Below are 66,464 nucleotides of genomic sequence, written 5' to 3'. Positions count from 1 at the left end.
ACATCGCACCACAGCTGTGTAAAGGGGTCAGTGGGGGTTCATTAGCAGAGTACAGGCCCAAACAAATTCAGCAGCTCCTTCGGGGGTCAGTGCTACAAGTGGATATCAAACAGCTGAGCGAGGAAACAGTAAAAAGTATCTCTATGCCACAGTATTCACTTATGTCTGGACTAGGGTTGCCACCTGTCCAGGATTCACCCGGACAGTTCGGGTTTTGAATCATGTGTCCGGGTTTCAGTTCACCTGAAACCCGAACACATTATTCAGACCAGGCTGTGGCTCCCCAAGTAACCGAGATAGTCATACACAAATCTGTTGCCGATGTGTCTGGGGGCAGGTTTGGCATCACTGAAGGGTGGGGTGATGATGTCAGCAAGAGCAATTTGGCCACACCCACTGGCGTGATACGAGTGCTACATTACTACCCTCCTTGGCGCACCCAAATGTGTCCAAGGTCTTTTATAATCCTATAGCGTTTACTGCAAAAAAAATAAAAAATGCCCTGTGCCACAAAAGTGTTCGGGTTTGGCTTGAAGAAAAGGTGGCAACCCTAGTCTGGACTTGTGAATTCATACATCCAAGGTGAATAAAGGATGAATGATAAAATGGCTTGGTTTAGAGTTTCAGCTGGATAGAATTTACCAGGAAACCCGTGTCCCGCATTTTATGCCAATAAACACCCGTGCCATGGATCCTGAGCGCTGATGCACAATGCTCTGAGTGACAGACGTTCACATGGAGGGTGAGTGACGTCAACTAGTTTCTTCAGGACTGTTGTTGGAGATAAAGCCTTCTGCAATGGCATTCGCAGATGGGGCAGAGTGCACGGCGTCGATAAGGTGGAAAAAAGGGCCTGAGAAGCCAAATTTTCGAAATGGACCTTCCTCAACCAGTGAAAACTGACATTGTCGAAAGACTTTTCCGGCATCAAGGGTGACGATGGCAGTATCTCCGGATGGGGTGGCCCTTGCGTGCTCCAAGACTTTGAGGACTTTTCTTATGTTTGGGGCTAGCGGAGCGTCCTTGGGTGAAACCCACAAGCGAAGGGTGGATTAGGAATGGCATGATCAAGGCCAATCTGTTCGTCGTTATTTTTGATAACAGTTTTGAGTCTAAATTTAACTGGGATATTGGAGGATAGGAGCCAGGCTTTGTTGGATCCTACCCTTTTTTGGGAATCAGCTTGATGTGGGCCTGAGGTGTGCTAGGGGTCTCCGTAGAGTATTTTTCGATAGACCAAGGTTGGGTGGAGGAGATAATGGGCGTAGAGAGTTTGTAAAATTCAGATGTGTAGCCATTGGGGCCTGGGGCCTTGTCGACTCTTAAAGATTTAATTGTGCTAGTAGTGATCTCTTCTATTGAGATTGGGCGTTAAAGAGGAATCTGCCAAAAAAAAATAACAATAAAAAGATAAAAACCAGCAGCTACACATACTGCAGCTGATGGCTTTTAACCACCTCAATACAGTGCACTTACACCCCCTTCCTGCCCAGACCAATTTTCAGCACTCTCACAGTTTGAATGACAATTACTCAGTCATACAACACTGTACCCATATGAAACTTGCGTCCTTTTTATCACACAAATAGAGTTTTCATTTGGTGGTATTTAATCACTAGTGGGTTTTTTATTTTTTGTGCTATAAATAAAAAAAGACCGTAAATTTTGTGAAAAAAAATGCCTTTTTCTTTGTTTTTGTCATAAAATTTAGCTAATTAGTACATTTTCTTCATACATTTTGGCCAAAATTTATACTGCTACATATCTTTGATAAAAATGGCCCACATTAGTGTATATTATTTGGTGTTTGTGAAAGTTATAGAGTCTACAAACTATGGTGCCAATCGCTGAAAATTGATCACATCTGATCAGGCCTTCAGTACATCAGGTGTATCTCATTGAGGCACTAACACGTCAGGAAACTACAAATACTCCCCAAATGACCCCTTTTTAGAAAGTAGACATTCCAAGGTATTAAGTAAGTAGCATGGTGAGTTTGGTAAGTTGTAATTTTTTCCCACAATTCTTTGCAAACTGAAGATTGTTTTTTTTTTCTTACAAAATTGTCATATTATCAGGTTATTTCTCACACACAGCATATGCATACAACAAATTACACCCCAAAAATACATTCTGCTACTCTTCCCGAGTATGGCGATACCACATGTGTGAGACTTTTACACAGCCTGGCCACATACAGAGGCCCAAAATTGAAGTAGCACCTTCAGGCATTCTACGAGCAAAAATGACACATCTCATTTCTCAACCACCTATTACACTTTTGAAGGCCCTGGAGTACCAGGACAATGGAATTGCCCACAAAATGACCCCATTTGGGAAAGCAAACACCCCAACGTATAATCTGTGAGGCAGAATGAGTTTTTTGAACGGTTCATTTTTTTCCAGAAGTTTTTGGAAAATGTGGAACAAAAATTAAAACACATTTGTTTTTTACACAAAGTTGTCAATTTATAAGATATTTCCAACACATAGCATGTATATAGCAAAAATTACACCCCAAAATACATTCTGCTACTCTTCCCGAGTACGGCGATACCACATGTGTGAGACTTTTACACAGCCTGGCCACATACAGAGCACCAACATTGAAGAAAAATCCTGCAGTCTATTAGTACCTATTTCTCTCCTATATATTTATAATAATAAAAAAGTTCATTTTTTTCTCTCTCTCTTAGCTAGTTTCCTGCAGTCTATTAGAACATATTTATTTCCTATACATTTATAAAAAAACAGATCCTAACTAGTTTCCTACAGTCTAATAGCGCCTATTTCTCTCCTATATATTTATAATATTTCTTCTCTCTCCCTTAGCTAGTTTCCTGCAGTCTATTAGCACTTATTTATCTCTTATATATTTATAATATTTTTTCTCTCTTAGCTTGTTTCCTGCAGTCTTTTAGCACCTATTTCTCTCCTATATATTTATAATATTTTTTCTCTCTCCCTTAGCTAGTTTCCTGCAGTCAGTTAGCACCTATTTCTCTCCTATATATTTAAAATATTTTTTCCTTCCTCTTAGCTAGTTTCCTGCAGTCTATTAGCACCTATTTCTCTCCTATATATTTATAATAAAAAAGTTCCTTTTTTTTCTCTCTCTCTTAGCTAGCTTCCTGCAGTCTATTAGCACCTATTTATTTCCTATACATTTATAAAAAAAAAAAAATCCTAACTAGTTTCCTACAGTCTAATAGCACCTATTTCTCTCCTATATATTTATATATTTTTTTTCTCTCTCTTAGCTAGTTTCCGGCAGTCTATTAGCATCTATTTCTCTCCTTTTATACAGTATCTCACAAAAGTGAGTACACCCCTCACATTTGTGTTAATATTTTCTTCTATCTTTTCATGTGACAACACTGAAGAAATTACACTTTGCTACAATGTAAAGTAGTGAGTGTACAGCTTGTATAATGCCTTGTGCACGCGGACGGAAATTCCGACGGAAAATGTCCGATCGGATTATATTGTTGGAAAATCCGATCGTGTGTGGGCTCTACCAGACTTTGAGAAATTTGAGAGCGGGATCTAAAATTTTCAGACAAAAAAATCCTATCGGACATTTTCCAATCGTTTGTAGAGAATTCCGATCGGACAAAGTGCCACGCATGCTCAGATCAAATTACGAGACCAAAGCTATTGGCTACTAGCCGCAATGTAGTCCCGTCGTAACGAACGTCACCTCGTTCCTAACGATCGGATTTTCCAACAACCGTGTGTATGCAACACCAGTTTCGGACAAAATCCATCGGAAAAAAATCTGACGGATTTTGTGGTCGGAATGTCCGACCGTGTGTACAAGGCATAACAGTGTAAATTTGCTGTCCCCTCAAAATAACTCAACACACAGCCAATAATGTCTAAACCGCTTTCACTTAGGGGTGTACTGACTTTTGTTGCCAGCGGTTTAGACATTAATGGCTGTGTGTTGAGTTATTTTGAGGGGACAGGAAATTTACACTGTTATACAAGCTGTACACTCACTACTTTACGTTGTAGACAAGTGTCATTTCTTCAGTGTTGTCACATGAAAAGATTTACACAAATCTGAGGGGTGTACTTACTTTTGTGAGATACTGTACATACCCAGCGAAGGCAGGACTTCGCTTTTTCTCCACATATTCTACACACACTGGCGAACAGCGTTACCGGAGGATCGGTGGTCTTCACGCGTGACTGTGAAGTGGATTGCCCTCCGGGTGAACCCAGGTGAGGAGAGATGAGGGTTGAAGAAGACCCTGAATGGACACCAAACTGAGCCAGGCGTCTATCCCGCGATAAGGTTGTGGGTGCCCAATGACTAGAACCTAGAGATGATAATAGTGAGACTAGAAGAACTGCCAGGGGCTGGCAAAAGAAAGCATATTGTAACGAGTTGTTCAGAGAGGACTGGCGATGCAAGTCGCAGGAATCAGCGGCTGAGGTCAGCGAGATGCGTTACCACCTGAGGAGTTGGAGCTTCTCAGGCGGGTCATTCCCCGGGCTGCACTGATCTCTGGGTTTCCACCAATGCGAAGAGGAGCTGATGTAGAAGAGGCGTCCATATAAATGTGGAGACAGGCCTGCAGATAGTGCGTCGCTTCTTCCGGGTGGGAAAATAATTTTGGATTTCCCCGAAGGGGTCTGCAAAACGTAGAATTGCTGGATATGCTAGTGTAAATTTCACCCCTTTTTTTTTTTGGTAGGTGCCGCACATATTGGTTGGAATGCTTTCGCGACTTCTTGCGGCTAGTCTGCGAAGAGAAGAAGCTTATAGCTGTCAAATTGAAGGGGTTTTGAGTTGTGGAAGGATTTTCAGATGTTGACTCTGTCCGTGTAACTTAAGTAGCAGACTATGGCGGGACGGGGCGTGCCTCTGTCATTGGAGGGGGCTCCCGAGCTATGTGCTCCTTCCGCTATGCAGGGTGTGGTGATTGCCAATGCACTCGGGAATGCGCGAGGCACAGATATCTTGCAGGGAGTCACAATTAAAGGATTCGGGGAGTCCTATGACCCTCAGGTTGTTACGGCAGGACCGATTTTCAAGATCATCCAGTTTGTCTAAGATATACTGCTGTGTTTGTCTTGATTGCTGTACAGTCCTTTGAGAGCTCTTCTCCTCATCTTCCAGGTCAGATAAGTGGTGCCCTAACTCAGATAGGCGCTCTGCCCGCTCTACTAGCTCTTTCCTGAGCTGTGTGATGCCAGAAGTGATCGCCCTGTCAACTGCAGCCGTTATTGTGGGGGCGAAAAGGAGGGCTGCTACTCTGCCAACCCTGAATATTGCTCTTCAGGGATGGAAAGGACAGCGGGTGAAGGCTGTATGGGGACTGGCGTGCTGGACATCTTCATAGCGTCTGCCATATTGCCCGCATTTGTGTCTGGCAGGGAGAGATCCGGGCGGATAGCTGTGGCCGTAGTGGAGGGGGCCGTGCAGCACAAACCTGTCCATCCCCTCTTGTCACGGGGATGGCGTGGAGGTGGTGACCGGGTCAGCTGCCCTCTGCGGCCCGTAGACAGCTGGTTTTGTAGGCTGATTCTCCTGGAGCCGCCGTTCCGAGCTCCCTTACATGTGGTGCCGGAACACCAAAACATGTTTTTTTTTTCAGACAGTTAGTTTGTTATTATGTATTTTGTTTGTTTTTACAAATAGAAATCTCTATACATACAGAATAAGAACAAATACCGAGAATTACACCCGACATACAGGACAAGAGAAGTGGTACTGTGCTGAGTCCATACATACAGGACAAGAGAAGTGGTACTGTGCAGAGTCCATACATACAGAATAAGAACAGATACCGAGAATTACACCCGACATACAGGACAAGAGAAGTAGTACTGTGCAGAGTCCATACATACAGAATAAGAACAGATACTGAGAATTACACCAGACATACAGGACAAGAGAAGTGGTACTGTGCAGAGTCCATACATACAGAATAAGAACAGATACCGAGAATTACACCCGACATACAGGACAGGAGAAGTGGTACTGTGCAGAGTCCATCATACAGAATAAGAACAGATACCGAGAATTACACCCGACATACAGGACAAGAGAAGTGGTACTGTGCAGAGTCCATACATACAGAATAAGAACAGATACCGAGAATTACACCCGACATACAGGACAAGAGAAGTAGTACTGTGCAGAGTCCATACATACAGAATGAGAACAGATACCGAGAATTACTCCCGACATACAGGACAAGAGAAGTGGTACTGTGCAGAGTCCATACATACAGAATGAGAACAGATACAGAGAATTACACCCGACATACAGGACAAGAGAAGTGGTACTGTGCAGAGTCCATACATACAGAATAAGAACAGATACAGAGAATTACACCCGACATACAGGACAAGTGAAGTGGTACTGTGCAGAGTCCATACATACAGAATAAGAACAGATACCGAGAATTACACCCGACATACAGGACAAGAGAAGTAGTACTGTGCAGAGTCCATACATACAGAATAAGAACAGATACAGAGAATTACACCCGACATACAGGACAAGTGAAGTGGTACTGTGCAGAGTCCATACATACAGAATAAGAACAGATACCGAGAATTACACCCGACATACAGGACAAGAGAAGTAGTACTGTGCAGAGTCCATACATACAGAATAAGAACAGATACAGAGAATTACACCCGACATACAGGACAAGAGAAGTCGTACTGTGCAGAGTCCATACATACAGAATAAGAACAGATACCGAGAATTACACCCGACATACAGGACAAGAGAAGTGGTACTGTGCAGAGTCCATACATACAGAATAAGAACAGATACCGAGAATTACACCCGACATACAGGACAAGAGAAGTGGTACTGTGCAGAGTCCATACATACAGAATAAGAACAGATACCGAGAATTACACCCGACATACAGGACAAGAGAAGTAGTACTGTGCAGAGTCCATACATACAGAATAAGAACTATGTTTCACATTGCATGTTTGCTTTCATGGGAAACAAAGGAGGAATCCGGTCCGGGATTTGCGGATAACCTTGGCAGTTTGGAATCGGAGCCGGGTTTTGTTTCTCACTTGTTACCAGCAGCACATGAGATAAACAAGGAAGGGCTGGAGGAGGGGGGATCTGGGTTGGGACTCCGGAAGCCAACACCTAAGAGAGTGCGCGACGCTTGGAAATCACTCTGTAAGAGGAAGAAAAAGGTTTGTAAAACGTTTGTTTTGTTTTTTTGTTGGTGATGAGAGAAACCCGTCCCTGTCAGAGAGGGATCTGTACCGCGTAGTGTCCGGATGGAGAGGATTTATTTTCTGTTTTATGTGAAAGCTTTAAAAGAAAAAACTGACAACAAGTCGGAATAATAAGAAAAGACCCGGCCCTTGGATTGCTTTTTACCCAGGGAAGGTGATCCCCATTAGAGATGCAAAGTAACATTGTTTATAAACATTGATCAGACGGGAGATAGAGAGATACAAAGTAACATTATTTATAAACATTGATCAAACGGGAGATAGAGAGATACAAAGTAACATTGGTTTATAAACATTGATCAGACGGGAGATAGAGAGATACAAAGTAACATTGGTTTATAAACATTGATCAGACGGGAGATAGAGAGATACAAAGTAACATTGTTTATAAACATTAAAGAACTGGGAGAAAATGCCCCAAGGAATAGTGCGGGTAAGAAAACTGACAAAAATTTGAGAAAAATGGTGCTAGAAAAGTATTAAAAAAAATATATTTTTTTTTATTCAGTAGCTAAATACAAAATGATATAGACAATAAACATCTAAAAACATTAGAATACAACACAAAAATAAACAATAATAATAATTATAAAAAAAAAATATATATATATATATATATATATATATATATATATATATATATATATATTATACTTTTCTAGCACCATTGTTGTCCAAGTTCTTTAATACATTTGGGATGCGGTAAGAGCTGTCAAGGTTTGGTTGGTTTTCTCTCTTCTTTGTCAATATTTTTTTCTTTATAAACATTGATCAGACGGGAGATAGAGAGATACAAAGTAACATTGTTTATAAACATTGATCAGACGGGAGACAGATACAAAGTAAAATCTCTCTCATCCTCCTCTGTCCCTTTTTTTAAATATTGCAACCTAAGTATCTCCCTGACCCCCTTATGCCCTTCTACACGCGGTCGGAGGTTCAGACAGAAAAGGTCCGATCGGATTATATTGTCGGAAAATACGATCGTGAGTGGGCCCTATTGGACTTTTTCCGTCGGAAATTTGAGAGCAGGATCTTAAATTTTCCGACAAAAAAAACTTTTTTCCGATCGTTTGTAGAGAATTCGGATCGGACAAAGTGCCACGCATGCTCAGATCAGATTACGAGACCAAAGCTATTGGCTACTAGCCGCAAACGTATAGTCCCGTCGTAACGAATGAACGTCACCACGCTCGGAACGATCGGATTTTCCGACAACTTTGTCCGACCGTGTGTATGCAACACCAGTTTCGGACAAAAAATCTGACGGATTTTGTGGTCGGAATGTGTACAAGGCATTAGTCTCTCCATTTATCACCTCAGCCCCCCCCCCCCCCCCATTTCTCTGCTCCGCCCCTGGGAATATGATTATAATATAGCAATAATTGTGCCAGTCAGTGAGATCAATGACGGTAACTCCTTATACTGAAGACAGAGGAAGGCTTTTGGTTCTCGCAGACTCCATGTGACATTGTCATTTTATGACCCGTTGGATGTCTTTGGTCAGGTGATGGAAAATGAATGGCGCTCATATGTGTTGTGCTTTGGAGGCGAGAACGGGAAATGTGCCCCACTCATTAACAACCAGCTTACACTGAAGGGGTGGGCTCCCTCCAGGCTCGCCTGCCCTCTGCCTATCCATTATAATGCATGGGCGTCTACTATGGAGGCCCTCATAATTTATAGAGCTAGGACTACGGATAATAATGGGGTGCCTTGTCGCAGCCTCCACAGCTTATGCATGTATTTGTAAGTGCGTGCAAACTAAACCCCCCTTCTTTTTTTTTTTTTTTAACACATACTGTTAGACAGGATCATTTGGTTGGTTGCAGGATGGCTAGGAGTTTTCCTTTGGTTTTGTTTGACGTGCGTTGCCCTTCCTTGTGCTCCTTGCTGTGATGGCCATATCTAGGTGGGGGAAGTGGCCATTTGTTTGTACTGACAGCAACTTCCCTTTGCTGTTCTGCATGTAGAGGAAACCACTTCTGTCCCATAGACTGCTGTCCCCCAGTACTGTGCCCTGGTGCCCCCCCATGCTTTGCCCTCCTGACCCCCCCCCCAGTATGGTGCCCCCCTGTACTTTTCCATTCTGACTCCCAGTACTGTGCCATGTTGCCCCTATGTACTTTGCCTTCCTGACCCCTAGTATTGTGCCCTGGTGTCCCTCTCTAATCTGCCCTTCTGACCCCCTGGCATTGTGCCCTGGTGCATGTACTTTGCCCCCCCTGACCCCTCAGTATATTGCCCTCCTAACCCCCAGAACTGTGCCCTGGTGACCACCTGTACTTTTTCCTTCCTAACCCCTCCAGTACTGTGCCCTGGTGCCCCTCTGTACTTTGCCCTCCTGCCTGACCCTCCAGTACTGTGCCCTGGTGCCCCTAAGTACTTTGCCCTCCTGACCTCCTGTACTTTTTCCCTTTTGACCCCCAGTACTGTGCCATGTTGCCCCCATGTACTGTGCCCTGGTGCCCCCCAGAACTCTTCCCTTCTGACCCCCCAGTACTGTGCCCTGGTGCCCCTAAGTACTTTGCCCTCCTGACCCTCCTGTACTTTTCCCTTTTGACCCCCAGTACTGTGCCATGTTGCCCCCATGTACTGTGCCCTGGTGCCCCCCTGAACTCTGCCCTTCTGACCCCCCAGTATTGTGCCCTGGTGCCCTCCTGTACTTTTTCCCTCCTGACCTCCCAATATTGTGTCCTGGTGCCCCTCTGTACTTTTACTTCCTGATCCCTCAGGTACTGTGCCCACCTGTACTTTTCTCTCCTGACCCCTCAGTAATTTACCCTCTTACCTCCTAGTACTGTGCCCTGGTGACCACCTGTACATTATTGTGTCCTGGTACCCCCCTGTACTTTTCCCTCCTGACCCCTCAGTAATTTACCCTATTACCCCCCCCCCCCCCCCCCCCCCGTACTGTGCCCTCCTGTACTTTTTTTGTCCTGACCTCCCAATATTGTCTCCTGGTGCCCCCCTGTAGTTTTCCCTCTTGACCCCACACACCCTTGACCTTGCCTTCTCCTATCTATGCACTCCGTGCAACCTCTCCAACAATCCTCTCCCACTCTCTAATCACCACCTTTTTATTAGTTTTGCTCTCTCTCCTTCTTTCTTTCACATCCTCTCCCTCCAACCGATTAACAGTTACCCATAGAAACCTTCGCCACCTTAACGCTTCTCTTCTCCACTTTGCTACTGAACACCTCTATGACAAAATCTCACCCCTGTCCTGCCCCCAACCTAGCCACTTTCGTCTACAGCAGCTCACTATCGTCCTCCCTAGACAAGCTTGCCCTCCTCACTACACGCAGAATCAGATGGCGACCGCTACAACCCTGGCAAACAGAGGACACCAGAAGCCTCAGAAAACGTGGCCCGCGCTCTTGAGCGTCTGTGGCATAAGACTAAGTTCCAGGAAGACTTCAAACAATATAAATCTGCCCTCCTAAAATACTATTCCTGCCTCCACATGCCAAACAGACCTATTTTTATCACACTCACTAACACCTTCTCATCCAGTCCACGTCAACTCTTCTCTACCTTCAACACTCTAGTCCTCCACGGCCTCCACCCTCAAATTCAATCACTGCCCAGGAGATCGCCAATCGCTTCACTTGATTGATACAATTCATGAGAAGATCTCAAGATCCCCCCCCCCCCCCCCCCCACACTCAACACCCCATGTCCACAGATACAATCATTCCTTCCTTCATTCAACCCTGCTAGTAACGAGGTTGCTAAACTTTTATCTAAGCCCTTGTACACATGGTCGGACATTCCGACGGAAAATGTCCAATTGGACCGCGTTGTCGGACAATCCGACCGTGTGTGGGCTCCATCTGACTGTTTCCGTCGGAATATCCGATGGACCAAATTTTCCAGCTTGGCTATAAAACTTTCCGACAACATGATCCGATCGGACCTTGTCCGATCATGTGTAGAGAATTCCGATCGGACAAAGTGCCACGCATGCTCAGATCAAATTCCTAGACCAAAGCTATTGGCTACTAGCCTGAACGTAGTCCCCGTCGTAACGAAATAACGTCATCACGTTCTGAACGATCAGGTTTTCTGACAACTTTGTCCCGACCGTGTGTATGCAACAGTTTCGGACAAAATCCGTCGGACGAAATCCGATGGATTTGGTTGTCAGAATGTCCGACCGTGTGTACAAGGGCTAAGACTCCTCTATACCCCTCTGCCAATCCCTCTATTGGCTGCCACTCAACCAAGAAATTCAATTCAAGGTACTAACAATAACTTACAAAGCCATCCACAACCTGGCCCCCAGCTACATCACTAACCTGGTCTCAAAATACCAACCTAATTGCCCTCTTCGTTCCTCCCAAGACCTCCTCTTCTCAAGCTCTCTTGTCACCTCCTCCTCCCATGCTCGCCTTCAGGCCTAGTCCAGAGCCTCTTTCATCCTCTGGAATGCTCTACTCCCAATCTGTCCAACTTTCTGCTACTTTGTCCACTTTCAGACGATTCCTGAAAACTCATCTCTTCAGAGAGGCCTATCCCGCCCCCCCACCTAACAACTGGACATTTACTTTCTCCATCAGCCCATCCCCCACAGTAATTAGCTTTTGCATCACTTGACCTTCCCTCTTAGATTGTAAATTCAGGGCCCTCTGATTCCTCCTTTTATTAACCACTTACAGACCGGACCATTTTGCTGGTCAAAGACCAGACCACTTTTTTGCGATTCGGCACTGCGTCACTTTAACTGACAATTGCGCGGTCGTACGACATGGCTCCCAGACAAAATTGACGTCCTTTTTTTCCCACAAATAGAGCTTTCTTTTGGTGGTATTTGATCACCCCTGCGGTTTTTATTTTTTGCGCTATAAACAAAAATAGAGCGACAATTTTGAAAAAAAAACGCATTATTTTTTACTTTTGCTATAATAAATATCCCCCAAAAACATATAAAAAAACATTTTTTTTTCCCTCAGTTTAGGCCGATACGTATTCTTCTACATATTTTTGGTAAAAAAAATTGCAATAAGCGATTATTGATTGGTTTGCGCAAAAGTTATAGTGTTTACAAAATAGGGGATAGTTTTACGGCATTATTATTAATAGATTTTTCTTTTTAACTAGTAATGGCGGCGATCAGCGATTTTTATTATGGCGGACACATCGAACATTTTTGACAAATTTTTGGGACCATTGTCATTTATACAGCAATCACTGCTATATAAATGCAGTGATTCCTGTGTAAATGACACTGGCAGTGAAGGGGTTAACCAGTGGGTGGCAGTGTAGGGGTTAAGTGTTCCTAGGGGCGTGTTACTAACTGTTGGGGGGGCTGGGCTTTAATTTAGTGAACACTGATCTCTGCTCCAATCACATGGAGCAAAGATCAGCGTCACTAGTTGCTAGGCAGAATGGAGAAATGCTGTTTACAACGGCATTTCTTCATTCGGCCGCCCCGTGAGACGATCGCGGGTACGCCCGCGGCGATCGAGTCCGCGGGACCCGCGACTGGACTCACGGGGGTCCCGACCAGCATGGGTGCACGCTCCCGATGGCAGGGCGGCAAATTTAAAGGGACATACAGGTACGCCCATTTGCCTGCCCCTGCCATTCTGCCGACGTACATCGGCGTGCGCTGCGAGGTCAATTATTGGACTTTGAGTGTGAGAGGGATAGGATATAACTATCAAGGCCACAACTCCTTAATTATTCACAATTGCCACTTACCCCAATGGCACAGAATCACTTGTCTTTACCAAAGTCTGATGACCTTATTGGCACAAGCCACGCACATGTAACAGGTTCTTAGTCCACAATGACACTCGCCAGCCACTTTATTAGGTACACCTGTTCAATATCTTGGTAACACAAATTGCTAATCAGCCAATCACGTGGCAGCTACTCAGTGCATTTCGGTATCTAGACGTGGTGAAGACAACTTGCTGAGAATGGAGGAAGAAAGGGGATTAAAGTGACTGAACGTGGCATGATTGTTGGTGGCAGACGGGCCGGTCTGAGTATTTCTGGGTTTTTCACACACAACCATCTCTCAAGGTTTACAGAGAATGGTGGGAAAAAGAGAAAATATCCAGTGAGCGGCAGTTGTGTGGAGGAAAATGCCTTGTTGATGTCAGAGGAGAATGGGCAGACTGGTTCCAGATGATAGAAAGACAACAGTAACTCCAATAACCACTCCTTACACCCAAGGTATGCCGACTACCACCTCTGAACGCACAACACATCCAACCTTGAAGCAGATGTGCTACAGCAGCAGAAGACAACACCAGGTGCCACTCCTGTCAGCTAAGAACAGGAAACTGAGGCTACAATTGGCACAGGATCACCAAAACTGGACAATAGAAGATTGGAAAAATGTTGCCGGGTCTGATGAGTCTTGATTTCAGCTGCAACATTCAGATGGTGGGGTCAGAATTTGGTGCATGGAACCATCCTGCCTTATATCACCGGTGGTGGAGTTATGGTGTGGGAGATAATTTCTTGGCACACTTTGGGCCCCTTAGTACCAATTGAGCATGGTTTAATCACCACGGCCTACCTGAGTATTATTGATGACCATGTCCATCCCTTTATGTCTACAGTGTCCCCATCTTCTGATGGCTCCTTCCAGCAGGATAGTGCTCCATGTCACAAACCTCCAATCATCTCACCACTGGACAATGAGGTCCCTGTCCTCCAATCATCTCACCACTGGACAATGAGGTCCCTGTCCTCCAATCATCTCACCACTGGACAATGAGGTCCCTGTCCTCCAATCATCTCACCACTGGACAATGAGGTCCCTGTCCTCCAATCATCTCACCACTGGACAATGAGGTCACTGTCCTCCAATCATCTCACCACTGGACAATGAGGTCCCTGTCCTCCAATCATCTCACCACTGGACAAAGAGGTCCCTGTCCTCCAATCATCTCACCACTGGACAATGAGGTCCCTGTCCTCCAATCATCTCACCACTGGACAATGAGGTCCCTGTCCTCTAATCATCTCACCACTGGACAATGAGGTCCCTGTCCTCCAATCATCTCACAACTGGACAATGAGGTCCCTGTCCTCCAATCATCTCACCACTGGACAATGAGGTCCCTGTCCTCCAATCATCTCACCACTGGACAATGAGGTCCCTGTCCTCCAATCATCTCACCACTGGACAATGAGGTCACTGTCCTCCAATCATCTCACCACTGGACAATGAGGTCCCTGTCCTCCAATCATCTCACCACTGGACAATGAGGTCCCTGTCCTCCAATCATCTCACCACTGGACAATGAGGTCACTGTCCTCCAATCATCTCACCACTGGACAATGAGGTCCCTGTCCTCCAATCATCTCACCACTGGACAATGAGGTCCCTGTCCTCCAATCATCTCACCACTGGACAATGAGGTCCCTGTCCTCCAATGGCCTCCACACTCACCACATCTCCATCCAATAGAGCACCTTTGGTATGTAGAACAGCAGATTGGCATCATGGATATGCAGCCGACAATTCTTCAGCAACTGCGTGATGTTATCATGTCCCTATGGAGCAAAATCTCAGAGGAACGTTTCCAACACCTTGTTGTATCTATTCCACCAAGAATGAAGGCAAAAGGGGGTCCAACTTGTTACTAGCAAGGTGTACCTAATAAAGGGAGTCCAACTCGTTACTAGCAAGGTGTACCCAATAAAGGGAGTCCAACCCGTTACTAGCAAGGTGTACCCAATAAAGGGGGTCCAACCTGCTACTAGAAAGTTGGACCTAATAAAGTGGCCAGTGAGAGTACATGTAACCTTCAGCCAAGATCTGATTTCAGTAGCACTACCATGTAGAAGGGTTTGTGAGGGGGATCTGGGCTCAGGTGGGAAGCGTCAGTACCTGGAAACTGAAAGAGACACTTCCTGTAGGTGGACCTGCCAGGGGGGGTTGAAATGGGGGGGGGGGGGGGGGGAGTGGGCATGGCGGATAATTCCCCTGCTGGTCCCTTTTTGTGCGATGGACAGCACAAGACACTACCACTGTGCCCCAGGTAACATCAGGACCCTTTACGGGTCACATGTTCACCTTCACTCCCCCCCCCCCACCCCTTGGGGGACTTTACTACCCCCAAAGTTTTTCTTTTATCTTTTCTGTAGGGAATTTGGGGCAAATGTAGGACGAGCTTTCATTAAGCTGAGGTGGAAACCAATGAAAATTGCCCCTTTGTTCCTGTTCAGGGGAATCTATAGGCATCCGACCTTATAGACTTCATCTGTTATATACATATTGATCTCTGTTTTAATTATTTATTTTGTATTGATTGTTTTAATTGTCGCCATCCTATCAGAATGTGCCAGTCTTAGCTGTCCCGTTTTGGCTTTTGAAACCTATGAGGGAGATTTACTAAAAAATGGAGGTTGCAAATTCTGGTGCAGTTGTGCTATGGACTCTGCACAGTACTACTTCTTCTCTTGTCCTGTATGTATGGACTCTGCACAGTACTACTTCTTCTCTTGTCCTGTATGTATGGACTCTGCACAGTACTACTTCTTCTCTTGTCCTGTATGTCGGGTGTAATTCTCGGTATCTGTTCTTATTCTGTATGTATGGACTCTGCACAGTACTACTTCTCTTGTCCTGGATGTCAGGTGTAATTCTCGGTATCTGTTCTTATCCTGTATGTATGGACTCTGCACAGTACTACTTCTCTTGTCCTGTATGTCGGGTGTAATTCTCGGTATCTGTTCTTATCCTGTATGTATGGACTCTGCACAGTACCACTTCTCTTGTCCTGTATGTCGGGTGTAATTCTCGGTATCTGTTCTTATCCTGTATGTATGGACTCTGCACAGTACCACTTCTCTTGTCCTGTATGTCGGGTGTAATTCTCGGTATCTGTTCTTATTCTGTATGTATGGACTCTGCACAGTACTACTTCTCTTGTCCTGTATGTATGGACTCTGCACAGTACTACTTCTTCTCTTGTCCTGTATGTATGGACTCTGCACAGTACTACTTCTTCTCTTGTCCTGTATGTCGGGTGTAATTCTCGGTATCTGTTCTTATTCTGTATGTATGGACTCTGCACAGTACTACTTCTCTTGTCCTGGATGTCAGGTGTAATTCTCGGTATCTGTTCTTATCCTGTATGTATGGACTCTGCACAGTACTACTTCTCTTGTCCTGTATGTCGGGTGTAATTCTCGGTATCTGTTCTTATCCTGTATGTATGGACTCTGCACAGTACCACTTCTCTTGTCCTGTATGTCGGGTGTAATTCTCGGTATCTGTTCTTATCCTGTATGTATGGACTCTGCACAGTACCACTTCTCTTGTCCTGTATGTCGGGTGTAATTCTCGGTATCTGTTCTTATTCTGTATGTATGGACTCTGCACAGTACTACTTCTCTTGTCCTGTATGTATGGACTCTGCACAGTACTACTTCTCTTGTCCTGTATGTATGGACTCTGCACAGTACTACTTCTCTTGTCCTGTATGTCGGGTGTAATTCTCGGTATCTGTTCTTATTCTGTATGTATGGACTCTGCACAGTACCACTTCTCTTGTCCTGTATGTCGGGTGTAATTCTCGGTATCTGTTCTTATTCTGTATGTATGGACTCTGCACAGTACCACTTCTCTTGTCCTGTATGTCGGGTGTAATTCTCGGTATCTGTTCTTATCCTGTATGTATGGACTCTGCACAGTACCACTTCTCTTGTCCTGTATGTCGGGTGTAATTCTCGGTATCTGTTCTTATCCTGTATGTATGGACTCTGCACAGTACCACTTCTCTTGTCCTGTATGTCGGGTGTAATTCTCGGTATCTGTTCTTATTCTGTATGTATGGACTCTGCACAGTACTACTTCTCTTGTCCTGTATGTATGGACTCTGCACAGTACTACTTCTCTTGTCCTGTATGTATGGACTCTGCACAGTACTACTTCTCTTGTCCTGTATGTCGGGTGTAATTCTCGGTATCTGTTCTTATTCTGTATGTATGGACTCTGCACAGTACCACTTCTCTTGTCCTGTATGTCGGGTGTAATTCTCGGTATCTGTTCTTATTCTGTATGTATGGACTCTGCACAGTACTACTTCTCTTGTCCTGTATGTATGGACTCTGCACACTCCTCCTTGTCCAGTCAGCTGCGTCACAGATGGGTGGTAACAGGAAGTTGTAGTAATATATTTGCCGGAATATTTTTGTTACAACATACAACAATAAAAAGAAACCATGTCACAATAAAGTGCACAGGAGACTCCACCAGGAGACATCAGACCACAGAGGAGAGACATCAGACCGCAAAGGAGACTCCACCAGGAGACATCAGACCGCAAAGGAGACTCCACCAGGAGACATCAGACCGCAAAGGAGACTCCACCAGGAGACATCAGACCGCAAAGGAGACTCCACCAGGAGACATCAGACCGCAAAGGAGACTCCACCAGGAGACATCAGACCACAGAGGAGAGACAGCAGAGAGCGGAGGAGACTCCACCAGGAGACATCAGACCACAGAGGAGAGACAGCAGAGAGGGGAGGAGACTCCACCAGGAGACATCAGACCACAGAGGAGAGACAGCAGAGAGCGGAGGAGACTCCACCAGGAGACATCAGACCACAGAGGAGAGACAGCAGAGAGCGGAGGAGACTCCACCAGGAGACATCAGACCACAGAGGAGAGACAGCAGAGAGCGGAGGAGACTCCACCAGGAGACATCAGACCACAGAGGAGAGACAGCAGAGAGCGGAGGAGACTCCACCAGGAGACATCAGACCACAGAGGAGAGACAGCAGAGAGGGGAGGAGACTCCACCAGGAGACATCAGACCGCAGAGGAGAGACATCAGACCGCAAAGGAGACTCCACCAGGAGACATCAGACCACAGAGGAGAGACAGCAGAGCGTGGAGGAGACTCCACCAGGAGACATCAGACCGCAGAGGAGAGACATCAGACCGCAAAGGAGACTCCACCAGGAGACATCAGACCACAGAGGAGAGACAGCAGAGAGCGGAGGAGACCCCACCAGGAGACATCGGACCACAGAGGAGAGACAGCAGAGAGCGGAGGAGACTCCACCAGGAGACATCAGACCACAGAGGAGAGACAGCAGAGAGCGGAGGAGACTCCACCAGGAGACATCAGACCACAGAGGAGAGACAGCAGAGAGCGGAGGAGACTCCACCAGGAGACATCAGACCACAGAGGAGAGACAGCAGAGAGTGGGGAGGAGAGGTGACAGTCGGCGACATTACAGAGGTAGGTTGGAGCAGACGTCAGGCTACTTTTTGCTAGACGGCACTGCTCTAGTTTATCTGACAATTGCGCGGTTTTGCGACGTTCCACCCAAATAAAATTGGAATCCTTTGTTCCCACAAATAGAGCTTTCTTTTGGTGGTATTTGATCACTTCTGAGTTTTTTAATTAATTATTTTTTTTTTTTTTTTTTTTGTGCTATAAACAAAAAAAGTTAAATTTTACCAAAAAAAAGAACAATATTTTTTACTGTCTAGTATAAAAAAAAAAATCAAATTTCTACATTAATTTGGGCCATTATGTATTTTGGTAAAATAAAAATCCCAATAAGTGTACGTTGATTGGTTTGCGCAAAAATTATAGCGTCTACAAAATATGGAATAGATTTATGGCATTTTTTTTTTTTTTTTTTTTTTTTTTTTGTTTACTAGTAATGGCGACATTCATTTTTGGCGGGACTGTGACATTGCGGCAGAAAAATCAAACACTAACTGACACTTTTGACACTTTTTTTTTTTTGGGAACCAGTGACACCAAAACGGTGATCAATGCTAGAAAAAAAAGACACTGTTACTGTACTAATGACACTGGCAAGGAAGGGGTTAACATCAGGGGGGCTCAAAGGGTCAAGTTTATACCTAGGGGTGCTTTAGCTGTGTGGGGGGATGGTCTGACTGGGGGAACACAGAGATCCGTGTTCCTGCTTAGTAGGAACACATGATTACTGTGTTCTTCCCTGTCAGAACGGCGATCTGCCTTGTTTACATAGTCCAGATCTTCGTTCTGCCTCTCTGAGGAAAGATCGGCGGGTCCCGGCTGTCATCTCGTCCGCTGGACCCGATGATCAACTCCCCCTCTGGCCAAATAGCGCACGCACCCCACAGTCTTTTGCACGAAGTGATGTACAGCTACATCGTTTTGTGCAATAGAGCCGCCCTGCCGCAGTATATCTGCGGTAGGCGCTCTTTAAGTATTTGGTAATTGAACAATAGTGATGGGCTGAACACCGCCCGGTAGGGTTCACACCAGAACTCACGAATATGTAAAAAGTTCGGACCCAAACCCTTTTAAAATCTATGGGACCCAAACTTGAAGAATCAAAAGTCCCCATTTTGAAAGCTTATATACAAGTAATTGGTGATAAAAGGGGTATGGGGGTCCGGGTACTGCCCTGGGGGACATGTATCAATGCAATTTTTTTTTTTTTTTAAAGATAGTTTTTGAAGGAGCAGTGATTTTTTAATGATTCTTAACCACAAGTGGGCGGAAGTGCCCTATATTGAAGTGGTTAAAGTAAAACAATAAAAATGAAAAATTCCTGTAAATATAGTGCCCGGGGGGTCCCCTTAGTCTCCCCGTAAAGTGGCATCTCTGTGCCATGTATAGAACCTACTTCAGCAAAACTGACATTTATAAAGGAGAAAAAAAAGACATATATTGAAGTGGTTAAAGAAAAACAATAAAAATGAAAAATTCCTATAAATATAGTGCCCGGGGGGTCCCCTTAGTCTCCACGTAAAGTGGCACCTCTGTACCATGTATAGAACCTACTTCAGCAAAACTGACATTTATAAAGGAGAAAAAAAAAGACATTTAAAAATGTAAAAAAAAATTAAAAATCCAAACCAGACGCATATCCCAGCATGCAACCTGGAAAAGCGGAGGGGTGGGGGGGGGGGAAGCTCTCCATCATCCAGGCCACATGCCCTCAACATGGGGGAGGTGCTTTGGGTGCCCCCCTTATCCCAATGTTGATGGGTACAAGGGCCTCTTCCCCACAACGATGGGCTGTGGTTGTGGGGATCTGCAGGCAGAGGGCCCCCAGATTCCAGCTCAGCCCCTATGTGAATGAGTATAGGGTAAAAAAGTGGCAAAACACACACACAGTTTTTGACAATTCCTTAGTTAAATATAAAAAAATAAAAATAAAAATGTCACCCAATGTTGATCTATCGTCTCTCACAACGCCCGCCGCCACCACCTGACCGATAAAAAAAAAAAAAAGCTCCACCCACAACGAAGGCTTACCACCATCTGTCTGCTCCGCCTTCTGACTATGCTTAAATTGGTAAGGGGTGGAACCACTTGGCGACGTCACCTGGTGGCCCTGCCCCTTACCTATTTTCGAACCATCAGACGGAGGAGCGAGCATTTAGTAATTAGCATTTGTCGTGGGTGGAGCTTTTTCATTTATTTTTTTTCCTGGTCCAGTGCTGCAGTGGGACAGTACATTTACTTAGGGGGCCATTGTGTTTTTTTTTATTTTTTTTTAATAAAGGAATTGTCAAAAAAAAAAATTATTTCTTTTTGACACTTTTTTTGGTGAAAGGGTAGAGATACTATGTACCCCATACTCATTCACATGGGTTGGGGGTGGGATCTGGGGGCCTCCCTTTTAAAGGGGCTTCCAGATTATGATAACCCCACAGTCCCCTACAACCACAGCCCAGGGTTGTGGGGAAGAGGCTCTTGTCCCCATCAACCCACCCTGCCCCAAAGCACCCCCCCCCCCATTTTGAGGGCATATGGCCTGGTATGGTTCAGAAGGGAGGGGCCACTCGCTTATCCCTCCTCCCCTATCCTGACCTGCCAGGCTGCAGGCTTGGATAAGGGTCTGGTATGGATTTGGGGGGGGATCCCCACGCCATTTTTCTATTGCCGGTGTTCTGTTAAATACTGTCCCCCCATCGGATAGTGTCCGGCCCGTACTGCGCAGGGCTTGTGCAGCACGAAGGACAAAGAGACTCCTAAAGTCTCCGAAGATGAACGGCGCCTGCGCACTGAGTCCAGGTTCAAGTCCCACCATCCAAGTGGACATACAGTAGCACTTAGTAAGAGGGTCCCTCGCGGGCACACTTCGCTCGCCACGCTTCGGGCACGGCCACGCTTCGCTCTGCAATTTTTTATTCTAACTCTATGTCCACTTGGATGGTGGGGCTTGAACCTGGACTCAGGCAGGCGCCGTTCATCTTCAGAGACTTTCGGTGTCTTCTTGTCCTCCGTCAGTGGGGAAGCCCGTTGACAGCTGATGACTCATCAGGACGTGGTGGCCGGCTTCCCGGCCCGATCCCTAACGACAAGCTATTTACTGTGCCCTGATTGGGTAAAGCATTGACTAATCGGGGCTTATAATGTACTCTGCAGCGCTTAGTGCATTGTGGGGCAAATTCATGTGTTACCTGAAGGGGCGAACAGACGATGTTTGGGCTAAACTTTTGCTTGGCCCAAACCGTTTGTCAAACTCTACCGAACAACCTGAAGAAGTTAGAAGCTGATTGGCTACCATGCAAAAGCTGCACCACATTCTGAGTGCTCCAGTTTTAGCAAACATCCCCGTTTCAGTCTGGTATGGATTTTAACCTCACACAAAAGAATAGGGGAAAAAAAAAGTGTGAGGTCCCCCTAAAGATCCATACCAGACTCTTAATCTGTAGCCTGGCTGGTCAGGAAATGGGGGGGTAAATGTGTATTTAAGGCCATGGCTCCCAGGCTTGGCACACGTTTTGCGAGTGGGCAGAGTAGGTAAAGGTACCCTGTCTGGTAGGGACAGTACTAGAATTAGGGAAATGTTTTTGATGAGCAGGGCTAGTGTAGGGTTGCATTTCTTCTGTACACCTTCCCTATTGAGCACTAGACGGCCAGGCCGCATTCTGCCCCATCTCAGCAGGCGCTGTCAGTCCAGCTGGAATCTGCTTCTTTCACGCTGCTGGAAACAGAGAGTGCACTTGGCTGGGGAGCCTTCCCACCGGGCAGTGGTGGAAAAACCAGGGTCACTGAGGTTGCACTTGCGATCAGGCCCTGGTGTTCCGCCATTGTCGGGGGGGACCCCAGTGGGGTTGCTTGCCGCAGGGCTTTGAGCTGAGATCGTCTCTCTCATACAGCCCAGAGCCTGCACTGACAGTTCGCCCTACCCCCCCCCCCCCCTCCCTTGCAGCTGATCTGCTCCTTCTCCTCCCACCCCTCTCCTCCTGTGTGCACCGCGGGAAGTGTGAATGATCACATTCAGCTGCCTGGCTTCACACTTCCCATGGTGCACACACTGGAGGGGAGGGGCAGAGGGAGAAGCCGAGCCGATCAGGCTCTCGCCTCTCCTATCCATGCGAGGGAGGGGAGTGCTGTCAGTGCATGCTCTGGGCTGTATGAGAGACGCTCTCATCTCTCCTTTCCTCACACAGACACAGTGTGGGAGGAAAGGACTGCTGATGACCGGCAAGTCTGTTTACATGCGATGATGCGACCACTGTGATGGACCCTTTACCATAATTTGTGACCAGCTGTGTCCGAAGGAACGCGCTAGATGCGCACCCCAGGGATCGCGCACACATGGGAGGCAGGGTTCTGGCAGGATGTCCATGGATGCCCTCCCAGAACTGGAAGCCCAGGGCTCGAATGGAAGTGGGGGGGTCAGGGGGGCCTCTGCCACCGTGTTTGTTATTATATCTCTTAAATACAAGTCTTTTATTGCATCTTCCTGTGTGAATTATTTCCTCCGTGTTACGCTGCACCCCACCCACATGTACGTTGTAATCATATCCCTTCTTAAGAGTCTCTTCTCCAGAGGTAAATAACTGTAATCTCTGACATCGATCTCCATAGCTGAGCTCCTCTATCCCCCTTAGCTGAGCTCCTCCATCCCCCTTAGCTGAGCTCCTCCGTCTCCCATAGCTGAGCTCCCCCATCCCCCATAGCTGAGCTCCTCTATCCCCCTTAGCTGAGCTCCTCCATCCCCCTTAGCTGAGCTCCTCCGTCTCCCATATCTGAGCTCCTCTGTCCCCCATAGCTGAGCTCCTCTGTCCCCCATAGCTGAGCTCCTCTGTCCCCCATAGCTGAGCTCCTCTGTCCCCCACAGCTGAGCTCCTCTGTCCCCCACAGCTGAGCTCCTCTGTCCCCCATAGCTGAGCTCCTCTGTCCCCCATAGCTGAGCTCCTCTGACCCCCATAGCTGAGCTCCTCTGACCCCCATAGCTGAGCTCCTCTGACCCCCATAGCTGAGCTCCTCTGACCCCCATAGCTGAGCTCCTCTGTCCCCCATAGCTGAGCTCCTCTGTCCCCCACAGCTGAGCTCCTCTGTCCCCCACAGCTGAGCTCCTCTGTCCCCCACAGCTGAGCTCCTCTGTCCCCCACAGCTGAGCTCCTCTGTCCCCCACAGCTGAGCTCCTCCGTCCTCCGTCTCCCATACTGTAGCTGATCTCCTTTTATCCCCTATAACTGAGCTCCTCCAGCCCCCAAATCTGAAGCTCTTAATTCCTCCATAGCTGAGCTCCTCCATCCCTTATAGCTAAGCTCCTCTGTCTCCCATAGCTGATCTCCTTTAACCCCCACAACAGAGTTCCACCCCCCATAGCTGAGCTCCTCCTTCCCTCATAACTGAAGCTCCTATTTTTTTCTCCATAGCTGAGCTCCTAATTTCCCCATACCTGGGCCCCCCCATAGCTGAGCTCCTCCATCCCCCATAGCTGAGCTCCTCTGTCTCCCATAGCTGAACTGCTACATCCCCCATACTGTAGCTTATCTCCTTTTAACCCCATAACTGTGCTCCTCCACCCCCCCCCCCCCCCATAGCTGAGCTCCTACATTTCCCAGAGCTCCGGGGGGCTATAGCATCCCCCCATAGCTTGGCCCTTCACCCCCTATAGCTGAGCCCCTCCATCTCCCATAGCTGAAGCTCCTCAAATCATAAATTCCTGCCAGTATTACCTATAATAAAGTTCCATATTTTTATATGTTGCAGGATATTATGGCTGGAGTTGCTGTTGCTCCACCTGGACTGGAATATCTTCTTCAGGTGAGATCTATTTTATTTCTGTGTGACAATATAAAGAGTACCTGTCTGGAGGGCAGCTTACAACCTCAGACATTGAATCTTGCCATTCTAGGGGGGTAGAAGTACTGAACTCTGTAGAGCTGTATCCTGGTATACGGTGTAAAGGTCCTGAAGGCTGCTTTTCACCAAACGGAGTAGCATACTGGACCCAAAGTGGGGATCATTAAAAATTTTAGAAGGAAGAATGTGGGACACTGGTTTGTACAGTCCATAGGTAGTTTTATTCCACAAAAAAAACATTAACACCAACATTTTTCAGGGGCTAAACCCTCCCCTTCATAGGGATGGCCCTTCATGCATCATGTGATATTATTGAAGTGCAGTGTCCGTTTGTCCAGGTACACCTGGATGTCATGCCGTAAGGTCAGAGCCTCCGCCAGACAGGTTTTCATTTTTGGCTCATATGTGCCTATTTGAGATATTTATCACTCGATGTGATCACCCCAAATTTGGGTTGGAACTAGAAATTTTGCTATAAAAGGAATCAGCATAAGGGCTTTCAGAGTGAAAACATTGATAAAACACAGCGTATCAATATTTTCAGTCGGAGACATCAATGGAAGGCAGCTTCTTAAGAGTACTCTGATGGATATAAAATAATAACAAAGAGAGGGGAAGTGTATCACTCTCAGTGTAGTATTCATAAAGGGCAATGTACAAAAATGTTAATTATGAGATGCACTCACATGAAGGTAGTGTAACACAGGCATTACTCAATGTGCCCAGCAGGTGGCTTCCTTCTGATAGTCCCCAATGGAGATTTATGGAGGGTGGATAGAGAGCTGCTCCTGGTGGATGATCTCATCAGTGGATGTAAAAATACAGCATAAAAAACAAAACCCAAAGGGGGAGTGGGCTGCTCTAAGTGTAATGTTGTTCAATAAAGATAAAAATGCACTCACATGGAGTAAGTAAAGCAACAGGCAATATACCAAAGGCTTCCAGCCAGTGGAATTCTATCATGGGTTCCAATGGATAGACAGCCCTGGATGGTCATAAGTATTCCAAGAAGCACTACTTACTCATAGGATAATAACTAGGTGTCAGGGCTGGGCTCAGCCCTTCCTTCTCAGAACTCTGTGCTCAGCTGTCAGTTAATTGTCAAAGACTCTTCATTCCACAGTGACCCACCTGGTCTCTATTCCCTGCTTGTCAGCTGGAGCTGCTGGTTATATAAACTCTCTGGATCAGATCGTCTGTGCCTTTTGCCTTGGTCAACATATTCGGACTCTTTCTGCTGTGTTTTCCTGTGATAGACTTTTTTGCTTGGCTGACTTCCCTTTGGGTTCCTGATCCCGTTTGTTGCAGAGATGAGATTCTGCCCCAGGCGTTTCCAAGGGACAAAAGCAAAGTAGGCTTTGTGATATCTTTGCTTTCTGAGTGAGCCTTGGCCTGGGTAAACCCTCTATGGGATACGCAAAAACCTGTCATGCTGAGTTTCCCAGAGTTTGTGGCTTACTTTTAAAAGGGGTATTTGACGTTCCCACACGCTCCACTTCTGCTGCCAAAAGCCTCATGTCCACCAAACAGGGTACGAGATCTGTTGCCGATTATGCCATTGACTTCCGTACTCTAGCAGCAGAGGTTTCTTGGAACAATGAGGCCCTTGTGGCTGCTTTTTCTCATGGTCTCTCATATAACATCAAAGATGAGATAGCAGCCCGAGACATATCCACTGAGCTGGAGAAGTTGATCACGTTTGCCATTCTTATTGACTCCGAGAGAGACAAAGGCCTCTCTCCAAGAGGCTCCAAGGCCTCTCTTCCAATGGAGAGAGGCCTTGGACCCCCCCTGTCTATGGATTTCATTGTGGAGCTATCCAACTCTCAGGGCAAAACAGTTATCCTTATGGTGGTTGACCGGTTCTTGAAAATGTCTCATTGTATTCCACTTAAGAAGATGCCAACATCTAATGAACTGGCTTCCATTTTTGCTTGGTAGATCTTTCGCTTACTTGAGATACCCAAGGTGATCGTCTCGAACAATGGTAGCCAGTTTGTGTCCTGGTTCTGGCAAGTCTTTCGTGCACAGTTGGTGAATTCAGCTTTTCTTTTCCTCTGCATATCCTCCTCAGTCCAATGGGGCTGCAGAATGAGCCAACCAGTCCTTGGAACAGTTTTTATGTTGCTACATCTCTGACCACCATAACAACTGGTCAGACCTCTTACCTTGGGCGGAGTTTGCTCACAATAGTGCTGTCAATACTGCTTCCCGATTGTCTTTAGTCATGGTGAATTATGGTTTCCAACCATCCATATTGCCTAACTCATTTGTTCCTCAGAGCCTTCCTGCCTTGGAGGAGCATCTTCGTGGTCTTCGTTCCATTTGGGTACAGGTCTAAGAGTCCTTGCGACGTTCCAATGATAGGTACAGACTCCATTCTAACCACAGACACATACCTGCGCCTTCCTACCAAGTTAGGAACAGGGTCTGGCTGTCATCTCGCAACTGCCAACTCCATGTTCCCCCTTTGAAATACGCATATTAGAAGGAAGGTCTAAAGCATAATACGAAAAGGCCCAATAAACTGTGGTGCCAGTTTTAAATGTATTTCATGTCTCTTCATTAAAACCTTAGGTATGCAACCATTTCACCACTTCGGAATAATCTTCTCACCCAGCTCAGGTTGAGAACCATTGGAAGGGGTATGGTTCGGTGGAACATACATGCTCCTGTCCTCCTCCGTGCCTTCCGTAGACCTTTTCCCTTCAAACCTGGTGGTCCTCCGAGGGGGAAGAGATCGTTGAGGAGGGGGTACTGTCAAGGCTGGGCTCAGCCCTTCCTTCTCAGAGCTCAATGCTCAGCTGTCGGTTAATTGCCAAAGACTCTTCATTCCACAGTGACTCACCTGGTCTTCATTTCCTGCTCGTCAGCTGGACATGCTGGTTATATAAACTCTCTGGATCAGATCGTCTGTGCCTTTGTCCTGGTCAACATATCCGGGCTCTCTCTGCTGTGTTTTTTCCTGTGATAGACTTTTTTGATTGGCTGACTTCCTTTCTGGTTCCTGATCTTGTTTGCTGCACCCCACTACGCTGATCTCTGGACCCCTGTTTCTCTGGCTTGTTCTGACTACACACTCTGGTTACCGAACTCTGGCTACTTTTGCTCTGTTTATACCATTTTATTAAATAGTTTGATTTTATTTTTTTATTTTTTTTTATTTTTTTACTGCACTTCTGTCTCAGTCTGAGTCATGATTCCAGACACTAGGAGGATCCAACTAGGGTTGCCACCTGTCCAGGATTCACCCGGACAGTTCGGGTTTGGAATCATGTGTCCGGGTTTCAGACTGCCTGAAACCCGGACACATTATTTAGACTGGACTATGGCTTCCCAGCAGGGTTGCTGGCTGCAGTTGTCTAAGCTGAGAGTGTCTGTTACACTCTCTTTCATACTGCCCAAAGCCAGAACTAACAATCCCCCCACATATAGATGGGAGAGGAGAGAGGGCTTGATCTGAACCTCTTCCTCCCGGCTCTACCCCTCTGGGTCTGCCCACACTCCTCAGAAAAGGAAAGTGTGGGTTGGAAATTTGAAGTTCAGCAGCCTCAGATACACCTGGATGACAGGTGCTGACTGCCAAGGGGTGAGTGAGCTCACCATCCATCCCCGTCTGTGACTGAAGTCTCCTCCTCCTATCTCCTGCCTCTGAGTGGGTACACTAAGGTAAATCGGGGGTTCTCAGAGCCCCCCTTATATCAGAGCTCCCTTTTACACCTGAGGCCACAGTGTTCCCCCTTCAATCAGAGTCTACTCCATATCAGAGTTCTCAGTGTCCCCCCTTAAATCAGGGTTCCCAGAGGATCCCTTATGTCAGATTCCCCAGAGTTATCCCTTACATCAGAGTCTGCAGAGTCCCCCCTTACAGTGAAAGGAAACTCTACAAGTTCAGATATAAAAGGGGGAACTCTGTGGACTCTGATGTAACTTCATATGATTAGAAATGTTATTTAATAGCAAAATATATGTATAGTTTATTCTACAAAAAAAAAGAATGCCCATAAAGTGTTCGGGTTTGGCTTGAAGAAAAGGTGGCAACCCTAGATCCAACACTGGTGTGTATGATTGGAGGCCACTGTGGCTAGCAGGAAGCAAATCTTGCCATAGCTCTTCTTGGCATACTTATCCACCTATGATCATCCAGCACTGACTATCCATTGGAACCCATGATATAATGCCACCATCTGAAAGTTTTTGGTATATTGACTGTTGCTTTACTTACCACATGTGAGTGCATTTTTATCGTTTTATCTTTTTTTTAATTTAATAAACAATACCACACCTAGAGCAGCACACTCTCCCTTTTGGTTTTTGCCACCGTATTTTTACATCCACTGATGAGACCATCCACCAGGGGCAGCTCCCTATCCACCCTCCATAAATCTCCATTGGGGACCATCAGAAGAACACCACCTGCTGGACACATTGAGTAATGTCTGTGTTACACTACCTTCATGTGAGTGTATCACCTAATTTATTTTTTTGTACCTTACCCTTTATAAATACTACACTAAGAGTGGTGCACTTCCCCTCTCTCTCCTCTTTCTTATTGTTTTAAATCCTTTGGAGTATTCTTAAAGGGATATTAAACCTTTGTTTATTTTTAAACTAAAATAACAAAACATGTTATACTTGCCTACACTGCTTGATGGGTTTTTCACAGAGCAGCCCTGTTCCTCTTCTTCTGGGGTCCCCCGTCGGAGCTCCAGGCTCCTCCTCTTCGGTGAGTGCTTACTCCCGAGCCACCCAGTCTGCGTCTATTAACACAGACCAGGCAACTCTGCCCTGCCCCAAGGTCCCTCGTCACAGCATTTGATTAACAGCAGCAGGAGCCACTGCTATCAGTCAGCCAAGTAAGGTGGGAGACAGCGGCGAGAGCTGCTGCTTTCATGCACATCGCTGGATCGGATGGTCCCAGGTAGGAATAAGGGGGGGGGCGGGGATCCTGCTGCAAAGAAGGTTTTTTACCTTAATGCGTAGAATGCAGTGGCTTTAGAACCACTTTAAGAAGCTGCCTTCCATTGATGTCCCCATTAAACCTATTGGTACGCTGTGTTTTACCTGTGCATTGCCAGTACAAGCCCCCCCAAGATGTATCAGTATTATGTGTCAGCAAACCCCCCCCCCATTCAAAATTAAGGACCAATCTGCATGCTTACCCCCTAGGCAGAAATCCACCCCCCTCCCAGCACAAATATTTGCTCCCCAAGCTCACATCCTCTCTATCCCAGTAAGGCCCCTTCACAAATGCCCCCCCCTTCTAGCACAAATCCTCTACCCCTCAAATTTCTCCTTCAACCACAAAGCCTCTCCCCCCCCAACTCCAGAATCCCCCCCCCTTTAGCACAAATTCCATTCCCCCATCCTAGCACAAATCCCCCCCCCCCAAATTTCCATTCTCCCTGTAGCATATCATATTTTCCAGAACAAATCCCCCCCCCCTCCTAGCACAAATTCTCTGCCCCATCCCTCTTTCCAACACAAATCCCACCCAAATCACAATTTCTAGCCCAAATTTTCCCTCCTAGAACAACTCTTACTGCCTGCCGCCCCCCCCCCCCCAAATTCCTCCACCCAACAAAAATTCTCCTCCCCCCCAATCGCCTCATGGTGCTCCCCCCCCACCTCACATGATAGCACAGTGCCCCAGCCACCCCTCCTGCCCACCCTCTGTATTCATGTATATGTGAGTGAAATACTTATCATCCAGTTTGTATTGATTTTCCTAATGCTACTACACTTAGACAGTGGCTCTCTCTCTCCCCTCTCCGTTTTCTGTTTTTTACATGACTATTTGTGGGAGAACTCGCTTGAAGTAGAGTCTGCTCACGCTAACAGTGTATTCCCTCTATTGGATTCATTATATTATATACACTTTATTTTCATGAACATTGCCTAGATATTTACTACTAATCATCCCTTGTCCCTTTTTACCTCTGAGGGTTTTATACTGGTCTTGCTCCTTTTTCTCTGTTTTTCAAGTATATCACCTTCGGGGGTCATATTGCTTTTCACTCATTCCCTCACTCCAGGCTGCCCACCCTGGATGCCTGGCCAGGGCCACTGTTAGAAATAATGGGGCCCCCTACAGCCTACCTGATGGGGCCCCCAACCCTGCCCCTGATCCTTACCCTGATGGGGAGAGATAGGGGGTCCTGGTGCTTAGTGGGGGTGATGGGGGGGGGGGGGTCTTTGTGCTTAGAGAGGAGAGATAGGGGCTCCTGATGCTTAGTGGGGAGATTTGGGGGTCCTGTGCTTAGTGGAGAGAGTCAGGGGATCCTGGTGCTTTAGTGAGAAGAGATGGGGGTCCTGGTGCTTAGTGGGGAGAGTTGGGGGGGGTCCTGGTGCCTAGTGGGAAAAGACAGGGGGGCCTGGTGCTTAGTGGGGAGAGATGGGGGTCCTGGTGCTTAGTGGGGAGAGATGGGGGTCCTGGTGCATAGTGGGGAGAGATGGGGGCCCTGGTGCATAATGGGGAGAGATGGGGGTCCTGGTGCTTAGTGGGTAGAGATGAGGGCTTTGGAGCTTAGTGGGTGGGGGGGAGATGGGGGGGGGGTCTTGGTGCTTAGTGGGGAGAGATAGGGGGTCCCAATTGTTAGTAAGAAAGAATGGCATGTCCTGGTGCTTAATGGGGAGAGATGGGGGGGGGGGGGGCTGGTGCTTAGTAGCGAGAAATGGTGGGTCCTGGTGCTTAATAGGGAGAGATAGGGTGGTCCTGTTGTCCTGATGGGGCCGGGTCCAGTACAACAGGGTCGGCTGTACTGCCCTATCAGCGGCCCTGCCCCTGGAACTCATCCATTTACCATAGGCACCTGTTAGGAATGATGATATTGATGGTGTGAGCTCAGGATATGTAGCAGGTATAATGCTACCTGGGGTGAGTAACGTTTCCAGGCACAGATCCCAGTCTAGTATTGGAGTGACAACCAGTGGTGTGTCTTCTATTGGTGCTATATACAGGTGCTGTACAGAGCTGCAAAAAGGTTCAAACCCTCCAAAACAAAATCCTGGCCTGTCCCACCACTAACTACACATGAGGCCATCCTGACTATCAGGCTCTCCAGGACTAAGGCTTGTCAGCCTCCATATACAGAGTTTTCCATTTCTCACCAACCTTTAGCTTGTCATGACTTGGGCTGCTCCCCGGTGGCTGCAGAGCAATGAGTCCAGGTGAGCTTAAATAGGCCTGGAAGGGAAGGGTGCCAACCCAGAGGGAACAGAAGGCCAGAGGTCCAGAAAGATATATATATATATATATATATATATATATATATATATATATATATATATATATATATATATATATATATATATATACTTGGAAGATGTGTAAATCCTGAACAAGACTTCTCCAGGCTCCCTGCGAGTTCCTCTGCTACAAAGGTTATGAGAATGTTGGTGTTGGTTGTGGTGGAAATGGTAACCAGGCATACTTTACTGACTCGTCTTTCTTCTATTTAATAGGTCAATGCACTCTCCATGAAACAAACAAGTAAGTTTATTTTTTATTTTTTTATTTTTTTTGGAATGCCCTGACCCCCCCCCCCAAATCTCCATTAGTCTTCTACCAATTATTGGTGTCCTCTTATGCCCCGTACACACGAGCGGAACTTGGATGTTTTTTCAGACGGAATTCCGCTCAAGCTTGGCTTGCATACACACGGGTCACACAAGTTCTCTGAACTTTCGACCGTTAAGAACGCTGTGACATACAACACTACGACGAGCCGAGAAAATCAAGTTCAATGCTTCCGAGCATGCGCCAAATTGTTTCCGAGCATGCGTAGGAATTTTGTGCATCGGGAATTGGTACAGACCATCGGAAATTCCGATCTGAACTTTTTCCGACCGAAAAATGGAGAACGTGGAATTCCGCCAGCAAAAGTCCGATGGAGCATACACACGGTCGGAATTTCCCACCAAAAGCTCTCATCGGACTTTTGCTGACGGGATTTCCGATCGTGCGTACGGGGGCATAACATTCCATCTTCGCCTTCACTGGATTGCTTGTTCTACAAATGTATTCGGATTTAGACATGTGCATTCGTTTTTCGTCCGAATGTATTTTCGTCCGAATTTCGGGTATTTTAGTTATCGTTTTAACAAACGATAACGAACGCGCAGAATCAGAAAGCCGAAAGATTCGACATAAACAAATGCTTTATTTTTGTTTTCGTTGCAACAGTTCGATATAGATAGGAGATTCGACATGAGGCTGACAATAGTGATCTGTGGCCATCGAACCTGTGGTCGAATGTGCCTAACCTTAGCTCTACTAGTCCAAGATTATTCGACATAGAGAGAAAAGATTCGACATAGAGAGAAAAGATTCGACATAGAGAGAAAAGATTCGACATAGAGAGAAAAGATTCGACATAGAGAGAAAAGATTCGACATAGAGAGAAAAGATTCGACATAGAGAGAAAAGATTCGACATAGAGAGAAAAGATTCGACATAGAGAGAAAAGATTCGACATAGAGAGAAAAGATTCGACATATAGAGAAGATTCGCCATTATAGAGACAATAGCAAAAAAGGTCAAATGTGCCTAACCTAACTCTATTAGTCCAAGATTATTCGACCCAGAGAGAAAAGATTCGACATGAAGATTAGATGAAGCAGTCACCGCGAGTGGACATTTATGGTCAAATGCTCCGCCCATAGGCTATAGAAGAATTCTAATGTTGGTTGACTAGTAATAATAATTAATAAATATAATTATTACTAGTGTCATACAACATTAGAATTCTACTATAGCTTGTAAGCGGGAAAACATTCGACTGGAAATGTACGATTGCGGCGTCGTACAGTTTAGCTGCTCCGCCAAATATTCTTAGAACATTCGACAGACACCATAAGCCTTCAATGGCAGAGTCGACCTTAATTATTTCGGATTTTCGGACGAATGCATTTTTTAACGGAACAAAATAAATAAAAATAAATTTCAGGAGTAACTAAATACATTTTATTTTTCGGACGAAAACAAAATTCCGAAACAAAATATTTCAGTGCGCAAATGTCTATTCGGATTTTCCTTCCTCTGTTCAGGGATTTCGGGGTGCAATGATATGATAAATTTATCAATGAACATTTCCTGCTGCTCTTATTGGCAGAGCTGACTAGATCTCCAGATATCACCCATTTTAACAATTTTGTCTTAAATGGAACACATTGTGATGTTGTGCATCGCTTTATGTATTATTTTTCTCTTTTTATTCAAGTAATAATCCACATTAACATTTCTTTATTTAAAATATCCACATTAACATTTTAAATATATCCATACTCCAGCCAGCAGATGGAGTTCTAGTCTCCATTTCTTACTTGACTCCACCCCCACCAGTAGGAGGGTTTACGAAAAAAGGAGATAACATTTTCTATAATCTGTGTATCTTCATATAGAGTATTTGAATTACAGAAACAGTATGTCAGGTCACCTTGAGGCCAGGTGACAGATGCACGCCGTAGGGATCAGGAGTGCACCGCAAGGTTGTGGACCCTACGGCTGACTGCTGCCGACAGGGGTCAAGGTGATAGGAAGGCAGGGCCACCAGAACACCAAGATGGATCCCACCAGGGTTAGAGCGTAAGATTCCCTGGGGCGCTGAGTCTAAGAGCCAGCAGGTGTTCACCAGAGTCTCTAGTGGTGAGGATGGACTTGGCTGCAACTGGCTCCAGGTCGTGACCCCCAGGGTCCCCGAGCTCACACCCACAGTAGGCAACAGGAGGATAGGGATGGTGAGGGACAAGCCAAGGTCGGGGCCACAAGCAGACAGGAATAGACAGGGACACGCCAAAAGGTCAGGATCACAGGCAAACAGGGATAGTCAAGGACACGCCAAAGTCGGTAACGTAACAGAAGAGCACACAGTAGGTAACAGGAAGCTAACACACAAAGGTTGATCAGCAGGGTTGGCTTGCAGTGCACAGGTTAATATAGAGTTCTCTGATAGGAGCTAGGGTGGAGCCATGCCAGAGGATGGATTATAAAAGCAGTCAGGTGAGGGTCGGCTGGTCTCTAGAGATGAACACATGGAGACAGGTAAGCAGACCAACTCTATTGCATAACCATGACACAGTAGATGTGAATTTACCATCAGAAGGCAGATGGGTGTAGCAAAATGTCATCTATTTTTGTAGAACCCCCCCCCCCCCCCCCCCATAGACATTTGACTTTCTTCACTAAATTCTTCCTATAATTCTGAAATTTCAGGGGCGAGCACATTCCAGAGCCATACTACATACGATTTGTTTGGCAGCAATGGCCAACTTGCGTACCAAGCCACCGAGCATCGGGAGTGTTGTGGTCCTCGTATGGATTTAAAGGTGAACAACGCCCAAGGAAATAATGTCCTCAACCTCCGCGTGCCTTCAAACTTCTGTGGCTGGGACACCAAGGTATGAAAGATTAATTAACCGTACAATGGGGACCTTTTGATTGTCAGGAAGTTTAAATGATTAATTAAGTCAACGATAATGATCATTTAATCAGATCGATATATGAAATCAATTATTAAATATAATTAGGCCGACCAATTAATTAATCCCTAAATTCATGCTCTTTTTTTTTTTCTGTCTCTTTTATATCTAGTATGGCTATTTTCTTCTCTTCTTTTTTATTTTTTTTATTCCAAACAAATTTTATTGATAAAAGTAGAATACAATACACAATGACAAAATACAAAAGGATAAAAGAACATCATAAAGGTATACATTGTGGATGTGCAGATATTAAGCACAATAAAACTGTGTGAAAGTATGAACTACAGGAAAAGAAAATAAATTATAATTTATTTTTTTACAATGAAGTCCATTGACAATCACCAGTAGCACAAGGATTAATAGTATGACATAGACACGTACATTTATAATACACAACTAAAACCAAGGCATGTATGGCTAAAAAATCGTATGCCTAACAATGATTTGCTGTCCACTTGTAGTTATGACAACCGAGGTACAGAGTACCAATAATCTAACTAACCCAGCAGACATCTAGGTCTGCATTTATCAGACCGTCCCCTTTGCTTCCTCTGCAGCAGAATAAAAGCGTTGGAGTCTATCTACAGGCTGTGATAATACAGCTTGAATTTGGAATAGCTATTCCCTAGGAGATTGTGACCAGAGAATATCAAACTCTAGCGCACAAATAAGGGTGTATATATATATATATATATATGTATGAGGTAGGTAAGTTATATTCAGGAGTAAGATGGAATATACAATGATAATGAACAAATGATACGTCGCCCAGGACATTATTGGTGCTGACGTAAGAGAAACCCCCTGGTAGGTCCTTCAGGAGATCAATCAAATGTCCCAGGCCAAAAGATCTCGAACTGTACTAGAGCGTGCAGATGAGGATGATAATTCAAGATGGTGATTCAAGATGATGAATGTGATCAAGATGAAGATGAACCTCCACACAGAGGATGGTCAAGCTGAGATATCGAGATGCCTTTTGGTCCTTCAGGAGATCAATCAAATGTCTCAGGCCAAAAGATGGCACTGTACTAGAGCGTGCGGATGAGGATGGTGATTCAAGATGGTGATTCAAGATGATGAATGTGATCAAGATGAAGATGAACCTCCACACAGAGGATGATGGTCAAGCTGAGATATCGAGATCCCTTTTGGTCCTTCAGGAGATCAATCGAATGTCTCGGGCCAAAAGATGGCACTGTACTAGAGCGTGCGGATGAGGGTGATAATTCAAGATGGTGATTTAAGATGATGAATGTAATCAAGATGAAGATGAACCTCTACACAGAGGATGATGGTCAAGCTGAGATATCGAGATCCCTTTTGGTCCTTCAGGAGATCAATCAAATGTCTCGGGCCAAAAGATCGAACTGTACTAGAGCGTGCGGATGAGGATGATAATTCAAGATGGTGATTCAAGATGAAGATTCAAGATGATGAATGTGATCAAGATGAAGATGAACCTCCACACAGAGGATGATGGTCAAGCTGAGATATCGAGATCCCTTTTGGTCCTTCAGGAGATCAATCAAATGTCTTGGGCCAAAAGATCAAACTGTACTAGAGCGTGCGGATGAGGATGATAATTCAAGATGGTGATTCAAGATGGTGATTCAAGATGATGAATGTGGTCAAGATGAAGATGAACCTCCACACAGAGGATGATGGTCAAGCTGAGATATCGAGATCCCTTTTCTCTTCTCAATCTGCCTCCCCCCCCAAGAATCCTAAGAACTAGAAATCAGCCCAGAGCGTGTAGTTTCAAATTTTTTATCACTTCTGATTGAGGAGTAATTTTACCGATTTTAATTAATTGTTTGCACAGCCATTAGGTTAACTTGTCCACCAGTTGGCACTCTAAGCCCTTGTACACACTGTCGGACATTCTGCCAACCATTTCGTCCGACGGATTGTGTCCGAAACTGTTGCATACACACGGTCGGACAAAGTTGTCGGAAAATCCGATCGTTCAGAACGTGATGACGTTATTTCGTTACGACGGGACTATGTTCAGGCTAGTAGCCAATAGCTTTGGTGTAGGAATTTGATCTGAGCATGCGTGGCACTTTGTCCAATCGGCATTCTCTACACATGATCGGACAAGGTCCGATCGGACCAGTTTGTCGGAAAATATTTCCAACAAGTTGGAAAATTGGGTCCGACGGATATTCCGACGGAAACAGTCCAATGCATACCACACACAGTCGGATTATCCGACAAAACGGTCCGATAGGACACATTCCGTCGGAATCTCCGACCGTGTGTACAAGGGCTTAGACGGGGTAAGTCCTATATTAGGTCTTCTGGGAATAAAATTTGATTTATTTAATATAATTTATAGAGGCTAAAATAGTTTTATACCTAGTTTAATTTAAATGTTACTTTACTTAGAGTGTATAGCTGTATTCCTCTGGGGTGTTTGTGGCATTTATTTATGATCTGAATATTTGGCGTATTATCATCTTAATCATGTAACACTGGCTAAAGAGGTTTTTTTTTTATCCAGCGATCCATGTGAACAGGGCCGGCCCAAGACATTGTGCTGCTGGGGTCCAAAAATGAAATGCTGCCCCCTCCAAAAAAAAATAAAAAAATCATGCCCACCAAAAGGCTTCCACATCCATTATTTTAAATCATGATAATTAAAACTTAAATTACATTTATCAGGAAGTCAGATTTACATGCAACATCACCTTGGTTATATGATAATACCATTATGTTTAATTCCAAGGGGCGGGGTAGGGTAGGGTAGTATAGGGGCATGTTAGGGCAGTATATAGACAGGCTAGGGTAGTATATGGTTAGGCTAGGGTAGTATAAAGACTAGGGATGAGCCGAACAACCCCCCCCCCCGTTCGGTTTGCACCAGAACAGGCAAAAAATTTGTTCGAACACCATTAAAGTCTATGGTACACGAACATGAATGATCAAAAGTGCTCATTTTAAAGGCTTATATGCGGGGTATTGTCATAAAAAGTGTTTGGGCACCTGGGTCCTGCCACAGGGGACATGTATCAATGCAAAAAAAAGTTTTAAAAAACTGAAGTTTTTTCAGGAGCAGTGATTTTAATAATGCTTAAAGTGAAACAATAAAAGTGTAATATTCCTTTAAATTTCATACCTGGGGGGTGTCTATAGTATACCTGTAAAGGGGCGCATGTTTCCCATGCTTAGAACTGTCCGAGTGCAAAATTACATTTCTAAAGGGGGGAAAAAGTCATTTAAAACTACTCGCGGCTACAATGAATTGTCGGTCCGCACATAAAAGTTCATTGATAAAAACGGCATGGGGATTTCCCCACAGGGGAACCCGAACCAAAAAAAAAATTAAAAATAAAAATGGCGTGAAGTCCCCCAAAAATCCATACCAGACCCTTTTATCTGAGCACGCAAACTGGCAGGACACAGGAAAAGAGGGGGGGATGAGAGAGCGCCCCCCCCTCCTGAACCGTACCAGGCCACATGCCCTCAACATTGGGAGGATGCTTTTGGAATAGCCCCTCAAAGCACCTTGTCCCCATGTTGATGGGGAGAAGGGCCTCATCCCCACAACCCTTGCCCGGTGGTTGTGGGGGTCTGCTGGCGGGGGGGCTTATCGGAATCTGGAAGCCTCCTTTAACAAGGGGACCGCCAGATCCCACCCCAGATCCCACCCCCCCTCCGTGTGAATTGGTAATGGGGTACAAATGTACCCCTACCATTTCACAAAAAAAGTGACAAAAGACAAGAGACGGTTTTTGACAAGTCCTTTATTAAATTCTTCTTTGCGCTTCTTCTTTCATCTTCCTTCTTCTGGTCTTCCTTCAGTGTTCTTGTTCCTCCAACTTCTTCTTCTTCTCCATCTTCTTCTTCATCTTCATTTTCTTCTTCCTCTGCTCTTCTTGTCCCGCATCTTGCTCTGGCTTCTTCTGCATGCCGTCCGCATGATCCGCCTCTGTGGGAGTCTTCAGCCGTGTGACGCTTCGATTCTTCTGACACTTCTTAAATAACGGAGGGCGGGGCCACCATGGCATTCCCCGTGTTGTTAGAGGGGGCGGGGGTCACCCGTTTACGTAAATGGGTGACCCCGCCCTCCTCTGACATCACAGGGAAAGTCATAGGGAAACACAGGAAACGTGCTCCCCTTTACAGGCATACTATAGACACCCCCCCCCCAGGTACGAAATGTAAAGGAATATTACACTTTTATTGTTTCACTTTAAGCATTATTAAAATCCCTGCTCCCGAAAAAACTGCAATTGTTTTTAAACTTTTTTTTTTTTTTTTGCATTGACCCAGGTCCCCAAACACTTTTTATGACAATACCATGCATATAAGCCTTTAAAATTAGCACTTTTGATTTCTCCCATAGACTTTTTTAAAGGGTGTTCCACGGCTTTTGAATTTGCCGCAAACACCCAAAATTGTTCGGTGAACTGATGAACAGCCATTGTTCAAGTCGAACATGAGTTCAACGTGAACATAAATCTCATCCCTGATAAAGACAAGCTAAGGTAGTATATGGACAGGCTAGAGTAGTATATGGACAGGCTGGGGTAGTATATGGATAGGCTGGGGTAGTATGTGGACAGGCTGGGGTAGTATGTGGACAGGCTGGGGTAGTGTGTGGACAGGCTGGGGTAGTGTGTGGACAGGCTGGGGTAGTGTGTGGACAGGCTGGGGTAGTGTGTGGACAGGCTGGGGTAGTGTGTGGACAGGCTGGGGTAGTGTGTGGACAGGCTGGGGTAGTGTGTGGACAGGCTGGGGTAGTGTGTGGACAGGCTGGGGTAGTGTGTGGACAGGCTGGGGTAGTGTGTGGACAGGCTGGGGTAGTGTGTGGACAGGCTGGGGTAGTGTGTGGACAGGCTGGGGTAGTGTGTGGACAGGCTGGGGTAGTGTGTGGACAGGCTGGGGTAGTGTGTGGACAGGCTGGGGTAGTGTGTGGACAGGCTGGGGTAGTGTGTGGACAGGCTGGGGTAGTGTGTGGACAGGCTGGGGTAGTGTGTGGACAGGCTGGGGTAGTGTGTGGACAGGCTGGGGTAGTGTGTGGACAGGCTGGGGTAGTGTGTGGACAGGCTGGGGTAGTGTGTGGACAGGCTGGGGTAGTGTGTGGACAGGCTGGGGTAGTGTGTGGACAGGCTGGGGTAGTGTGTGGACAGGCTGGGGTAGTGTGTGGACAGGCTAGGGTAGTGTATGGACAGGCTAGGGTAGTGTATGGACAGGCTAGGGTAGTGTATGGACAGGCTAGGGTAGTGTATGGACAGGCTAGGGTAGTGTATGGACAGGCTAGGGTAGTGTATGGACAGGCTAGGGTAGTGTATGGACAGGCTAGGGTAGTGTATGGACAGGCTAGGGTAGTGTATGGACAGGCTAAGGCAGTACAGGGGCATGATAGGGTAGTATTTAGACAGGCTAGGGTACTATACAATAGACAGGCTAGGGCAGTATAGGGGCAGGTGGAGCAGCCAGGGGGCAGTTGTCCTCATGACACACAAAACTGTTGGAAAAAAAATCTTGATCGTCAGTTTGCTGGGAAAATAGAAGAGGAGGAGAGGTGGCCGTGGTTCAATTTGCAGCCCCTCTCAAAGTGCTGCCTGGATCCAATGGAGCCACTGGGACCCATGGTAGGGCCGGCCCTGCACGTGAAGATATGAACGAATCCTCATTTAACTAAAATTTTGTACACATTCTGCACCATTTTCCATCTTACTCCTGAACACACGTAGGTTATGAAACATACTTCTTATTATAAGGATTACAGTAAACCGAGATATGGTAACATTATTCTTATCATAGAAAGTGACTAGGTGTCCCGGGAGCCGCACATCAAGTCTGGACCCGCTGTATGATACTGGGAGAATGTCTGACTGATATTGGAAGGAGGCCTCCAAGTATCCATGGGGTATTGTGAGTACACACCTGAGTGTAGGATCCTGGTGACTGTTGCTGCTACTATCCCTTGTGTGTCAATACTAGTGATTGTCTCGCCGGAGACATTTCTGATGGTGTCTCAGTGCTGTTCATTTCTCTGGCCTTTGGCTAAAGGGACTGTCCTATGAAGTAAGGACATAATGGAGAGTGTCCTCTGATTGTTGGTCAGCTTTCATGGAGTATCCCACAGTGCCTTAAAAGAGAAGTATGGGGCTTCTTCTCCTCCTTCTCCTTCTTCTCCTCCTTCTTCTCCTTCTTCTCCTCCTTCTTCTCCTTCTCCTTCTCCTTCTCCTTCTCCTCCTTCTCCTTCTCCTCCTTCTCCTTCTTCTCCTTCTTCTCCTTCTCCTTCTCCTCCTCCTCCTCCTCCTCCTCCTCCTCTTCCTCCTCCTCCAGACAATAGCCTGGAAGTTGAAGCAGGTTGTCCAAGCCGAGGTGTCCTCCCATCCACCAAAAAGACCACTCGTTCATCAGAAAGAAGAAACAGCTGGCAGCTTATCAGCTGGTGATGAGCCTTGTTCAGTGTGCTGTAACCAAGGCTCATGGTCGAAACGCGTCTGTCTCTCTTTTTGTACTCACTGGCAAGATTTACAAGGAAGAGATATTAAGGTTACGGAGTTGCCAGCTGTTTTCTTCTTTCTGATGACTGAGCTGTCTCTTTGGTGAATGGGCGAAGACCTCAGCTTGGACACCCCAGCTTCAACTTCCAGGCTAACGTTTAGGTTCCACTGTTCTGAGCCATACGTCGTTTGCATAGAACCCTCCACAGCTCAGTGCTCCGGTGAGCGCGGAGGGAGATGAGCAGAGAGCCGCTGGCTGAAGTCTACAACTGAGAGGCTGAGACGGGTGTCAGTCCAGGCATCTGGTGGGTTTCCAGACATTATTGTCGTGATGATGCGGTGCCTGGACTGATATCCTTGACGTCATCTGAGAGAGCGGACCTCAGCCCGCTCTTTGCCTAAATTGGATCGCAGGAGTCCAAAACAAACTGCACTCCAGTGATCCATAGGAGAAGCCCAGCCAAAAAGAGCTTTGGCTGGACTTCTCCTTTAAGCCCTATCCAAGTTATTCAGCAATAAAGGTTAAAAAAAAAAGAAAAAGGCAACCCCCCTAGACTGCTCATTGAGCCAGAGGTTTGACTAATGCTGTGTGCCTGGCTGGTGCTGCACTAAACTGGGAAAAGAACCTCGGGCAAATCGGTGGCCATGACATATGAAGGACATAACCTCCAGTTCTCTTTTCCAACCTGTTATAACATAATCTCCAAACCCCTCCATTTACCCAATAAATTCCGCGACAAGGTTTTTGGAGTAAAATGACCTTACGGCCTTTTATTAACAATTAACGTAATTTTAAGTAAATAACATTTTAAAATAACCATCAACCAAACTTCTCTATATACTCTTTGGGGGTCTTTGAGGGCAACGACACACAACTTGGTTCCTGCGACCAACTTCTTTTAAACTTTTAGGCCTCCAGTCGCAAGCCACTGACTCAGCGACGGTACTCAACATTCGCAGTGACCTACATCTTTACCTCTTCCTGGTTAACCCCTCCTTAACCGGAAGGTACCTGAGAACCCCATACCACAGGTGGGTCCCAACCATGTTATATATATATATATATATATATATATATATATATATATATATATATATATATATATACCACCATCTTCTCTTCCTCCAAAGACCCACCACTGCTGGGCTGTCCTGACAGCCTCTCTAAAATACAGACCAAACATCGGGAGGGTGGGTGGGAATCTTCTTCCCCTCCGCTCTCGACTGACGTCACTTCCTCCTTCTCTTTGCCCTATTTCCCCAGAATGCCTCCCAGATCTAAACCACCCCCCTTTTTCTTTAAAGGGGCCAGCTTCTCACATTAACCCTCTGCAGGGCAGGACTTAGGGTGGTGGGGGCCCCTGGGCTTGAGTCACTTTCGGGCCCTACCTTCTATACATTCCCATATTTATCGGCGTATAACCCTCGCTGGCGTATAACACGCGCCCCAAGTTTAGGAGGGAATTTTAAGGAAAAAAACTTTTAGGAGGGATGTTTAAGGAAAAAACTTACATTGAAATGCCTATCAATGCAGCCTTGCCCAACCATCTGCAGCCTTGTCAGATGTCATTTGCAGCCTTGTCAGTGTAGCCTTGTCATTTGCAGCCTTGTCATTGCAGTCTTGAAGTTTAAAAATGGCTCCGCCAGTCCTGTGTATCTCGGGTCCTCTCGGCGGCTCTCGGGTTGGCGGCTCTCGGGTCCTCTTGGCGGCTCTCGGGTCCTCTCGCAGTCGAGAGTAGCAGAGTGTACTCGGCTTGGCTCACAGTCACACCCAGTCCCTGTGATATGTCCATTATAGGGCGGGACTGGGCGTGACTGTGAGCGGAGCCGAGAACACTCGGCTATGTATCTCGGCAGGGCCTGCGGGGCCCCCTATTGGGCAGGGCCCATGGGCTTGAGCCCAGTCAAGCCCAATTGTAAGTCCAGCCCTGGCAGGGCAGGACTTAGGGTGGCGGGGGCCCCTGTGCTTGAGTCACTTTCGGCCCTACCTTCTATACATTGCCATATTTATCGGCGTATAACCCTCTCTGGCGTATAACACGCGCCCAAAGTTTAGGAGGGAATTTTAAGGAAAAAAACTTTTAGGAGGGAAGTTTAAGGAAAAAACTTACATTGAAATGCCCATCAATGCAGCCTTGCCCAACCATCTGCAGCCTTGTCAGTGTCATTTGCAGCCTTGTCAGTGTAGCCTTGTCATTTGCAGCCTTGTCATTGCAGTCTTGAAGTTTAAAAATGGCGCCGCCAGTCCTGTGTATCTCGGCGGCTCTCGGGTCCTCTCGGCGGCTCTCGGGTCCTCTCGCAGTCCCGAGCAGAGCCGAGAGTAGCAGAGTGTACTTGGCTCGGCTCACAGTCACGCCCAGTCCCGCCCTATGATGGACATATCACAGGGACTGGGCGTGACTGTGAGCCGAGCAGTCCCGAGCAGAGCCGAGAGTAGCAGAGTGTACTTGGCTCGGCTCACAGTCACACCCAGTCCCTGTGATATGTCCATCATAGGGCGGGACTGGGCGTGACTGTGAGCGGAGTGGAGCCGAGTACACTCGGCTATGTATCTCGGCGGGGCCCCCTATTGGGTGGGGCCCATGGGCTTGAGCCCAGTCAAGCCCAATTGTAAGTCCAGCCCTGGCCCTCTGCCTGTCCTATATCCACCCCTTTCATGCCGTCCCTCCACTCATTCCTTTTATTCTTTTAACTCCGGGACTCCCTCTACAGGGGTGAGCGTTACCTAGGGTTAACTAGTTAGGTGACCCTCAACAACTGGTAAGAAAATACCTGTAACGCTATTGTAACGCCACCCCTGAATGAGCCACTTGAGTATATTTTGGTTCTGTATTTCGGCGTCTCAACCCCAAGAGCAGTCTCGGCCCCTCTGGCACACCTTGTGATCAATGTTACTGCAAACACAATAGTAAATAGACACAGGCGGTATTGAACCAAAAAGTATTTTTACCGAAAGACTTTCTTTTGGCAAAACAGTAATAAAATAATTACATGATAGCTAAATATATCCCAAATAACTCAGTTGAGTCTTACCGAAAGATTAAGAGCAAGGAAATGTAATCGCTTCCCGCCTGCCCAACGTCATATGAGTGGAGATATCTAGATACCGACCACCCCCCGGATGTTGACCGTAGAGAATTTGCGGCGGGCCAGATGGTCCCCGGATTCTCTATGATTGTTCGGAGGCCGCCGGGCGCGATATTATGACGTCACACCCGGCCTCTGCATTTGAAAAAAAAAATGCCGCCTCGGCTAGGAAGCCAGGATCAGGTTTTATCTATTTCCTTTTTTTATTATTATTTCAGGCTTCCCAGCCTAGAGGAGAGATCTGGGGACTTATTGACCTCATATCTCACTGTAAAGAGGACCTGTCACGCACTATTCCCTATTACAAGGGATGTTTACATTCCTTGTAATAGGCATAAAGGTGATCAAAAAAAAAATGTAAAAAAGCCTCAAACTAGAAAAATAAAAGTAAAATTATCAAAAAAAATATTTTAAAAAAATACAATTTAAAGCACCCCTGCCCCTGCGTGCTTGCCCGCACAAGGGAGCGCATAGGTAAGTCGCGCCCACATATGTAAACGACGTTCAAACCACACATGTGAGGTATCGACGCAAACGTTGGAGTGAGAGCCCTAGACCTCCTCTGTAACTCAAAATAGGTAACCTGTAAACATTTTTAAAGCGTCGCCTATGGGGATTTTTAAGTACCGAAAATTGGCGCCATTCCAAGATGGTGTGAAATTTTAAAGCGTGACATGTTGGGTACCTATTTACTCGGTGTAACATTATCTTTCACATTATGTAAAAAAAATTGGGCTAACTTTACTGCTTTTTTCATGCATGAAACAGGTTCCCCCCCCCCCCCCCCAAAAAAAAACACGCTTGAAAAAAAATGCTGCGCAAATACCATGCAAGATAAAAAAAAAAAGATAGGCCATTTTATTCTTAAGGCCTCTGCTAAAAAAAAAATATATATATATATATATATATATATATATATATATATATATATATATATATATATATATATATATATATATATATATATAATGTGTGTGTGTGTGTGTATGTATGTGTGTGTGTATATATATATATATATATATATATATATATATATATATATATATATATATATATATATATATATATATATATATATAATATACACGTGTGTGTTTGGGGGTTCTGCATAATTTTCTAGCAAAAAAAATGATGCTTTTTTTACATGTAGGAGAGAAATGTCAGAATTGGCCTGGTAAGCAAGTGGTCAATACTGTAATCTGATCACTTCCAGGGGACTTTTTAAGGTGAATAATTCTGAAAGCAGAGATAACCACGAAAATGATTCAGTGTGATAAGATAACTTCAGGAAATAACCAACAACTCTACTTAAAGTGCTTGTAAAGTCTTGTTTTTTATTTTTTTGTTAAAAATAACAAACATGTCTATACTTGCCTGCTCTTTTATAATGGTTTTGCACAGAGCAGCCCCAATCCTCCTCTTCTTGGGTCCCTCTTCAATGCTCCTGCCCCCTCCCCCCCCCTCCTGTTGTGTGCCCCCACAGCAAGCAGCTTGCTATGGGGGCACCCGAGCCGAGCTACAGCTCCGCGTGTCCAATCAGGCACGGAGCTGTGGCCTGGCCCTGCCCCCTTTCTCTCCTCATTGGCCGACTGACTTTGATAGCAGCAGGAGCCAATGGCGGCGTGCTGTTGTCTCAGCCAATCAGGAGGGGAGTCCCGGGCAGCCGAGACATTCCTGCAACATTGCTTGCTGGATCTAGATGGGGCTCAGGTAAGTATTAGAGGGGAGGGGGTGCTGCATACAGAAGTTTTTTTTTTTTTTTTATCTTAATGCATAGAATGCACCTTCTGCCTTTACAACTTCATTAAATTGAGCTCTATGGGTCCAGGCAGGAGGAGGGCAGTGGAATGACCAGGCTTGTGTCAGACCACTCCCTTCTATTCCCTGACACCGCAGTCCTAATGAACCGCAGAGCACAATATGGAATTCAAGTCCTGGGTGTAAGTATGGGCCCTTATGGCACCAATGTCTTTAATTCCTTGTGGGGTGTAAGTATGGCTTATAGCTCTGAACCAAAATAAACACTGCTGCTTGGCAAGGGGGTAAGTGTAACACGGCGTTCTACAGGTATAGTCAAAGAGAAAGGCAACGTTGTCTGCATGCAGTGTCTCTTTGTTCTGAAAGATGGGCAGTTGCCCGCTCACCAATCCTGAGACCCAGTCCCAAAGGCGAGATGTCCCAGGAATAGGCTCCTCAGGCCTCCTGGCTGGCTACCTGACCATTGGAACGCCTTGTGACGTCTGCAGAGATTGGCCTGGAGTTACACCCGGGGGCATTCTCTGGCAAAAAAGGCCACGATTGACTGTGGAGCTGTGGTGAGAGACAGTTCATGGATGGCAGCACCCTTCTCCTGCGTCAGGTCTTCTCCTTGCCTTGTGGTCTCTGTCCTGCTCCCAGGCAGCCTAGTGGTGGTTGTTTTCTCCTCTCCTGTGTGGGCATTCTGGGGTGTGTAGTCTGCCCCCTGGTTAGATATTGGATATGTTCCTGCTGTAAGTAACAACAGGGAATAAACTCCGGTGTAATTACTGGACAGTCCAGTCACTATTCTAGGTGTGATGACCAAACTCATTAGAAGAACCTCTTGTAACATTTTTTTTTTCTTATAGTTGCAGGTCTCCTCTTCCTCCGGGGAGCTCCTCGGCTACATATACAAAGAGTGGACAAGTTTCTACATAAAATTCGACATCTTGGATCCATCAGGACTTGTTTGTCTTAAAGTGAAAGGTCCAGGATGGGGGGAAGGCTTCATGTCTGACCAGGATTTTAAGGTCCGTCTATCGACAAGTGTCAAATACTTCATTCCTTAGAAATAATACTTGTAAAAAAAAATGTCATTATCAGATTGCCTATGTTGTGTGGTTGAAGCCATGCTTCTGTGGGCTTCTATTGGTTTGTTGTCCATGAACATGAAGAGACACCTCCCTCACAAATTAGATGTTTCCACACAAATCACCATTTTCATAACTCGAATAGGGTTTTGAAAAAAATTAAAAATAAATCCTGGAAGGGTACTCTGTTCACGTAGCCATCTCTCCTCCAATCTAGACGTTCTCTCTGCCGCTTTAACGGAGAACTTGGATACTGGTAATTCTACAGCATATGACATTGTAGACAATTGTGCCCCAACAACAAGTTTTGGTGAAGATCCTTTTCTGTTCCAGCATGGCTGTGCCCCCCCCCCCCCCCCCGTATGCAAAGCCAGCTCCATAAAGACATGATGTGACCAGTTTGGTGTGGAGTAACTCCAATGTCCTCCATGGAGTCCTGACCTCAACCCTAATGAACACCTTTGGGAGGAATTGGAAAGCTGATGATGAGCCAGGTCTTCTCAGTACCTGACCTTACCAACAGTGGCATCGCTAGGGGTGACAGGGGGTGTAGGTTGCATCGGGTGACACAAGCCAGAGGGGTGACACCTGTGGGCAGCAGCACCACTGGCTAATGCCGTGCAGTGACAGTCCTCACTCCTACACAGTGCACAGCGGGACGGACTAAAGCTGCCTCCCCCTCCTCTCTGTTTACATCGGAGGAGGATGGACGCACACCGCTGTGCCCATACCACGCTGTTCTGAGGTCTGTAAAGTTTTTAGTTTAATGCAAATGTACATGTGCTGCAGGGGCGCTATGGGAGGGGAGGTGGTCTGCACTGAGGGGGGCTCTGCACTGATGGAGAGGGGGTCTGCACTGAGGGGGGGCTCTGCACTGATGGAGGGGGGTCTGCACTGAGGGGTGCTCTGAATTGGTGGAGGGGAGTCTGCACTGAGGGGGGGCTCTGCACTGATGGAGGGGGGGTCTGTACTGAGGGGGGCTCTGCACTGATGGAGGGGGGTCTGCACTGAGGGGGGCTCTGCACTGATGGAGTGGACTGCACTGATAGAGGGGCTCTGCACTGCTGAAGGGGGGGGGGGCTCTGCACTGATGTAGGAGGGGGTTTGCACTGAGGGGGCTCTGCACGGATGGAGGAGGGAGGGGGGTCTGCTGATGGATGGGGGGTCTATACTGATAGAGGGGGTCTGCACTAAGGGGGGTCTATACTAATGGATGGGAGTCTGCATTGAGGGGGGCTATACTGATGGGGGGTCTATACTGCAGGAGGGGGGTCTGTATTTATTTGGGGGTCTATACTGAGAGAGGGAGGTCTGTAGTTAGTGGAGGGGGCCGGGGGTCTGTACTGAGGGTGGACTATAGTTGGTGGAGCGGGGGGTGTACATGAGTAGCTGACCTCACCAATGGGCACAAACTCCCATAGCCACCCTCCAAAGTCTTGTCCAAAGTCTTCCCAGAAAAGTGGAGGATGTTAAAGCCACAGATGGAGTAACTCCATATTAATAGCCATGGTTTTGGAATGGGATGTCCGGCAGGCTCATATAGGTGTGATGGCCAGGGGTCCACAGACTTTTGCCCATATGGTAGTGTTATAATAAACTGCCATGTTGCAATGTGGAGTCTTCTTTGTGATTCTCCATTCTGGTCACCTCTGGTCTTCAGGATTCCAACATTTGGATAATTGGCAACGTAGCAGATCCTCCACAGATTTATAAAGTATCAAGCCAAAAACATTATTGATTGATTTTGGATGGAGAGTGGAAAGGTTTCAACCCTTAGAACCTTTGGAACTATAACACTGAACGCATCACCCAAAACCTGGATTTCAATAATATAAGGAGGAACTGGTAAAATTCCTTCTGCTTCAACCAAAATGTATTATGACTTCTTCTATAATTGATGTTCTCTGTGTAGACGCTCTGGTGGTCCTCATGATCCTCTCTCTTCTCTCTCCAGGTTCTATCTGCTGACAGAACCACCCAAGTCGGGGTCATCACACGTGTGTGGCGGGGGTTAAGCAAGGAGATGTTCAGCTCTAAAGACAAATATGCTGTCAATTTCCCGATGGACCTCAATGTCTCCATGAAAGCCATGCTGATGGCCTGCACCTTGTTCATTGTGAGTCTGAGCCTGAGAACACTGCAATATGTACAGTATGTGAGGCTGGAGAGAATGGTGCAATGTGTGCGAGGATGGAGGGAACGCCCCAGTGTAGATACTTTTTTTAGCTCATTTTACTGTAGAAGTCAAAGAATGGTCATTTGTTGTAACCAGAACTTTTATTTTTCAGGACCTTCTGGAAGAAGAACGTAGTCGCAGTGATGATTCCTGATCTGTGCACCAATAAAGGGTTGGCCAACATCCTCACCAACATGGAGTTGGGTAGATGACATCACACCATGTATATATTATATATTGTAGCAATCAGCCAAGCAGAGGACACCTCCAATTCTCTGTGAATCCAACCCCTCTTTACTGGTCCTGATTCCACAGCAGTTTTTGTTCAGTCCTCCAGGGGGCAGTGCTATCCCAGGCCAGCCAATCGCATCAGATCTCTGCTTGCTTCACTAAAACCACCCCTCAGGGACTGAACACAAGGGCAACTCAGAACAAATCTACTGCCTTATCCCTCCTAAAGAGATATATACGTGTTCTGTACATTCCATACATATATAACGATCAGGCTGTATGAAGATTGGCTGCTTTACATTTTCAGATTATTAAATAAATATTGCAAGTATTTTAAAACTTCAAAGGTAAACGCTAATGATTTGGGGTTACTTTTATTATATCAGTGAACTGTATACTCTACACAGTCATTCTCAGACAAATAAACACATCAGACGTGACAAAGGACTCCCAGAGAACCATGAGTTAGCATAATACTGAAACTTCCCACTTGGCTTTCCGACAGGGGCGGAGCCACTGCTGCGATGAGAAATCGAGACGTGTAAATAACGGGCTTCTTTCAGCACAGCTGAGAACGATGGAAGGCTTACAGGTGAAAATGAGACTACAGCGCCACCTGCTGAATTAAAATAAAACCAAAATATTATTAATCTACAATATTTTATATTTATTTGATAAAGAATTTGTATTTTTTGTCAGTTCTGACCATATTAAATATATATATATATATATATATATATATATATAAATTTACAATTGCTGTTATACATAATGGAAAAATAAACCTTGATTTTTATTTTTATTTTTCTAATCAAAATCCAGAGAGGACAGTCCTGATTCAGAGAGGACAGTATAGAGTTTGGACCTCTGTCCTAGAGTATCAGGTCCTGCAGAGATCTTTCTTTCTGGTATGTGTAGATGTGGAGATTGGGGCAGAAACTCCAGACACAGCGGGGGATGGGAGGTCGTCTGTGTCAGAGGATAAAGCTGTTTTCTAGGGGATGATTAGGGCACCAGCAAAGGGTCTGTCCGAGAGTGACATAAAATCCTACTTTTTGACTTTTTCCATTCCACTCTACAGGATGCTAACATGCAAGAATCGCATTCTGACCCGATGACCCAACAGTCCCCACTCCCCTCTCATACTCATCCACTATTCACTATATGGCGAGCAATATTTACATTACTGCTTAAAGTGACCCTGTCACAAACCTGGACAATTCTGACTGAGTGTCACTGAACCTGTTACCGATTGATTCTGAACCTGTCACTGAACCTGTTACCGAGTGTCACTGAACCTGTTACTGAACCTGTTACCAAGCGTTACTGAACCTGTTACCGAGTGTCACTGAACCTGTTACCGATTGATTCTGAACCTGTCACTGAACCTGTTACCGAGTGTCACTGAACCTGTTACCAAGCGTTACTGAACCTGTTACCGAGTGTCACTGAACCTGTTACTGAACCTGTTACCGAGTGTCACTGAACCTGTCACTGAACCTGTTACCGAGTGTTACTGAACCTGTCACTGAACTTGTTACCGAGTGTCACTGAACCTGTTACCGAGTGTTACTGAACCTGTCACTGAACCTGTTACCGAGTGTCACTGAACCTGTTACCGAGTGTCACTGAACCTGTTACCGAGTGTTACTGAACCTGTCACTGAACCTGTTACCGAGTGTCACTGAACCTGTTACCGAGTGTTACTGAACCTGTTACCGAGTGTCACTGAACCTGTTACTGAGTGTTACTGAACCTGTCACTGAACCTGTTACCGAGTGTTACTGAACCTGTTACCGAGTGTCACTGAACCTGTTACCGAGTGTCGCTGAACCTGTTACCGAGTGTTACTGAACCTGTTACCGAGTGTCACTGAACCTGTTACCGAGTGTTACTGAACCTGTTACCGAGTGTCACTGAACCTGTTACCGAGTGTTACTGAACCTGTCACTGAACCTGTTACCGAGTGTCACTGAACCTGTTACCGAGTGTCACTGAACCTGTTACCGAGTGTTACTGAACCTGTTACCGAGTGTCACTGAACCTGTTACCGAGTGTTACTGAACCTGTTACCGAGTGTCACTGAACCTGTTACCGAGTGTTACTGAACCTGTCACTGAACCTGTTACCGAGTGTTACTGAACCTGTCACTGAACCTGTTACCGAGTGTCACTGAACCTGTTACCGAGTGTCACTGAACCTGTTACCGAGTGTTACTGAACCTGTTACCGAGTGTTACTGAACCTGTTACCGAGTGTTACTGAACCTGTTACCGAGTGTCACTGAACCTGTTACCGAGTGTCGCTGAACCTGTTACCGAGTGTTACTGAACCTGTTACCGAGTGTCACTGAACCTGTTACCGAGTGTTACTGAACCTGTCACTGAACCTGTTACCGAGTGTTACTGAACCTGTTACCGATTGATTCTGAACCTGTTACCGAGTGTCACTGAACCTGTTACCGAGTGTCACTGAACCTGTTACCGAGTGTCACTGAACCTGTTACCGAGTGTCACTGAACCTGTTACTGAGTGTCACTGAACCTGTTACTGAGTGTTACTGAACCTGTTACCGATTGATTCTGAACCTGTTACTGAGTGTTACTGAACCTGTTACCGAGTGTTACTGAACCTGTTACCAAGTGTTACTGAACCTGATACCGAGTGTCAAAATATATAAAAGAATAGTGGTGCGCTAAATTAAATAAAATAAATAAATACTAACTCAAATATACAAAATAGATCTAAGGTAAAATGAAACAGAATGAACTGTAGAACATGTAAAGCAAATATCAATACATAGATACCCAGTGTGAACTGGTAAGTGAATTAATACGAGAATTCCAAAGAAAATAAATGTAAGCCAGCGTGCTAGAAAATTTCTGATGATGCAAATAGTGATCTCAAAAAGTCAACAGTGAATAAATTAAATAAATATATATGCAATAAACGGCATACATGATGAATGGTGTGCAGTAAATACAATGAATCCTTTAAATAATGAAAGAAAATTAATATAATGAAATAGAAAATTTGTATCTAAAATCGGCATAAAATATATTCAGAAAAAAGTGCAAAGTGCATATGCAATAGTGTCCAGCTTCCAAAAAGTGCTTTGGTGCCTATAAACATCAAACAGCAAAGGTGCTATGAGTGATGGGTGTCCCGTGCGGTCCTGCGTGGTCGGTGGATGGATGTCCCCTTACCTTACTGCTGTAAGGTTACAGCGTGGATATATGTAACTTTGTGATCTTTATGGTCCCCTTTAGGTGTCCTATGATGGCCCCTCAGATCCTGATATGTTGTCCTGCCTATTTTTTCGGCAGCGTGGGGTCCCTTTAAGGATGGCCCGGGAGTACTCAAGATGAGCCACTATGGATGTTTTTTCTTTTAACACCCATGATCTGCATTAGACTCATTCCAAAGTAGACAGTGAGAGGATGGGAATCATTGGCTACCGGTAGTAGCCTTGTAGTAATTCCTTGTAGAGCTTTCTCTGGTACTCTCCTTGTAAGGACACCGTAATATGTGACTGTGTATCTTTCCCCTGAAAACTATAACTGTATAAATCCACGGGGTGGGGGGTAGGCCAGCACCAATGAGATAAGTAGATATAGCTTTACTTATAGCCAGCTCAGCATCTATGTATAAGATACACAGTCACATATTACGGTGTCCTTACAAGGAGAGTACCAGAGAAAGCTCTACAAGGAATTACTGAAGAATTATAATCCTCTGGAGAGACCGGTAGCCAATGATTCCCATCCTCTCACTGTCTACTTTGGAATGAGTCTAATGCAGATCATGGGTGTTAAAAGAAAAAAAACATCCATAGTGGCTTATCTTGAGTACTCCCTGGCCATCCTTAAAGGGACCCCACGCTGCCGAAAAAATAGGCAGGACAACATATCAGGATCTGAGGGGCCATCATAGGATACCTAAAGGGGACCATAAAGATCACAAAGTTACATATATCCACGCTGTAACCTTACAGCAGTAAGGTAAGGGGACATCCATCCACCGACCACGCAGGACCGCACAGGACACCCTTCACTCATAGTACCTTTGCTGTTTGATGTTTATAGACACCAAAGCACTTTTTGGAAGCTGGACACTATTGCATATGCACTTTGCACTTTCTTTCTGAATATATTTTATGCCGATTTTAGATACTAATTTTCTATTCCATTATATTAATTTTCTTTCATTATTTAAGGATTCATTGTATTTACTGCACACCATTCATCATGTATGCCGTTTATTGCATATATATTTATTTAATTTATTCACTGTTGACTTTTCGAGATCACTATTTGCTTTACCAGAAATGTTCTAGCACGCTGGCTTACATTTATTTTCTTTGGAATTCTCGGAATTAATTCACTTACCAGTTCACACTGGGTATCTATGTATTGATATTTGCTTTACATGTTCTACAGTTCATTCTGTTTCATTTTACCTTAGATCTATTTTGTATATTTGAGTTAGTATTTATTTATTTTATTTAATTTAGCGCACCACTATTCTTTTATATATTTTGCCTGTGTGGGTTCAGACGTTTCCCTTCAGTGTGTGCAGCTAGACATTAGTTAGGAATCCTATTTTTCTGTTAGGCGCAGGAATACTCTTTTCTATGTTACCGAGTGTTACTGAACCTGTTACTGAGTTTTACTGAACCTGTTACCGATTGATTCTGAACCTGTTACCGATTGATTCTGAACCTGTTACTGAGTTTTACTGAACCTGTTACCGAGTGTCGCTGAACCTGTTACCGAGTGTCGCTGAACCTGTTACCGAGTGTCGCTGAACCTGTTACCGAGTGTCGCTGAACCTGTTACCGAGTGTCACTGAACCTGTTACCGAGTGTCGCTGAACCTGTTACTGAGTGTCGCTGAACCTGTTACCGAGTGTCGCTGAACCTGTTACCGAGTGTCGCTGAACCTGTTACTGAGTTTTACTGAACCTGTTACCGATTGATTCTGAACCTGTTACCGAGTGTCGCTGAACCTGTTACCGAGTGTCGCTGAACCTGTTACCGAGTGTCACTGAACCTGTTACCGAATGTTGCTGAACCTGTCACTGAGTGTTACTGAACCTGTTACCGAATGTTACTGAAACTGCTACCGAGTATTCCTGAACCTATTACTGAGTTTTACTGAACCTGTTACCGAGTGTTACTGAACCTATTACCGAGTGTTACTGAACCTGTTACCGAGTATTCCTGAACCTTTTACTGAGTTTTACTGAACCTGTTACCAAACTTGTTACTGAACTTGTCATCGAGTGTTACTGAACCTATTACCGAGTGTTACTTAACTTGTTACTGAGTGTTACTGAACCTATTACTGAGTATTACTGAACCTGTTACAGAGTGTCACTGAACCTGTTACCAAGTGTCACTGAACCTGTTACCGATTGATTCTGAACCTGTTACCGAGTGTTACTTAACCTATTACCGAGTGTCACTGAACCTGTTACCGAGTGTTACTGAACCTATTATCGAGTGTTACTGAACCTGTTACCGAGTATTCCTGAACCTATTACTGAGTTTTACTGAACCTGTTACCGAACTTGTTACTGAACTTGTCATCGAGTGTTACTGAACCTATTACTGAGTGTTACTGAACTTGTTACTGAGTATTACTGAACCTGTTACCAAAGTTTTACTGAACCTGTTACCGAGTGTCACTGAACCTGTTACCGAGTATTACTGAACCTGTTACCGAGTATTACTGAACCTGTTACCGAGTATTACTGAACCTGTTACCGAGTATTACTGAACCTGTTACCGAGTATTACTGAACCTGTTACCAAAGTTTTACTGAACCTGTTACCGAGTATTACTGAACCTGTTACCGAATTTGTTACCGAGTGTTACTGAACTTGTCATCGAGTGTTACTGAACCTATTACTGAGTATTACTGAACCTGTTACCGAGTGTTATTGAACCTGTTACCAAAGTTTTACTGAACCGGTTACTGAATTTTACTGAACTTGTTACTTACAGAAAGGAGAAAAACCCCCAATAAAACGGGATTTTACAAGTGACTGAAAACACAAGTAACGGATATTATTACAATATTTTATTAAATACAAAAATTATCTTTAAATATGCGTATAAAGCATTTAGAAAAGGGCATCATCACAAACGGCCACAATTTGATACATAAAATGGCTCACGCACACGTCCAACCCCGACAATAGTTTCAGGCAGATCCTCCCCTTCTTCAGAGGATTTCTAGACCTTATACAGAGCCCACTAATAAAAAACACATATAAATATTAATGTATTAATTCACTTACTACTTACATTTAACAGAAAATATCACAGTCAGAAACATGGAGAGACATATACAAGTTTTTTTTATTGCTAATGTAAAAAAAAACTTGTATACGTCTCTCCATGCTTCTGACTATGATATATTCTATTAAATGTAAGTAGCAAGTGAATTAATACATTAATATTTATATGTGGTTTTTTTTATTAGTGGGCTCTGTATAAGGTCTAGAAATCCCTTGAAGAAGGGGAGGATCTGCCTGAAACTATTGTCGGGGTTGGACGTGTGCGTGAGCCATTTTATGTATCAAATTGTGGCCGTTTGTGATGATGCCCTTTTCTAAATGCTTTATACGCATATTTAAAGATCATTTTCGTATTTAATAAAATACTGTAATAATATCCGTTACTTGTGTTTTCAGTCACTTATAAAGTCCCATTTTTTATTGGGGGGGGGGGGGGGGGGTTTCTCCTTTCTGTACAATCTATTTGGGATGTGGTGACTGAGAACAATATTTTCTGCGATTATTGGGATTCTTTTTTTTTTTCCCCTCAACTTGTTACTTTAGTGTTACTGAACCTATTACTGAATGTTACTATAATGTTACTGAACCTGCTACTAAAGTGTTACTGAGTGTCGCTGCACCTGTTACTGAAGTACTACTGAGTCTGTCACTGCAGCTGATAGTGAACCTGTGTGAAGCGATACTACTAGTGATCATATCTGTGCTCTGTAAGCCGCAGTGTTATTTAATGGTTTGCACTCATCTAAATACAATAATTATAAGCTGCCCTGGACTCTGAGTGTGTTGCTTCCCCATATTGGGCACCAAAAAGCTGAGCCCACCCACAGCTCAGTCCCATGGTTGTGAAAACCCGACCTGCACTATATTTCTTCCCTGGTACTGGTTGCAGGGACTGAACACGTATACATACATATATATATATGTACATATACAACATATAGAAGTCAGTTTGGATTTTATAATATCAGATCATATTGTGTTCCATCCAACATTTGGACCAGGACCTGATGATCTATGAATCTAGACAGCATCAGGTAAAAGATACTAATGGGTATTTGAGCCGATTCAAGAGGCAACAGTGCTGGCATAGGCAGGGCTGCTGTTTAGAAATCGCAGGGTCCCACACAGCCTACCTGACAGTCCCCCCCCCCCCCCCCCTCACATAGATGTATCAGTCCGTTTCTCTGCCGCTTTGGCTGCACAGATGAATGAATAGGAAGCACCCCGAGGCTCCCTGTTCATTCACAAACAAGCATAGTAAACACAGCTTGCAATGCTTCAGTGACAAATGGACACGGGAGTGGTTGGTACTGATCACTCACTGTGTTCATTTTAGAAAAAAGGAAGGGACCAATCAATTATATATTTACCAGCCCCTTCCCCAGCTCTCCATCCTGAAATACCCTCCAGTGTGCCCACAGCAGCTGCTGGCAGGAGAAGAAGAAATCCGGCAGCACTGCAGGGGAAAAGGAGCACACAGGGGGGGGTCCAGACAACAGATGGAAGCGGTGCATGTGTTAGAACCAATCCCCCTGTTGTGCAGCCGGATGGAGAAATAGGAGGAGAAGCTGGCAGGGCTACAGGAGGAGGCAGAAAAGGATCGGTGTCTGCAATAAGACAGTACAGCCAGCCCTCCTGCTCAGCAGGTTCCCGTGCCCCCCCTTTTGAACTGATGGGGCCCGGGCCCAGTACAGGAGGGCTGGCTGTACTGCCTTACCAGAGGCCCTGGGTATAGGAAATGGTCATGTGTAATGCATATGGATGACTTACCCCTTAATTATTTCAGGTATGTAGAACAAGGTTATTGGCTTTGGTATCGGATAACAATTGACACCACTTATTCTGTATACTGTAAGCAAGGAATTGTACACAATTGGGTACCTTAACTTCTGGCGTCTAGTGCACCCCCATGTCAGAGGTATACATGCAGCAGGGATACAAGGGTGCACACCAGTTACCCCTGAATAGAGAGTTGACACCAAACATCATACCCCCCCCCCCCCATATGTTTGCAGAAAATTCCTTTGGGATTTGGAGTAGAAAGCCTGGTTGTTAGATTGTGGCAAACAGAATGAGATGTTTGGATACATTAATGGCTGCAGAAAAACCAGTAACCATACATGGTGGTTGTGTTTGTCCTGCACTCAGGTATCCCATGCACTTGAAGAAGATACTAACTTCGTCTGGTGGTAGGAGTGCAACAACACACTATTTTTTTTATTTTTATCGGTGAGTAACAATACTTTCGATCAAGTACTTGCCGATTCCGAGTACCGATATTTTGTAGTGTGATTTGCGTCCAAACAAAAGGAATCTGCGGAAATTGCACTGTAAACAGTTGCTTGTGATTTAAACAGGTATGTGGACCGATTCCTGTCCGAATTGCATGTGATTTCCCCACCGCTCCTGTGTGAACTCAACCTTGTTATTGTGATTTTGAGAATGAGTTCATACAGGAGCATGTATGTACTCCCTGCATGATGGGTTCCTCCAACTCCAATCCAACTGTGGATATCTGTGGCTGCGGCTCCTCCTGCCTCTCCCATGGCTTTGTCCCCCCAGCCTCCATTGGCTTTCTCTTGCCAGCCTCCACTGGCTCTCACCCCAGGCCTCCATTGGCTCTCTCTCCCCATGCTTCCAATGGCTCTCTCCCCCAGGCCTCCATTGTCTCTCTCTCCTCAGCCTCCATTTGACTCTCTTCCCCCAGGCCTCCATTGGCTCTCTCCCCCAGGCCTTCATTGGCTCTCTCCCCCAGGCCTCCATTGGCTCTCTCCCCCAGGCCTCCATTGGCTCTCTCCCCCCAGGCCTCCATTGGCTCTCTCCCCCCAGGCCTCCATTGTCTCTCTCTCCCCAGGCCTCCATTGTCTCTCTCTCCTCAGCCTCCATTGTCTCTCTCGCCTCAGCCTCCATTGGCTCTCTCTCCTCAGCCTCCATTGGCTCTCTCCCACCAGGCCTTCATTGGCTCTCTCCCACCAGGCCTCCATTGGTTCTCTCCCCCCAGACCTCCATTGGCTCTCTCCCCCCAGACCTCCATTGGCTCTCTCCCCCAAGCCCCCATTGGCTCTCTCCCCCCAAGCCCCCATTGACTCTCTCCCCCCAGGTCTCCATTGTCTTTCTCTCCTTAACCTTCATTGACTCTCTCTCTCCAGGCCTCCATTGGCGCTCTCTCCCCCCAGGCCTCCGTTGGCTCTCTCTCCCCAGGCCTCCATTGGCTCTCTCTCCCCAGGCCTCCATTGGCTCTCTCTCCCCAGGCCTCCATTGGCTCTCTCCCCCAGGCCTCCATTGGCTCTCTCCCCCCAGGCCTCCATTGGCTCTCTCCCCCCAGGCCTCCATTGTCTCTCTCTCCCCAGGCCTCCATTGTCTCTCTCTCCTCAGCCTCCATTGTCTCTCTCGCCTCAGCCTCCATTGGCTCTCTCTCCTCAGCCTCCATTGGCTCTCTCCCACCAGGCCTTCATTGGCTCTCTCCCACCAGGCCTCCATTGGTTCTCTCCCCCCAGACCTCCATTGGCTCTCTCCCCCCAGACCTCCATTGGCTCTCTCCCCCAAGCCCCCATTGGCTCTCTCCCCCCAAGCCCCCATTGACTCTCTCCCCCCAGGTCTCCATTGTCTTTCTCTCCTTAACCTTCATTGACTCTCTCTCTCCAGGCCTCCATTGGCGCTCTCTCCCCCCAGGCCTCCGTTGGCTCTCTCTCCCCAGGCCTCCATTGGCTCTCTCTCCCCAGGCCTCCATTGGCTCTCTCTCCCCAGGCCTCCATTGGCTCTCTCTCCCCAGGCCTCCATTGGCTCTCTCTCCCCAGGCCTCCATTGGCTCTCTCTCCCCAGTCCTCCATTGGTTCTCTCCCCCCAGGCCTCCATTGGCTCTCTCTCCTCAGCCTCCATTGTCTCTCTCTCCTCAGCCTCCATTGGCTCTCTCCCCCAGGCCTTCATTGGCTCTCTCTCCTCAGCCTCCATTGGCTCTCTCCCACCAGGCCTCCATTGGTTCTCTCTCCCCAGCTTCCATTGGCTCTCTTTTCCCAGGTCTCCATTGGCTCTCTCTCCCCAGGTCTCCATTGGCTCTCTCCCCCCCAGCCTCCATTGGCTCTCTCTCCCCAGGTCTCCATTGGCTCTCTCCCCCCAGGCCTCCATTGGCTCTCTCCCCCCAGGCCTCCATTGGCTCTCTCCCCCCAGGCCAACAGCGACTCTCTTCCCCCCAGCCTCCAGCAGCTCTCTCCCCCCTCAGCCTCTAGTGGTTGAAGCTATCCACTGGACCACCTCCCCATTCCCCCGGTTCCACTGTACCAGATTGCTGATCCCAAGCAGTCAGAAAAAGACGCTTCACCAAGCCGGCAAATGTGAAATCTCTGCGGCTTGCTCTCTTCTCCCAACAGTACAGGCTAGATGTGTTCTGATTGGTCAGCTCAGTACATGGGATGGTGCTGACCAATTAGAATCCCTATAGTCCTTATTGTCAGCACTAGAAGTAGATGGCTTGAACTGCTGGAAGGTGGGGAAAGAGAGCCACTGGAGTCTGACGGGAACAAAACCATAGAAGCAGCAGCTGCAGATGTCCACAGTCATATGGGAGCCGCAACTGGTGGAACCCGTCATGCAGGGAGGTTTCCCACACCGCTCCTGTGTGAACTTCACTATGACAAGTGGTCTCACACGGGAGCTGTGCAGGAAACTGCATGCGATTCGGACAGGAATCGCACTGCATTCCTGTTCGATTTCGCATGCAATTCTTTGCATTTTATGTGGATGCAAATCTCACTGCAAAGTGTATTTTCACGAGTATACATGAAAATACTCGGTATCGGCACCAATACTGATATTGGTATTGGTGCATGCCACCTGGTGGGTAGTGATGGGCTGAACACCCTGGGATCGGTTCAACACCAGGACTCCCGAACAGGGAAAAAGTACGGACCAGAACTCTATTAAAATTGATGGGACCAGAGCTTGAAAAAAAATAAATCAAAAGTCCCCATTATGAAGGCGAGGAGGGGGTGGAGGAGAGAGGTGTGTCACAACCAATAGTAGCATTTTGGAGGCGTGGTGACGGAACAACCTCCAACACTACTGCACCTTGTCCTGCATCCTTCCCAGCTGCCAGAAGAGTGACTCAATGGGCCGTGAAAGACAGGTAACATCCCTGTCCTTGCCTGCTGGACCATGAGTCAGCGGTAATATGCACCTTACCGCTGACCGCCCTGTCCAGCGAGGCAAGGACATTGCCTTCCACATGCCGGTAGAGAGCCGGAATCGCCTTCCGTGAGAAAAAGCGGCGTTTGGGGACCTGCCACTGAGGAACCGCACATTGTACAAACTCACGGAAGGGGGCCGAGTCTACCAACTGAAAAGGCAGCAGTTGAAGTGCTAGCAATTTAGCCAAGCTAGCATTCAACCGCTGGGCATGTGGATGGCTGGGAGTGAACTTCTTTTGCCGGTCCAGCAGCTGGGGCAGGGACATTTGCCTGCTATAATCGGACGTGGGTGCACCGCTAGCAGATTGCCCGCAAGTACTTGGCTGTGACACACCTAATTCTACACCTTCATTCCTCTCAGAGCAGGTTTCAGAGAGGACTGAAGGTGAGATAGAGAGATATAAAGTAACATTGTTTATAAACATTGAGTGTAGAATGTAGTGTAGTGACAGTATAGTGACAGTGTAGTGACTACACTGACACTACACTACATTCTACACTCACTGAGTCCAGCTCTATCTCCATCTTCACACTGCAAAATGGTCAGTGGGAAGGAACCTTTTATAGTGTGGGGCTGGGACTATGAGCACTGAGCCATGATTGGGCAAAGTCATCATGAATTTGTCCAATCAGGGCTTTCACTGCGCTCTGTGCCCTCATTGGGCAAAGCCTTGCACCTGACCAGTGGTCAGGTACATTGTTTCAGCCAATCAGGGCTGTTACAATGAACTGTGCAGTGCATTTTGGGGCGCTCAATAGGTGAACCTCCCACCGAGCGCCCTGGAAATCTGGGCGTTCAGCAAACACCCAAATGGGCGATGTGCGGGACCGAACTGATGCTCAGCCCGAACCACTCGCCCATCACTATTTATAAACATTGATCAGACGGGAGATAGAGAGATACAAAGTAACATTGTTTATAAACATTGATCAGACCGGAGATAGAGAGATACAGAGTAACATTGTTTATAAACATTGATCAGACCGGAGATAGAGAGATACAAAGTAACATTGTTTTGTAAACATTGATCAGACAGGAGATAGAGGGATACAAAGTAACATTGGTTTATAAACATTGATCAGACGGGAGATAGAGAGATACAAAGTAACATTGTTTTATAAACATTGATCAGACGGGAGATAGAGAGATACAAAGTAACATTGTTTATAAACATTGATCAGACCGGAGATAGAGAGATACAAAGTAACATTGTTTTGTAAACATTGATCAGACAGGAGATAGAGGGATACAAAGTAACATTGGTTTATAAACATTGATCAGACAGGAGATAGAGAGATACAAAGTAACATTGTTTTATAAACATTGATCAGATAGAAGATAGAGAGATACAAAATAACATTGTTTATAAACATTGATCAGACGGGAGATAGAGAGCTACAAAGTAACATTGTTTATAAACATTGGTCAGACTGGAATCCGTTTTTTCGTTGGTGATGAGAGAAACCCTTCCCCTATCAGAGAGGAAGCTGTACTGCTAAATTAGTTGCCCAGATGGAGAGGATTTATTTTCTGTTTTGTCTGTTTTATGTGAAACCTTTTTTAATAAAATATAAGTCAGAATAATAAGAAAAGACCTGTCATTTGGATTGCTTTTTTCTCAGGGAAGATGATCCCCACTTGAGCTTACCCCACAAGAGATACAAAGTAACATTTTTATAAACATTGATCAGACGGGAGATAGAGAGATACAAAGTAACATTGTTTATAAACATTGATCAAACAGGAGATAGAGAGATATAAAGTAACATTGTTTATAAACATTGATCAGACGGGAGATAGAGACATACAAAGCAACATTGATTATAAACATTGATCAGACAGGAGATAGAGAGATATAAAGTAACATTGTTTATAAACATTGATCAGACGGGAAATAGAGACATACAAAGCAACATTGATTATAAACATTGATCAGACAGGAGATAGAGCGATACAAAGTAACACTGTTTATAAACATTGATCAGACAGGAGATGGAGAGATCTAAAGTAACATTGTTTATAAACATTGATCAGACGGGAGATAGAGAGATACAAAGTAACATTGTTTATAAACATTGATCAGACGGGAGATAGAGCGATACAAAGTAACATTGTTTATAAACATTGATCAGACGGGAGATAGAGAGATACAAAGTAACATTGTTTATAAACATTGATCAGACCGGAGATAGAGAGATACAGAGTAACATTGTTTATAAACATTGATCAGACCGGAGATAGAGAGATACAAAGTAACATTGTTTTGTAAACATTGATCAGACAGGAGATAGAGGGATACAAAGTAACATTGGTTTATAAACATTGATCAGACGGGAGATAGAGAGATACAAAGTAACATTGTTTTATAAACATTGATCAGACGGGAGATAGAGAGATACAAAGTAACATTGTTTATAAACATTGATCAGACCGGAGATAGAGAGATACAAAGTAACATTGTTTTGTAAACATTGATCAGACAGGAGATAGAGGGATACAAAGTAACATTGGTTTATAAACATTGATCAGACGGGAGATAGAGAGATACAAAGTAACATTGTTTTGTAAACATTGATCAGATAGAAGATAGAGAGATACAAAATAACATTGTTTATAAACATTGATCAGACGGGAGATAGAGAGCTACAAAGTAACATTGTTTATAAACATTGGTCAGACTGGAATCCGTTTTTTCGTTGGTGATGAGAGTAAGCCCTTCCCCTATCAGAGAGGAAGCTGTACTGCTAAATTAGTTGCCCAGATGGAGAGGATTTATTTTCTGTTTTGTCTGTTTTATGTGAAACCTTTTTTAATAAAATATAAGTCAGAATAATAAGAAAAGACCTGTCATTTGGATTGCTTTTTTCTCAGGGAAGATGATCCCCACTTGAGCTTACCCCACAAGAGATACAAAGTAACATTTTTATAAACATTGATCAGACGGGAGATAGAGAGATACAAAGTAACATTGTTTATAAACATTGATCAAACAGGAGATAGAGAGATATAAAGTAACATTGTTTATAAACATTGATCAGACGGGAGATAGAGACATACAAAGCAACATTGATTATAAACATTGATCAGACAGGAGATAGAGAGATATAAAGTAACATTGTTTATAAACATTGATCAGACGGGAAATAGAGACATACAAAGCAACATTGATTATAAACATTGATCAGACAGGAGATAGAGCGATACAAAGTAACACTGTTTATAAACATTGATCAGACAGGAGATGGAGAGATCTAAAGTAACATTGTTTATAAACATTGATCAGACGGGAGATAGAGAGATACAAAGTAACATTGTTTATAAACATTGATCAGACGGGAGATAGAGCGATACAAAGTAACATTGTTTATAAACATTGATCAGACGGGAGATAGAGCGATACAAAGTAACATTGTTTATAAACATTGAATAGACAGGAGATGAATAGATACAAAGTAACATTGTTTATAAACATTGATCAGACGGGAGATAGAGATGAAATCCCATCTGCATGTGATGTCAGTTTCCCCCATCAGTTTTAATGAACTCAGTTTTGTCATTCTCCCCTTATTATGATTGTATTTGTATTTCTATAGATAATGTCAGGTTTATGGGGTGAGGGTGACTTTGCAGGAAGGTGTTATTTGTGGTTTCCTGTCTGTGGAATGCCTTGTTGTGTAATGTGTGGGGGTTTTATATCTCTATAATCTGCATCACCGATCATCTGATAAGTATTGTGAAGTACAAGGATTGTGCAACGGGAAGAGGATGTAGAACAACCTTCAAGCAACGTCTGTGCTGCACCCTCAGATCTTTTCCACAGAGTGTGCCCCATTATTTATCACAGTCCCAGAGACAGGGGACACCACCAACAGGGTGTACACCCAATAATAATAATAATAATAATATAGTATCATAGATATAATATAATAATTAATGAGGTAATAATAGTAACAATAATGATAGTAATAATAATAATAATAATAATAATAATATAGTATCATAGATATAATATAATAATTAATGAGGTAATAATAGTAACAATAATGATAGTAATAATAATAATAATAATAATAATAATAATAATAATAATAATAACAATAATAATAACATAGTATCATAGATATAATATAATAATTAATTAGGAAATAATGGTAACAATAATGATAGTAATAATAATAATAATAATAATAATATAGTATCATAGATATAATATAATAATTAATGAGGTAATATTAGTAACAATAATGATAGTAATAATAATAATAATAACAATAATAATAACATAGTATCATAGATATAATATAATAATTAGTGAGGTAATAATAGTAACAATAATGATAGTAATAATAATAATAATAATAATAATAATAACAACAATAACAATAATAATAATAACATAGTATCATAGATATAAAATAATAATTAATGAGGTAATAATAGTAACAATAATGATAGAAATAATAATAATAATAATAATAATAATAATAATAATAATAATAATATAAATAATAACAATAATAATAACTTAGTATCACAGATATAATATAATAATTAATGAGGTAATAATAGTAACAATAATGATAGTAATAATAATAATAATAATAATAATAATAACAATAATAATAACATAGTATCATAGATATAATATAATAATTAATGAGGTAATAATAGTAACAATAATGATAGTAATAATAATAATAATAATAATAATAATAATAATAATAATAACATAGTATCATAGATATAATATAATAATTAATGAGGTAATAATAGTAACAATAATGATAGTAATAATAATAATAATAATAATAATAATAACAATAATAATAACATAGTATCATAGATATAATATAATAATTAATTAGGAAATAATAGTAACAATAATGATAGTAATAATAATAATAATAATAATAATAATATAGTATCATAGATATAATATAATAATTAATGAGGTAATATTAGTAACAATAATGATAGTAATAATAATAATAATAACAATAATAATAACATAGTATCATAGATATAATATAATAATTAGTGAGGTAATAATAGTAACAATAATGATAGTAATAATAATAATAATAATAATAATAATAATAATAATAATAATAATAACAATAACAATAATAATAATAACATAGTATCATAGATATAAAATAATAATTAATGAGGTAATAATAGTAACAATAATGATAGAAATAATAATAATAATAATAATAATAATAATAATAATAATAATAATAATAATAATAATAATAATAATAATATAAATAATAACAACTTAGTATCATAGATATAATATAATAATTAATTAGGTAATAATAGTAACAATAATGATAGTAATAATAATAATAACATAGTATCATAGATATAATATAATAATTAGTGAGGTTATAATAGTAAAAATAATGATAATAATAATAATAATAATAATAA

General features: G+C 44.7%; 1 protein-coding gene across 1 annotated transcript; it reads left to right on the top strand.

The window, feature by feature from the left end:
- Nucleotides 1-17,249: 17,249 nt before the first annotated feature.
- LOC143981423 (uncharacterized) lies at nucleotides 17,250-49,889 on the top strand. The gene is made up of 7 exons (XM_077479249.1): nucleotides 17,250-18,452; nucleotides 24,180-24,233; nucleotides 31,737-31,764; nucleotides 34,486-34,670; nucleotides 46,915-47,076; nucleotides 49,091-49,252; nucleotides 49,425-49,889. The coding sequence occupies exons 1-7, from the start codon at nucleotides 17,265-17,267 to the stop codon at nucleotides 49,464-49,466; spliced, it is 1,821 nt and encodes a 606-aa protein (XP_077335375.1). The 5' UTR covers nucleotides 17,250-17,264; the 3' UTR covers nucleotides 49,467-49,889.
- Nucleotides 49,890-66,464: the final 16,575 nt, after the last annotated feature.

The sequence above is a fragment of the Lithobates pipiens genome, unplaced genomic scaffold (assembly GCF_037356315.1).
Source record: "Lithobates pipiens isolate NorthernLeopardFrog02 unplaced genomic scaffold, aLitPip1_a1.2 Scaffold_157, whole genome shotgun sequence".
Taxonomy (NCBI): Eukaryota; Metazoa; Chordata; class Amphibia; order Anura; family Ranidae; genus Lithobates; species Lithobates pipiens.
The sequence above is the reverse complement of the archived record's forward strand: the minus strand, read 5'-3'. Positions and strand labels throughout refer to the sequence as shown.

What these genes read in the sequence shown, in the direction of transcription:
- LOC143981423 (XM_077479249.1), top strand. Translation starts at nt 17,265, where the DNA reads ATGGACTCTGCACAGTACTACTTCTCTTGTCCTGTATGTATGGACTCT. An exon ending in ACTCTCCATGAAACAAACAA is followed by an intron (nt 31,765 to 34,485) that starts GTAAGTTTATTT and finishes CTGAAATTTCAG; the next exon opens with GGGCGAGCACATTCCAGAGC. An exon ending in TCTGTGGCTGGGACACCAAG is followed by an intron (nt 34,671 to 46,914) that starts GTATGAAAGATT and finishes TTTTTCTTATAG; the next exon opens with TTGCAGGTCTCCTCTTCCTC.